This window comes from Tamandua tetradactyla, chromosome 23, assembly GCF_023851605.1.
Source record: "Tamandua tetradactyla isolate mTamTet1 chromosome 23, mTamTet1.pri, whole genome shotgun sequence".
Taxonomy (NCBI): Eukaryota; Metazoa; Chordata; class Mammalia; order Pilosa; family Myrmecophagidae; genus Tamandua; species Tamandua tetradactyla.
This window is the reverse complement of record NC_135349.1, coordinates 19,124,651-19,196,739: the sequence shown is the minus strand read 5'-3', so window position 1 is coordinate 19,196,739 and position 72,089 is coordinate 19,124,651. Positions and strand designations below refer to the sequence as shown.

The window sequence follows — 72,089 nt, the reverse complement described above, 5'->3', positions numbered from 1 at the left end:
ATAGAAATATTTTGTTAGGGTAGTTACAATGATCCTTATTCAAAATTTGTGATACTCTTCTTCTACATAACGTAATTTGTGAGAGTGCTTCATGGAATTGTCCTGGTATAAGACCATAAAAGCTGTATGTAAGGAATTTCTTGTCACTTTCCTTCTGTTTCAGTCTGCTAAAGCTGCCAGAATGCAGCACACCAGATATGGATTGATTTTTAATAAAAAGGGATTTATTTAGTTAAAAATATATTGTCCTGCAGAGGAAAGACAGCTAACTTTCATCTGAAGTTCAGCTAACTTTCATCTGAGGTTCTGTTACATGGAAAGGCACAGGGTGATAGCTGTTGGCCTTCACTCCTGGTTTCTGGATTCTAACAGCTTTCTTCAGGGTACTCCTTTCTGCATATCCAAATGTTCTGGACTGAGCTGTGAATGCTGAGATGAGGTATGCTGAACAGCTTGGGCTGTAGTGCATTGAGCTCTTTTCTGACCTCTCTCTTTTCAGCCCCCAGCTAATTAAAATAGACATCACTTATTGTGGATGACACTCCCCTTAGCCAAGTGCAGATGTACTCAGCCATAGAGGAATTCACAACCTAATGACTCAAGTCCACAGCAACAGAACTAGGCACCAACACCTGGTCAAGTTGATACCTGAACCTAACTTCTTTACCCTCCCTTTTACAAAAGAGACCTAATTTTGAGATAGGGTTATAACCAGCTGTTACATTTGGGAACTAATTACTTGCTGTCCTCCAGGTGGCTCTTTGGCCAGGAAATATTGCCATAGCCTTTGAGCCCTGTGGTGGGAAAATTATAATTTTGCAGCACTCAGGCAAGTGGGTCATCAGCTGGAATACTGTAAGCACCACCAATTTCAGTCCAGACAGAAAGAAGTGTCTCCTGGCTGACTTGTCAATATTTGTTGGCAGATTTTGGCTTTCAGGTTCTTAGCCATGGTGCAAGGAAGAATTCATGGGCACAGAATACAGAGTAAGCAAGCAGAAAATTTACTAAGAGCACATGTGGGGGCATTAGCATTTCCTTACAGACTTGATATCAACACAGACTAATTTGTGTCTTTTTAGAATCCTTACCACATGGACTACTGGGAAGAATGTGAAATAAGAGAGACTGAGGTCATACTGACTCCATGCAACAATGAAAGACACATTAAGAAAAATGACTGGCACAGTGGTTCCAGGGTGTGGGTCATCATGGAGCATCTTTGCCCTGCATAGGGAGGCCCAGGAAAGAAAAAAAAAGGATAAATTGGGATAGAGAGAATGGGGTGAATGTGCTGAGTCATGACTCTGCCAATGCTAGAAGCTGGCTTAGAAAGATTTTTCCTTCAGGTTCATAACTGGGAGTGCCTGTGTCGACCTTGGAAAATAACAGATGTGCTTTTCTTGTACACAGAGTGTACTTAGTAAAGTAAGTGCTTACACCCTATCCTTACAATGTGTTGCTGTAAGCAACTATTTTTTTCTGGCATGGACTGGGAGGGCCTGCTGCAGGGAGGAGGGGAAGACAGGGAAGACCAACTAGTGAAAGAGAACAGTTTGGATTCTGGTACTTCTCCCTTCTCCCTTCTGAAGAGTACAGTTGTGTTTGGATGGAAAGGTGAGGCCAAGGAAGCCTGCTGAGCTGAGCATTATGCTGGCTTTAGGATGTTTCTGGATTGGCTTTTGGCAATAAAGCTGAAATACCCTGTCCTGAAGCCTGGTGTCATCACTGGGTAGAGTTTGGGGGCCACTAGATCCATGGTCACAAAGGAGAAGTCTCCACTTGGGTGCATGCCACTGATCCCCCAACCCCAGAGTTGGTGGACATCAGCATGTGCTGGAATCGGTGGCCCTGACTGGAGTCCCATCAGGTTTTCACTTGATTTGGGTGGCACCTGAAGTTAGGGCCAAGTGGGCCTAAAGGGATGAGAGGGCTCAAGAACACCATCTGCTGGGGTAGAAAAATAAACTCCAGCTGACAAACTGCCTACCTGCCTTGCTCTCAAACAAAACCCTAATAAGAACTACACCCAACCCCATCCCACTTAAGATTAGGTTCTTGATGTTACGTGGAAAGACTGACAAAACAAATGAAAAAGGGGAAACTCAAAGCTATTACAAATATATACAAAATCTTAGACATGGGAAAGTAACAAATCTTCAAAATAACCTTATGAAGACTTTAAAATGCCCCATCCACAACAGAAGATCATAAAGCATGCGAATGACCAGACAGTTATTGCTTAGTCAAATGGAAAAACTAAATCAACCAAGGGACACAGAATTTGGAGTGGGTGAATAAGCTTTTCAGAAGCAAGTAAAAGACATCAAGAAGAAACTGTGGAAACAAAAGAAGACGCTAATATGGCTCAGTCAAATGATCAAATTAAATCATCTGAGGGGACTCAGAATTTAGAACAGTTAAGATTTTTTGTGATGATATAAAGGATATTAAAAAGACACTAAAGGAAACAAAAAGAAGAACTTGAAAGAATAAATAGAATAATATCAGATATTACAGAAAAGAAAGATATTGTAGACCAAATTAATGACATATTAAAAACCCACAACAGTAGATTTCATGGTACAGAAGAAAGAATAAGCAAATTAGAAGGCATGAAAAATGAACTTAAACTTTCAAAAGAGCAAATGGCAAGAAGGATGGAAAAAATGCAACTTAATTTCACAGAAATGATAGACAACATGAAGTGCCCAAATATAAGAAATATTGGAGTCCTATAGGTAGAAGAGAAGTGTAAAGGAACAAGAAGGTTAGTTGGAGATATAATAGGGGGAAACTTTCCAACCCTTATAAAAGACATAAATATCCTAACCAAACAAGCCCAGAATATCCCAAGTAGAAGAAATTCAAACAGACTTAGTTAAAGACATTTGCTTATTAGAATGTCAAATCGTGAAGAGAAACAAAATGTCATGAAAGCAGTAAGAGAAAAGAGATATATTACATACAAGGGAAATTATATAAGACTGAGCTCAGACTATTCAACAGGTATGATGGAGGTAAGAAGGCAGTGGCATAATAATATATTTAAGCTTCTGAACAGAAAGACCACCAGCCTGATCAGCATGGGCAGCTTGTCACTGGACAACAGTAACCATGAAATCTAGTACATAACTACAAGGTGGGAAACTGGTAAAATGCAAAGCAGCCAATGGCCTGAATTAAGGGCTGTATGGATTGTCATTGTTCATGAACTTGGAGATGTGTTAACTATTTTTACTGACAATTAGGTCCTGCCAGTGTGGATAGAATGTGGAAACAAGATCAAAGGAATGTCTGCTCCTCCTTATGGGAAAGAGAAATATGGGAAGCTATTTGGACTCCCTGTCACAATCAAAAGTGTTTCATGTCTCTGACCATACCACTTATTCTTTACCTGGCTATATTAAAGCAGATACCTCAGCAAAAATTTGTAGTCTTACACCAATACCACATGAGGCTTTGAAATGGTTGCAGAGAAAAACAAGACACCATGAGTACAAGACTCTGTGGAGACTGGCACATCAATTCCAGCAGCCCATCGCCAGACATCAACTGAGAGATGTAGTGGACACCTGTTCACTGCCATGCCCAAGGATGTTTCCTCATCAACTCAGTCACATGGGCCATGAGAAAGTTCCAGGCACCAGGTGGCAGGTAAATTATATGAAGTCCCTGCTTTTATTCTGAGGTGAAAAATATAATTTTACAGTCATAGATACAGCCTATTAGTCCTGCACTGGACTGCTGTTGACCTTTCCAGTGGGGAAACCTGACCAGAGTGATGCAGTATAGAGTATAGAAAAGCTCAGTGAATTCTTCAGTGTCCCCAATCTGTGGACAATGATAGTAGGGCCCCTCTTCCAGAAAACTAACCCAAGCCTGGGCAGCTGAACATGATGTCTTATGGACATTTCATTTGCCTTACAACTCCACAGCTGTGGAATTAATTGAATGGGTGATGATGAGATTTTAAAAGAGTAATTAAAAGGTGATAAATAATCTCTGCAGCAGTGGATATGTCAGTCGTATCTGGCCCTTGACAGCCTCAATTTGTGGGCCCAAGAAGTTACTCCTCCCTCAATTGAACTGGTAATATTTGGGGCTATGCAACATTAAAAAAAGTTTTCTTAAGTAAGAAGATCAACAACTCTACAGCCATAATGGGGTAATGAAAATAATTTGCACTTGTCTGTTGCCACAAGCTTTAGAAATTGGGGAAAGTAAGGTTGATTGGCCATGGTTATGGCCAATGCAGCCATGTTAGTTGGGAGTCCTAGGTCCCTGGGGCATTGAGGTCACCAAAACTAAGTTTTGGGCCACAGTTTATTCACAAAATGACAAACATTGCATATGTAATTACCCAGGGCCCCCCATATCCAAAGACAAAGTATGCATCACTGTGGACATTCTGCCCAGATTAACTGTGTATTTGACTCCAGAAAGCCCCCTGAAATTTCAGGGAGAAAAAGTGTGGGATCTCTCTATTAATGAAAATTTAGCTGCAATTTTTTTGGGTCTTAGAATCACAGCAAATATCTTCCTGCAATAGGCTGCTGTCTAAGAGTTGGGCTTGTCACACCAGAAAGACCAAATTCTTGATGAGTGTGCTAGGGCTTTGATCCAGTAATGTGAGCTTCAACTCCCAGACCTCTGAGAGGGAGGAGGCCTGCAGGTTGAGTTCAAATTCATGTGCATTGATTCCATCAGTCATGCCTACATAATTGAAACTTCCTGTAATGTTGAGACATTTGAAACTGGGGTGAGTTTCCATGACTGATAAAATACATTGCTGTTCCAAGAGGATGAGGTGTTCCGACCCTTTATGGAGAGAACACAGATGTTTGCACTTCTGATCCTATTATTCTTGCCCACTGCATTTCTCTCATGGCTTTTTTCCTTACTTGTATTCTATAACTACAATAAAATGAGAATTGATGGCATAGTGCTTGCAGTGAGTTCTGTGAGCTGTTTCAGTGAATTATTCAATGTGAGTGGTTGGTGGGAACCCATGAATCTGTAGCCAGAGTGCAGACAACCCTGGAGATATCCAAACTTGAAGCTAGTGTCCCAATTTGGACAGCACTGTGGAGGATTGCACTTAACCTGTGGAACCTGGCATCACTCCAGGTACTTAGTCAGAACTGAATTGAGTTGAATTACAGTCATATTTACACCTGGAGTCAGAAGCTGTTGGATATTGGTGACTGAAGTTATTGTAATTTTTTATAGGGGGTTATAGGAAGCAGTAGGCATTTTAATTATGATTTTTGCATTGCCTCAGAAGATGTTAGGAAGAATAAGGCCATCAGACCAAATCTTGTGTATTCTAAATTTGCCATAATCCATTCCCTCTCTCCCAACTTCTATCAGGACCTCTATTTTTTTCTTCACTATTTCCTATTGTTGCTGGATTCAGATTTTAGGTTCTTGGCCATGTCACACGAAAGAATTCAAGAGCATATTAAAGTAAGCAGGACAAAACTTTACTAAGTATGCATGCAGAGAAGGAACATTTGGGCCCTCTTTCAAAGGAAGGGGTGAGAGGAGAGGGACTTGGCAATGCAGGACAATATGCTTTTATAAATTTTTGTTCCTTTTATACATTTTATGAACTGTTTTACTACTTTCCCATTTTGTAACATATAGATCTGAATCAGGATATTGACAATGCAGGACAATATGCTTTTATAAATTTTTTTCCTTTTATACATTTTATGAACTGTTTTACTACTTTCCCATTTTGTAACATATAGATTTGAATCAGGATATAACATTGACAGTGAGACTATTGTCAAGTTTCTAGGAACTTTATATGAATAAAATTTCACTTACACAACTTTAGCTTAACAGAAGCATAGAAAATCTCTTCTAATTACTGTAATACTTTCAAAATACTTTCTTTGTAATATGTTAAAATATTTTAGCCCCTCACTTTTACAAGGTGAAAGAACTATTTTTTTGTAACAATTTTCTTTTAAGAGTGGGAGGACTTGTCTTTTGAAATAAAAGATGAAAATGTTAACATAAATATCAACAACAATATTATTCTTATTTGTTATAAAACTTTTGTTTTCTAGACAGGTACTTAAATGGCTAAGAAAAACTTTTTATCACCTCATACTAGAAGCAGACTAAAAATTTGCATCATTTTAACAGAGAGAAATCATACTCATTGAGGTCTTGTCTAGCCATGATATTTTAGGACAAAACCATACTCCCTTTGACAAGCTTATCCAATTTTAGTCAGCACTGTCTGTAATGAATACAATTTACTTTTACGAACTGTAAGGAACAACAAAAAAACACAATTTACTTTCTTACACCCTCCACAATGTTCTATGTTCATTCAGGGTTTGTACTCAGCAATGACTGCCCAAAATTTACTTTTATACTAGCAACATATTAGATCATAAAATTAACATATTGCCAGACCATGCTTTAAAGCAGCTGGGGATTTGGTAAGGTCTGCTCTTAAGGCATTCTTAAAGGTCTGGGGACAATTTTGATACCCTTTGGTCAACACTAAATAAGCTGGGGGAAATCTTATTCCTGAGTACCTGTCATTCAAAGACAAATAGGTATTGAGAATCAGGATGAAAACGGATGTTTGCATTCTTAAGTTCTGGGAAATTGGGGTAACCAGGCATATGCTGGTTTGAATCTACTATGTACCCCAGAAAAGCCATGTTTTAATCAAAGAGCTGAGTCTGTTTCCTGGTCTTTTGCTTACCTCTTTGCCATTTCCTCCTCCTCAGCCTTGTCCCAATGTAAGGACAGAAAATCAGCTTCTAAAAGGTCATTAATAGGACATTGTGAGTCCATGGAGAGCATTTGCCTATTTCTCTGGGTGTCAGGGGTACCCAGAAATGAGTGCCCAGCAAAATCTGGCATTCCTGGAAATCTAAGCTTACCTTAGTATATTTCTTTAGTGTGTCTACTAAACTCCCCTGGAACAGGGCCTCTTTATGCTGAACAATCTCCTTTAGCTTATTACACTTAACTGGCTTGGTGATACATTTTCTCATGCCTTTTAACAAGCAGCTGACTCTATTGCCTTTGCTGACTAAAAGAGAACTATGAGGAAGATTTTCTACTCTTATGCAAATGGGCCTAACACAAAGAACAAGTCCCTCTCTGGTCCTTGTCTTGATAGAGAGTCATGAACATCTGGAAATAGGGAATTTCTGATGACTTTCCCTGCCTTTACAGACTGAAGGATGGTATTGTAAATGAGAGTCCCACTGGAATACTGTGCTTCCCCATCTTTTAGCTTATATTGGCTGTTAACATTTCCCATTTTCTCCAAAAAAAAGGAAAAACTGAAATCTCACTGGTACCAGTGACTGCTTAGCATCCCAGTACACATCAGAGCTGGGCATTTTCCTCTCTACTGGTCAAATTTCTTGTGACTGGGTAGTTACCAGGTGGCTTTCCTAAGAAAAGTTCTGACTACACATTCTGGGGTTTCCCAGACCTTCCCTAGAAGAATCCAAGGACAACTCTTTTGAGGATTCAGGACCTTGAACACTGTGCAGCACCTTTCCTGAAATATTCTTGCACCTATGCTTCTGGATTGTTTCCCAGGCCTATCCCAGATGAACTCCAGGGCTGTACCACCAGCCCAATGTCTTGAGAACATGGGGAGAAAGTCAACAGGAATCTCTGGGTTGTGTAGCTGGGCATCCCCAAGATGTTCTTCCTTGGAAGATGTCTGGATCTATGCTCCAAATATTGGGGCACTCGCCCCATCTGAGAGAAGTGTAGAACAGCACATCTGGGAATTCCTTTGTCCCTTAGTTTCCTGAGGAACTACCAGTAGGCATACTCAAGAAGGGAAGCATTATATTCAGCCACAATGGGCCTCACTTGAGACTAAATGATCAAGGTCTGGAGGGGAGAAACTCCCATTGGGAAATACCCAATTCCCATGAACATAGACAAGGGGTGACTCCCTAGAATGTCAAAGAGAACACTTTGTTTAGTACTAGAATCCTTAGCCCAGAATCCTATGTTACAAAACATGGAATATTTCTGAAGGCATTGAAAGCCAGACAGAGAAGAAAGAAGGAGACTGTCATGAAGTCAGAGGAGAGAACCTCCTCTGAAAAGGTGAAAAGAGGATCCATCAGGAGGAAGGGTCTTGGTCCCCAAGGCGAAGGAAAGACACAGTGTGGGAAAGACTCAGGGAGGTGATGAGAAAGAGGGGGCAGGGAAACATGGTGCAGGGCCTTGATTTGGCTTCCATGGACTTCTGCATAATATGGAGAAAAGTTTCCAGTCATCTTAAGGGCAGTATCACTCTGCAGATCCAAGGAACATCCAAGGTTGGTCCAAGGAGACCCGTCACTCTGGGTCTGATGGGTCTCCTTGGATCTGCATAGCATGGCCTCAACTCTTGCCACTCTGAGCAGAGAACAGACAACTCAGAGTAGACCAAGATTATGTTCCAAGGGAGCCAGATTAGATCCCTCAAATTCTTAGAGACACTAGTTTCATGAGGAAACAAGAGAGGACAACATTTGTGGGAGCTCACTGGTTAAATCATCTATGAATATTCTTTATGCCTTGCAAAAAGCAGAGTGGAAAACCACTCTTATCTCTTCACCTTGTACAAAACTTGTTTCAATATTTTGCTTGCTGCCTTTATTAGTTCTTGTTCAAAACAGCTAGAACATTCTGCTTCACCTTGTTTATTTCCATTCTTTACTTGAAAACATTCTTTGCCTGATAATTTAGAAAATAAAAGGCAAGGTAGGAAACAGCTCAGGAGAAGAACTTCTTGAGTTGTTCTTCCCCTCCCCTCTCTTGACTTTGTGTCTGGAGTAATTTTTTGTATCATCATGGTTTCTGCTTACCAGAGATTGGTAAGTGGTGCCACGTGTGAGCATTATCAGCATCTATGGACAAGCAGTACAATCAACACGTTTGGTGGTAGTGGAACTCATCTGGACAAAATATTAACCATATTCATCTCTAAGGTAAGAGATAGCAGCACCTGACTGGGAGAACTGCCAATGTGTATAGTTTCAGGGAGTGGATTTCCTTCTCTTGTGGACATGGGACTTTCTAAATATCAGAATGTTTATGTTAAAATCCTACAATAGCTCCTTAAAGCCACTGATTGTACTATCAAAGAGAGCCAGTTGCTCTCTCTTCTACAGCTGGTTCAGATACATTGCCCATGATTTTCTGATTGAGCATTCTTTGACCTGGAGCTCTGGGAACAAGTAGGCAGAATTTTAAAAGGAAAGTATGAACAGGATGAGGAAATCACAATACTGATTCTTGTGACACAGGGACTTGTAAAAACTGCTTTATGTCCTCTACGTACTCCATCTCATCCCATGGCTGTCCTGGAGGAGATGGAATCAAAACCACTCTTGCTCCACCCCCTGTTGAGGAAAACTCATCCCCCCTCTTCTCTCAGCTTTCCTAGAAGATCTTGAAGAGCCATAAAAAGCCATGGGAAAATATTTAAGGGAAGCATGACTTCAGGAGATAGTCAAGCTTTCATGATGATTTTTCAACATGGGCAACCAAAGCATGAATCCCTATTAGTATTAAAAGGAATAAGAAGGAGTGTTATGAATAATGGGCTCATAAGCTCCTTTACAGAGGGAATTGTAGAATCTATTGCCCAAAGTTATCAGATAGGCTCATCGGACTGAAAAACTCTTGTTAAAACAATTGTGACTCCTGCTCAATAGAGTATTTAGCAATTAGAACTTCAAGCAGGCTGTATGCAAAAATGACTTATACTGTGAACAGGTCAGACTCTAAGGGCTGAATGTAAGGGAAAGATAAATTTGTGGAGTCTGTTCTGCTCAACTGATGTTGCCATGGCGTGATCTTGGTAAGAAATTGTTGAAATGTGTACTCCAGCTGGGAGAAGTGGTGATCCTCCAAGAAGAAGACATACTTTGGTAAAGTTATCTAAGTCCCATGAAACTTCCCAGTCCATAGCCAGTTCCCAGAGGACCACCCGGGCCTGGTCATATAAGCTAATTGGAATCTGGCCATTGCAGAAATTGGACATCAGTGAAAAGTAGCCTAAGAATGAAACTTTACACTTCAGTAACATCTTGCTATTGGATTTGCTTTGTAAAAAAAATTTGATAAAAGACTTTGAAAAAATGTTAATTCTTTTTAAAAAATTGTAAAATTACTTTTCAAAAATGCATTGGCTAAAATGTTTTAAGTATTTGACATTATTCTGAAAAGCTTACTTTTGATGTAATTGTATGTGCTGAGATTTTTGCTTGAAGACAGCATCCAAAATAATTTTGGTAATTTAAGTTTGAAGGATATAAAGGATGTGTTTTTATTAAAAGGGAAAAGAAAGTAGTTTTGCCATAGGGTGAAATGAATGGCTGTTGCACAATCAGGAGAGTGTAAGACAAAACCTGAATAGATATAGAAAATTGCTAAAGGCTTGTGAAAAAGGAAATTATGGTCAAAGTTAAAAAAAAATTTGTATCAAACAGTATACTGATGCTAAACTAAAATCTAGTTTTCTCTCTGCTTAAGGGGCAAAATTTTCTTATACTATTAGCCTGTTTTAATGAAAAGTTAGAAAAGCCATTTCTAAGTAATCAGTATAAAAAGCAGTCTGTGTTTTATCAAAATAAGTTCTTGTCCTTTCTGTTAACTTTATCATGTCCTTGGCTGTGTAAGAAAAGTGAATCACCTCAGTGTTTGAAAAGACTAAGTTTTTTCCCCTCAGCTTTAGTTAAGTAAGGAAGCAAATGTTTTCTCAAACCTGACAACTTGCAACATTTTGCTTTCTCACAGTCAAACTCTAAAGAATAACTTTTTTATTCCAAACAGTTTCACAGCATCTGTTCTTTAACTTTTTGAAAATGAAGTACTAATAATAAAGTTCACTTGATATATTTTATGCTGCATAAAAATGTTTACAAATGCTATAGAAATTACAATTTTTTTCTAAACTGTCAATAACTGATCTGCAAAATATTAGACAACAATATAACAATTTCTTTAATCAAATCTTCTCAATTCTGCTTATGGAAATAAAATAACAAAGCAAGAGGTAAAGCATAAAGCATATTCATAGATGATTTAACCAGTGAACTCCCGCATACATTGAGCCAAGCAAGAAGAAAAAGTGAAAATGTGGCCAAGCCTCCCAGTCAAATGGTATGACTTAACAGTCCAGATGCTCTGCCCTCGGTTTTAGGTCTGAGGTCTTTCTCTCTCCATGAGCTCTGTTAATCACTCCAGTGCACTAAATAAGGCCCAACCCTGAAAGGCTAGGGTTGCAATTCCATGGAAATAATCCAATCAAAGTTCACCCCCACAGTTGAGTATCTCACATCTCACAGAAACAGCTGTTTTAGTCCGTCAAAGCTGCCAGAATGCAGCACATCAGAAATGGGTTGGCTTTTAATAAAAGGGGATTTATTTAGTTAAAATTGTATAGTTCTTCAGAGGAAAGGCACCTAACTTTCAGTTGATGTTCTTTCTTACACTGGAAGGCAAAGGGCAATCTCTGCTGGCCTTCTTTCCAAGCCTCTGTGTTCCAACGACTTTTCCTTGGGTGATTCCTTTCTGCATCTCCAAAGGCCTGGGCTGAGCTGTGAGTGCTGAGATCAGGTATGTAGAGGTGCTTGGGCTTTGCTATGTTGTGCTCTCTCATTTAAGCTTCCAGCCAATTAAATCAAACATCATTTATTGCAGCAGGCATGCCTCCTAGCTGACTGCAGATGTAATCAGCAACAGATGAACTTCACATGCCATTGGCTCATGTCCACAGCAATAAAACTAGGCATCTTCACCTGGCCAGGATAACATCTGAACCTAACTACCACATGTCCACTCTTGTCCACTATGCACCTGACCTTAAACATATTAAAGTGGCAAAAATTCTTGTCTGCTGTGGACCTATGAATCTCAAAACAAGTTATCTAGTGCCAATATGCAAAGGGGGACAGTCACAACATACATGTTTTCATTTCCATAGGGAGAAATTGGAAGGAATACAAGAGTCACAAGACCCAAACAGTTCTGAAAATCTTCAGAGCAAACTCCATTGGATTTCAAAGTCTGAAATTCATTTATCCTTCAGCTTAAGAAAGTGGAAGACCCACCCTCTCCAAGGGACTATGCAGTGGCCTACCTCTTTCTGAATCAACCTTGAGGGACATTAAGGAGGCCACCTTTTTCTCGGCTCCATCCTCTCCAAGCATCAGGACCACACCTGGGCTCTCTGCCATTTCTGGGGCACATGCAGAACTCCTCTGTGTGGTGGCAGCCAGGGTCTCACAAATCCTCAAGGAGTATGCTATACCCCCTTCAAGGCCTGAGGTGGCACAACTCTCCCACTGCAATGAGGTGGGAGACTCATCCTCTCCCTTCAGGACAAACTCACTCTGTTCATGTATATGGGTGGGTCAACTCTACTCACCTGGGGTTTCTTGGCTTCAGACCTGAGCTTTCATGGTTCTCACTCTGCAAACTCCAATTTGTCTGTTTTTTGCCCCCTTTGTCCAGATTGGCGATGGTACCGTTTATACCAACAGTCTCTTCAAGCACTCCAGGACTTCTCCATCATTCTCTTTACAGTTCCTCCAAAGTCTTCCCCTTATCCATCCAAAACATTGTTCCAACATGTCTGGTGTTTGAAAACAGCAGCAGCACCCCAGTCCTGATACCAAATCTGTTTTAGTCTGCCAAAGCTACCAGAATGCAACACACCAGAGATGGATTGGCTTTCAATAAAAGGGGATTTATTTAGTGAAAAATGTATAGTTTTTCAGAAGAAAGGCAGCTTACTTTCAATTGATGTTCTTTCTTACATGGAAAGGCACAGGGCAACCTCTGCTGGACTTCCCTCCAGGACTCTGGGTTCCTGCATCTTACCCTGGGTGGGTGATTCCTTTATGCATCTCCAAAGGCCTGGGCTGAGCTCTGAGTGCTGAGATGATGTATGCTGAGCTGTTTGGGCTGTGCTATATTGAACTCTCTCATTTAAGCTTCCAGCCAATTAAGTCAAACATCATTCATTGAAGCATGCATAACTCCAAGCTTACTGCAGATATAATCAGCAACAGACGAGCTTCACATGCCATTGGCTAATGGCCACAGTAACAAAACTAGGCACCTTTACCTGGTCAAGTTGGTACCTGAACCAAACTGCCACAACAACCTAATCAAAAGATCCCACCATACAATAGTTCTGCCTCCACAAGATGGACTAGGATTAAAAGAGTATGGCTTCCTTTAAAAGGAAGATATTTTGGAGAAAGCGGATGCTTAGGGAGCAGACACAGAGAGGCAGAACCTACATGGAGAGCAGAGATATGAAACCAGGATGCAGATTTTTGAGATGCTAAGAGATTAAATCCAGAATTATCCCCAGAGAGTCATTTGTCCTCCCCGAAAAGACATGTTCTTTCCATATACAAATATACTTGTTCCATCACAATATTACAAAAACCTTAAACCATTTCAGTAATAATGCAAGTACAATACAGAGTCAGAAACAGTACAAAATCTGATCAAAGTCAGTTACTCTCCTAAGGGAAAATTCCCTTATGTCTGTGCATATCTGAAGAAATTATCTGCTTCTAAAATGCAAAGGAAGGACAGTCATAGGATAAACATTTCCATTTTTATAGTGTGATATAGGAAGAAAAAGGGGGGAGGTCAAGGTCCCAAAGAGTTTCTAAAACTTGCAAGACCCACACCATTAGATTCATTTATCCTTGAGGCTTGAGGTAGCAGCACACCCTCCCTTTCCAAGGGTTTACACAGTGGTTGGATTCTTCCCAAACACTGGGATCAAAGTTGTAACATTGGGGAATACTAAGGCAACCACCTTATTCTTGCATTCACCCTCTCCAAGCATTGTGGCAGCAATCAGCTCCTCTGTCATCTCTGGAGTACATGCTCAACACCCTCAGAACAATGGGGCAGTAGCCAGTCTCCCCCCAGTCCATGAGGAAAGTGCTCCACCCTGTCTGAGCCTTGAGGGGGCAACACTCTTCATGAGAGATGAAGCAGAAGGTCCACACCCTGTTTCTGGGGCAAAATCACCCTCTCCACAGACATGGATGGATCTGCTCCAACCCCAAAGATGCATCTGCCCCACAAGATTGGATTAGTGTTAGGAGAACCTGGTTTTTCTGTGGTACATAACAGTTTCAAACCAGCATAGATGCACAGTAGTTTTCCAAGAGTATTCAAGTGGAGATTTGCTGGGGCATATTCTATGTGTACATGACATTGCTGATTAAATGCAAAACTGTTCTGGAAAATAATTGTATCCATTTACATTCTGTTAGCAGAGAATTAAAGTTCCTATTTGCTCCTCATTCTAGCCATTACTTGTATCATGCTGCTTTTAAATTTTTGCCGAAATAGCCCATTTAATGTGGCATCATTTGGAATTTTAATAGATATTGCCTGATTTCTAATGAAGTTTATCACCTTTCCCTATCCTTATGGACCATTTCTGCTTCTTATTCTAGTAAATTTCTGTTACTTATTTTTTTAATTGCATTGCTTGGTTTTTCCTTATCGATTCAATAAGTGTTCTGTTAGAGCAAATGAATTAATTCAGCAAAGTTATAGGATGCAAACTCAGCATGCAAAAATCGATATTATTTCTATATTCAATCAGTGAAAAATATGAAAAGAAAATTAAGAAACAATTTCATCTACAATACTGTCAAAAAGAATAAAATAATTAGATTAAACTGGAACCAAGTAAGCAAAGAATTGGACCACGAAAACTACAAAATGCTACATAAGTAATTAAAGGGGACCTAAAAAGTGGAAAATATTCCATGATGTATATATATAGCTTCAATGTCTTAATATTTTAAGGTAACAGCACTACACAAAGCAGTCTACAGTTTGAATGCAATCCCTATCAAAATCTCAGTGGGGTTTCTTTTGTAGAAATAGAAAAGCCAATTGTCAAATTCACATGTATTTCAAGACTTCCCAAATAAAAAAAATCAATCTTGACAAAGGATAAATCAAGTTGGAGGACTCACACTTCTTTATTTCATATAGATAGTAATCAAAACAGTGCAGTACTGGCATATGGACCTTTATAGACATATAGACCTTTGGAATATAATAGAAAACCAGAAAGAAACCCTCACATACATGGTCAATTGGCATTTAACAAGGGTGCAGTTAAATGAAATAAAACAAAGTGGAGTTACTATGGCTAAGAGATTCAAAATGGATTGAAGAGGTCATTCTGGAGGTTACTCTTAGGCAGATCTCAGTTAGATATCACAAAGTACCCAAGTATGCAAAGACTCAAACAAGAATGATCTTCAAAACCCCAAGGAAATATGGCCTAAAAAACAAACCAAATAGTGAACCCAGTTAGGTGTCTGAATTAATGAATTAATTAATTAACCTGAGTGACAGTCAAAGTATCTGAAATATTCATAAACCACTAACTAATATAATCTTCTTTTTCTTTTAAAATCTTTCCATAAAAATGCCAAGATGGGACATGATTTGGACTGCTACATGAATCTGTGCTCCCACTGAAATTCAAAGATACCAATTTAATGTCTTTGATGCCTTTCAGCTCAGTTTGTTATTTCTCCATTGATAGTGTCAACATCATTGAAAAATGGGAAAAGAACCATCTTGTCCACAAATGTTACAGGGAAAATGAAAAATCCACTTGCAAAAAGAATGAAGCTGGATGCTTATATTATACCACATGCAAAAATTAGGTCAAAATGGATCAAAGATTTAAATTAAGAAATAAAATTTTGAAACTCTTGAAAGAAAATAGAGGGGAAAATTCTCTTGCTTGAGTATTTAGCAATGACACAAAGGCATTAGCAATAAAAGAAAATTCAGCACACTGGACTTTAGAAAAATTAAAAACTTTTATGCCTCAAAGGATACCTTCACAAAATTGAAAAGACAACCTGAAGATTGGGAGAAAATAATTGCACATCATATAGCTGATAAGGGATTAATGTATAGAATATATAAAGAATTTCTATAGCTTAATAACAAAATACAGGCAACCCCTCCAAAATGCACAAAGGACTTGAATAGGCATTTCTCCAAAGAAGATAGTCAACTGACCAACAAGCACATGAAAATAGGTTCAACATATTTCATCTTTAGGAAAATAAAAGTCAAAACCAAAATGAGACACCCTTGCAACCAGGATGGTTGTTATAAAAACAGAAAATAACAAGCATTGGTGAGGATGTGGTAAAGTCATAACTCTCATACATTCCTCATAAGATTGTAAAATGATGTAGCCTTGAGTAAAGCAGTTTAGCAGTTCCTAAAAAATTAAATATTGAATTATTACATGATTCAGCAATTCCAGTCCTAGCTATATCCCCAAAGAATTCAAAACAAGGACTCAAACAAATACTTGTATACCAATGTTCATAGCAGAATTATCCACAGTCACCAAAAAGTGTTCATCAATAGATGAGTAATTAAAAGAAAAATGGTATATACATACAATAGAACATTATTCATCCACAAAAAGGAATGAACTTCTGCTACATGCTACAACATGATCCTTGAAAATGTCTGCTAAATGACTTAACCAGACACTAGAAGTCAAATGTTGATTGATTCTACTTTAATGATGTATTTAAGAACAGGCAAATTCAGAGAGAGAGAGTAGAAAAGAAGTTGCTGGTGACTGCATGAAGGAGAATGGACTATTACTGTTTAATGGGTAGAGAATTTTTGTTCGTGATGCTAAAAAAATTCTGGGAATAGTGATGATTGTTAGACAACATTATGAATGTATTGAATGACACTGAATTATACAATTCCTATGCAAGAAGATGGCATAGGGAAGTGTGGGATTCTGCTCATCCTCTAGGGTAGCTGATTAATAGCTAGGAACCATTTGAAAGAACTGTTGGGGGACTTCTGTGATCAGACATACATCATACACCAATCTGGAACAGGTGGAAGGGACCAGATCATAGTAGCAAAGAAATGTAAGTATAATTCTTCCAGGCTGTGGAGTCTGCTGCCTCCTCTCCTATTGACATTGCTGGTTGTATTGGAGTCTCTCCTCAGAGGGAAACAGAAGTCCTCTCTACTAAGAGTAAGGGAAGGAAATTTCAACCAAGCTCAAATAATGGCTTTGATTCACAAATTCAGATCTTCCTGCAGCTTTGAGCATAGTCAAGAAAGTCAAGAAAGAAACTGAGAGATCTCTCCCCAGCAGAGAGATGGGGCTGGTGAAAAATCAGTGGCTTTTGAAGTTTCCTGAGCTCAGAACTGGAAAAGCGTTGAGTCACAAGGAAAGGGGCACATAGAATGGGTACCAATTCTGGCATCAGGCCTGACTGCCCTAAAATCAGGCAAACACTGAAAACAATGAAAAGAAAAGTAGACATCTCTACAATAATATTTGGAGAATTTAATACATCACTCTCATCAATGAATTGCACATCTAGCCAGACAATAAACAAGGAAACAGAGATCTTGAGTGATATGATAAATGAACTACACTTAACAATATTTACAGAACGTTGCACCCCACACACCCTGCAACAGCAAGATATACATTTTTCTCAACTGTCCATGGATCAGTCTCCAGGATAAACTACATGCAGGGTCTCAAGCAGCTCTCAATTAATTTTACAAGGTCAGGTTTATGCAAAACACTTTTCTGGGTCATAATGGAGTGAGGTGTAAAATCAATAAGACAGAAGGCTGGAATATTCACAAATATTTAGGAGACTAAAGAACACACTCTTAGATAACCAGTGGGTCAAGGAAGAAATTACAATAGGAATCAGAAAATGTCTTGGGTCAAATGAAAATGAGAACACAACCTATAAAAAATTATGTGCTACAGCAAAGGCTGTGCTGAGAGGAAAATGTATGGCACTAAGCACCAATATTTAAAAAGAAGAAAGAACAAAAATTGAAGACAGAACTCATGTCTGGAGAAACTAGAGAAAGAACAGCAAACTAACCCAAAGGAAAGAGCAGAAAGGAATAAGAAGTGCCACAGAAATAAGTGAAATTGAGAACATGAAAACAATAGAGAGAGAATCAATAAGGAGAAAATCAATAAAATCGATGGAGTATTAGCTAGGCTGACAAAGAAAGAAAGAGAGAGAGAATGCTAATAAATAAAATCAGATATAGGAGGAGGGGATCATAACTACTGACCTTGCAGGAATAAAAGAGATAATGAGAGTATACTATACGCAACTATATGCTAACAAACCAAACAAGTTGGATGAACTGAAAAAACTTCCAAGAAAAGCATGAGTGACCAGCATTGACTTGAGAAGAAATAGAAGACTTCCACAAATCAATCAAAAGAAGAGAGTTTGAATCTATTACCAAAAATCTCTCAACAAAGAAAAGTTCATGACAAGATGGCTTCACATTTGAATTCTACCAAGCAATCAGGAAAGTAATAGTACCAACCCTACTCAACCCTTCCAAAAAATTGAAGAGGAGGGAAAGCAACATAACTCCTCATATGAAACCACCAGGACTCTAATGCCAAAATTAGACATAGAACCAACAAGAAAAGAAAACTGCAGATCAATGTCTTTAATGAATATACGTGCAAATGTTCTCAACTTTTTCTTTTCAATCTATAATACTTTCAGATTGAAACCACCATAATTTCTTTAATTATATACCGTGAGCAAGTGACTTTTATTCCAGGTGTGCAAAGCTGGTTCAACACGAGAAAATCAATTAAAGTAATGCATCACTCAATAAATCAAAGGGGAAAAACTATGAGATTATCTCAACTGATGGAGAAAAGTCATCTGACAAAATTCACACTTAACCTGATGGAAGCATTTCAAAAGATAAGAATGAAAGGACACTTCCTCAACATGATAAAGGGAATATATGAAAAATATATAGTGAACATCATACTCAATAGGGAAAGACTGAAAGCTTTCCTACTAAGAAGGAAAAAGACAAGGACACTAACTGTTAAAATTGTTATTTAACATTGTAGTGGAAATCCTTACTAGAGCAATTAGTTAAAAGATAAGGAAATAAAAGGTATCCAAATATGTTATTGACTGTGCCTTTAAACTTCCACTACTGCTTCAGACCAAAGGAAGAGATATTTATTTGGTGTGAAATTTATATTTTCTGTAGCTTACTATCTAATTTTACTTGTATGGTTAAGTTATTCAAACACCATCATTACTTGGAATTTTAAATAAGGAGTAAGATCTTGTTGGTTTGTGGGAGGCATTGTGATAAGTTGACACATACCAAAATAATCTGTGTAGAAAACAAAAATTATTAGCAAAATCTCCTAAAGGGACTGGGGAAAAATGTGGAAATATTAAATTCTCCTCTTGGGGAATTCCCAATATTCTTACAAACATTGTGGACTATTGGTTTAATAGACCAACACGTTGAACGTTGGTCTAGCCTTTATGAAAATTCTTCCTGCAGAGCAGAAGCAAAACCTTCTTACAATTATGCTTAAGAGTTACCCTGAGAGAATGAATTTTGTTGTTCTAACGTGGCCTCTCTCTCTACGCCAACTCTGCAAGTAAACTCACTGCCCTCTGGCTACATAGGAATGACTCACAGGGGTGCATATTTCCCTGACAATGTGGGACATGACTGTCAGTGATAATCCTGAGCATGGCATTGTGATATTGAGAATGTCTTCTTGACAAAAATGAGGAAGAAAAATGAAACAAAATAAAATTTCAGTGGCTGAGAAATTTCAAAGAGAGTAGAGAGGTCATTCTGGAGGTTATTCTTAGTTATTATATAGATATCATTTTAAAATTTTAGTGCATTAGAATATGTAGAAGGAAATATCTGAAAGTGTTGAACTGTAATCCAGTAGTCTTAATTCTTGTAGATGACTGTATGACTAAGTAATCTTTATGGTGTGGCCATGTAATTGTGACTCCCTGTGATTGACTGCCTTTATAGGTGTATGGACAAATGTGTAAGAAAATAAAGATAACAAATAAACAAAAAAATCAATAAATAAACAAATACATAAATAAGTGCATAAATAAATTAGGAATAACGGGTATGGAATGTTTTGTGTGTTCATTTTAATTTTTGTTAATTCATTGTTATTGCGGAGTAATGAAAATGTTCAATAATTGATTGTGGTGATGAATGCACACTTATAATGTGATACTGTGAAGCCTTGATTGTATACTGTGATGGCTAATTTCATATATCAACTTGGCCAGGTGATGGTTCCCAGTTGTCTGTTCAAGTAAGCACTGGCCTATATTTTTCTGTGAGGGCTTAAGTTATGACCAAATTGGTTGCTTCCATAGCTGCTTATATATGCAGTAGGCTAAAGGGAAGTGCCTTTGGCAATGAATGAAAGCCTAATTACCAAAAGGTCTTAAAGGAGAATCCAAAAGAGAGAGTCTCTTTCTTTCTGCTTCAGGCAGCCAGCCTTCCTGGTGAATTCACTGAAGACTTTCATTGGAGCTCCCAGCTTGAGGCCTTTCCTACAGATTTTGGAAACTTGCATCCTAAAAGGTTGCATGAAACATTTGTATAAATCTCATATTTACAGATATTTCCTGTTGGTTCTTCTCTATAGAACCCTGACTAATAAAGCCTGGTATTGGGATCGGTTCTTGAGAAACAGAACCTTAAAAATATGCTTTTACAATTGTTTTTCTACTCTAATGAGATTCAAAAGCACTGATGAATCCTAGATTCTCTAGAAGCAGATTTAAAGGAAAGGTGTGAGCTTAAGTCTCCAAATTTGCAGTTTAACTGCTGTATGAAATTTGTAAAAATTTCTACATGCTCTCTGAAGGAAAATCTTATTTTCAGTGGCCACAGACTTGAGATCTCTGAAAACCACACCCAGAATCCCATTGTTCATGTATCAGAATTACAATGTAACCTGAAATCTCAGCCTTCCAGGGTGTCTGCTGTTAAAGTGAAGGCATTGATTGGAAAGAAGTGGGGTCCTCAAAATTAGGATGGAAACACATGGATAAGTAATGATGGCAGTGGGGACATTGCAAGCCTAGATTCTGCTGAATCTTTTCTACATAAACCTGTAGTGGTCTGCCCTGAGGAAACCATCACTCCACCTCCAATCTTCTGTGAGGAAGCAGCTGCCCAATCTCCAGACTGCCCAGAGAAGTCTGTCCTCTAACCTCCACCTGATGAGATTAACCCTTCAGTGACTGCGGGACAGGTAACCACTTCCCCTGGTGTAGAAGTCCTGACTCCTTTGTCTGGAAAGATTAATACTGTTTCACCAGATGAAACCACAATGAAGTGGTTTGAAATTCTTAATCTTTTCATGACCTACCCCAACCACCCCAATTTCTTCCACATCTATAATTAGACTAAAGTTCCAATAGATCCTTAGAGGTGAGAAGTGAAGTGTGACCCATTAGGAGATTTGCTGTACTCAAAAAGAACCGCATGAGTTTTCCAATTTAAACAGAGAGAAATCAGAAGAATATGTGTGGGAATGTATATTAAGCATGTCGGTTAATTATGGAAGGAATATTGTAAGAATTCGAGAGTTCTGCCATGCAAAGGAGGACTCCAAGAGATGTTCTCTCATGCAACATGCAAAGGGGTTTATTTACCACACATGCGTGGGGCTCACTGAACGTGCAGGAACAGAGAGCCCCAAGCCTAGGTTTGGGGAAGCTTTTAATGGGTAGGAGGAGGGGGGTGACGGTCGAGCATGGGTCACAGGTGCTGCTTCATGCAAGAAGCAGATAACAAACATTTTGCAAGAAGCAAATAACAAACATTTTGCAAGAAGCAGATAACAAACATTTTGCAAGAAGCAGATAAACATTTTTCGCGCATGAGTCATGGGAGCTGCTTCATGCAGGAAGCAGCTGTCTCGTTCTGCAAAACTCCCTTACTCAACCTTCTCAGTTGCATTCTTAGATAAACATCCTCTGGCAGTTACAACCTTGCATAACCAAGGCAGCAGATAACCTTGCATAACCAAGGCAGCAGATAAACTTGCATAACCAAGGCAGCAGATAACCACCCCTGGGAAGTTCCGGGTTGTTTTTCTTAGCCTGATGGAGCCTATAACTCTTTTCCTTACAATTCTTAACTCACACCAAATGCATAGCAGTGAATATAAAATGACACAAATGCTTTTGCTGGATATTTCTATCATTCAGAAGCTAAAATATATGTAAATAGCTAAATTAAGCAAGAAAATTTAGCTACTGTTAAGCTTTATAATATCCTTCTTTACAATATAAAGCTGGATCAGGCTGAATTTATTAATATGGGCCCATTATACAGGGATTCTGGATTCAATGTTGTAGCTTGAGGTGTTAGAAAGTGCATTAAGAGTTTTTTTGGATGGTTGACTGAAACATGGATCAAAAGTGGCTGATATTATCTGAGTTTGAAATGTCAAAACTGCCCTGGTGTGATGTAGATGACTGGATTCAAAGGCTTAGTGAGACTGGAATATTAGAGTGGATTTATCATGGAAGACCTGCTCACACACCCCTCTAATGCCCAGATGACACATATTTTACCCGAACTGTGAGGACTAAATCTGTGAGGCTAGTTTCATCATCCCTGAAGAGCTCTGTATTCACCCTTCTCTGTAGGTCAGATATTACTGTGGGAACTGCTGACACTGAGCTGGCATTCTTAAACAAAATGGGGATGATCAGGTGCTGAGTTGGCAGAAGTTATGTGGTTCCACTTAGTCATAAAAGACAAGGTGGGTTGGGCTATCATGATGGACAGCAGACTCAAAGTAGCAGCCAAAATACTCTAACTTGAAGTGACCTCTGCCTTTGGCCAGTAGATCATGGAGGTAACTAGAAGTACAATAGATGAGAAGCTTACTAAATTTTGGTTTGAGCTGTCTAAGCATAAGAATTCTGGGTCAAGTGAATGAAAGTCTAGCTTGAGTTATAAAACAGAGAGACACTGATCCTTAATCAATTCCCATTTGAGACAAAATGAAGGAAAGGTCAGGTCCTTTTGTGTAAGGGCCCTGTGACACTGCCACAAATTTATATTGTTAACCTTCATCCCAACCTTCCCCAAGGAGACATGTAGCATTTAACCAGGATAACTGTGCATTCAGAACTGTGCATCTGATCAGATAACATTTAGGAGATTATTAGACACTGGTTCAGGAGAGGTATTAATTTCCAGAGACACAAAATGCCACTCCAGTCCTCCAATCAGAGTGGCATTTTATGGAGGTCAGGTGATCAATGGAGTTTTAGTTCAGGTCCATCTCAGTGATTCTACGGTGTCTCTGAGCCCATTCTTTACTTATTTCCCCAGTTCTAGAATGCATAATTGGAGTACACATACTGAGCAACTGGCAGAATCTCCAATTGGCTTCTAACTAATGAAGTGGGGGCTATTATATTAGGAAAGGCCACGTGGAAGCCAAACTGCTCTTACCTAGAAAAATAGTAAATCAGAAGCAATGCTGAATTCCTGGAGGGAAGGCAGAGATTAGTGTCACTATTAAGGACTTGGAGGATACAGGGGTGATGAATGCCACCACATCCTCCTGCAACCCTCCTATTTGGCCTGTGCAGAAAACAGATGGATCTTGGAGGATGATGATGGATTATTTTAAACTAAACCAGGTGGTGACTCCAAATGGAGCTGCTGTTCCAGATGTGGTATCATTGCTTGAGAAAATCAATATATCCCGTTGTACCTGGTATAGCTATTGATCTGACAAATTCTTTTTATTCAATTGCTGTTAGTAAGGACCACCAGGAACAGTTTGCTTTCATCTAGCAAGGCCAGAAATATACATCAGGAGTATATCAATTCTCCAGCCCTATGTCATAACTTGTCTGAAGGGACTTTTATCATTTCTCCCTCCCACAAGGTGTCACACTGGTCCAATATATTGTTGGTATCATGTTGATTGGACCAAGTGAGCAAGAAGGGTCAACAACTCTAGACTTATTGTTAAAGCATTGCATGTCAGGGGGTGGGAGATAAGTCCAACAGAAATCCAGGTGCCTTCCAATACAGTGAAATTCTAGGTGTCCAGTGGTGTGGAAAATATTGAAATATCCCTTCACAGGTGAAGGATAAACTGTTGCAACTGGCTTCTCTTATGGCCATGAAAGAGACAGTATGCCTAGTTGATCTCTTTGGATTTGGAGAGAGCATTTTCCTCATTTGGGTCTGACACTCTGGCCCATTTACCAAGTGATTAATAAAGCTGCTAGTTTTGAATGGGGACCTGAGCAAGAGGAAGTTCTGCATCAGGTCCAGGCTCTTGTACAAGATGCTCTGTCCCTTGGACCATATGATGCAGCAGATTCAATGATGCTGAAGTGTCAATGGAAAATACCATTGCTGTCTGGAGCTTTCGGCAGGCCCCTGTTGGTGAACCACACTGGAGCCCTTAGGATATTTGGAGTTAGGCCTTGCCATTTGTGCTGGTTTGAAAGGATGTATGTACCTTAGAAAAGCTGTTTTAATCAAAGTCCCATTTCAGAAAGGTATAATAATTCCTATTCAATACTGTATGTTTGAAATTACAATCAGGTCATCTCCCTGGAGATTTGGTTTAATCAAGTGTTGTTGTTAAGCTGGATTAGGTGAAGACATGTCTCCACTCACTTGGCTGGGTCTTGATTAATTTACTGGCATCCTATAGAAGAGGAAACATTTTAGAGAAAGAGGAAGATTCCGAGAGAGCTGAATAACATAACCACAGAAACAGAGAGTCCACAAGCCAGCGACCTTTGGAGATGAAGCAAGAAAATGCCTCCTGGGGAGCTTCATGAAACAGGAAGCCAGGAGAGAAAGCTAGAAGATCATGCTGCATTAGCCACGTGCCTTTCCAGAGGAGAGAGAAACTCTGAGCATGTTGGCCATATGCCTTCTCACTTGAGAGAGAAACTCTGAACTTCATTGGCCATCTTGAACCAAGGTATCTTTTCCTGGATGCCTTAGATTGGACATTTCTATAGACTTGCTTTAACTGGGACATTTTCTCAGCCTTAAAACTGTAAACTAGCAACCTATTAAGTTCCCCTTTTTAAAAGCCATTCCAGTTCTGGTATATCGCATTCCAGCAGCTAGCACACTAGAACACCATCCTTTGCAGATAACTACTTTCCTTTTGAGAAACAGCTATTGGCCTGCTACTGGAACTTACTAGAGACTGACCACTTAACCACAAGTCTCCTAGTGACCAGACAACCTGAGCTGCATATCATAAACCAAGTATTGTCTGAAGCCATAAAATTGGGTATGCACAACAGCATCCTATCATAAAGTGGAAACAGTATATTTGAGCTAGGGCCTGAGAAGGCCCTGAAGGCATAAGTAAGTTAGGTGAGGAAGTGGCCCAAATGCCCATGGTCCCCACTCCTGTTACATTACTTTTTCTTTCCCAGCCCTGAGTTATGGCCTCTTTGGGAGTCCCTTACAGTCAGTTGACTGAGGAAGAGAAAATTTGGGTGTATTGCAGATGTTTTTGCATGATGTGCAGGTACCACCTGAGTTTAGAACAGCTGTATGACTGCATCCCTTTCCAATATACCCCAGAACAACAGTGGTGAAGGGAAATCCTTCAATGGATGGAACATTGAGTTGTGTGTCTGGTTGTTCATTTTACTTGGAAGGAAAAGTGATGGGAGGCACATTTGTATACTGACTCTTGGGCTGTTGCTAATGGTTTGACCAGATGGTCAGGGATGTGGAAGGAGCATGATTTGAAAATTGGTGACAAAGTGGTTTGGGGAAGAGTTATGCTAATAGACTTGAGTGGATAAAGAACTTGAAGATATTTTTGTCCCATGTGAATGCTCACAAGAGGGTGATTTCAGCAGATGAAGGTTTGAATAATCCAGTGGATGCTATGACTCAGTTATAGATAGCAGTCATCCTCTTCCTTCAGCAAGTGCTTTCATTGTCCAATAGGTTCATGAACAAGAGTGGGCAAGGTTGTAGGGATGTAGGTTATACATCAGCAACATGGACTTCCATTCTCCACTCTCCAAGGTTGATCTAGCTACAGCCAAATCTGAATGCCTAATCTGCCAGTAGCAGAGACACACACTCAGTCCCTCATATGGCACCATTCCCTGAGATGGTCAGCCTGCTACATGGTGGCAGATTGATATCATTGGATATCCTCCATCACAGATGGGGCAGCAATTTGTTCTAACTTGAATAGGCACATCCTCTGGATACGGGTTTGCCTTCCCTGTGCACAATGCTTCCACCAACACTACCATTTGTTGACTTACAGAATGTCTTATCACCATCATGTAATTCCACACAGCATTGCTTCTGATCAAGGGATGCAGTTCACAGCAAGTGAAGGAGGGAATGGGAATGCTCATGGAATTCTCTGGTCTTACTATGTTCCCCATCATCGTGTACATCTGGATTGGTAGAACGTTGGAATGGCTTTTGAAGATGCAATTATGGCACATACTAGGTGACAATACCTTGTAAGCCTTGGTCAATGTTCTCCAGGAATCTGTGTATGCTCTGAATTGGCATCCAGTATATGGTGCTGTTTCTCCCATAGCCAGGATTCATGTTTCCATGAATCCAGCATGGAAATGGCTTGGAGTGTTGCCATTCACTATCACCCTTAGTGATCCACCAGGAAAAATTTTGTTTCCTGTCCCTGCAACCTTGAGCTCTTCCATTTACATGTCTTAGTTCCAGAAGGAGGAGTGTTTCCACCAGGAGACAGAACAATAATTTCATTGAACTGGAAGCTAAGACTGCTACCTGGCCCCTTTGGGCTACTTATGCACCCGAACAGCAGGCAAAGAAGAGGATTACATATTTGGCTGGGAAGATTGATCCTTACTAACAAGGGGGAATAACCACACAATGGAGGTAAAGAACACTTTTCCTGGAATACAGCAGATTCTCTTAGGGCATATCTTAGTGCTACCATGTCCTATGATTAAAGTCAATGGAAAGTTGCAACAACCCAATCCAAGTAGGACTACCAAAGGCCCAGAAACTACAGTAATGAAGGTTAGGGTCACTGCATCAGGCAAAGAACCATGGCTAGCTGAGATGCTAACTGAGGGTAAAAACAACATGAAATGGGTAGTGTAAGAAGTTAGTGATAGATATGAACTATGACCATGTGACCAGATAGAGAAACAAGAACTGTATGGTATGAATATTTTCCTTGCTTTGTAATGAGTGTGTTTGTGTTTGTACATAAAACAAGTATCTTTGTTTTCCTCTCTATCTTACTTCCAATATCATATGACATATTCTGAATTATTCCTGTTATAGTAATCACGGCATATGCCATAAAATTTGAGTGAATATTCTCCAATGTCTCACCCCCTATTCTGTGAGATTTATGCAGTTCTGAGATTCATGAAACACACTTTAGTATTGTTACACTAAAAATAGTGTCTGTTTTTATTTACTATTTAGAGATCGAGGTACTGTGCATAGCTGCCAAGTTGACAAGGGGTGGATTGTAATGGTTACATTTATGTATCCACTTGGCTAGATAATGGTGTCCAGTTATCTGGTTATTCAAGCACTGGCCTATATCTTGCTGTAAGGACTTTTTGTGGACCCAAATTATGAACACATTGGTTGCATCCACAGCTGATTACATCTGCAGTCAGCTAGGGAGTGAGTGTCTTGCAATGAGTGGCACTTAGTCTAATCACCTCATGGTTTTTAAGAAGGGTTCAGAAGAGAGAATCTCTCTCTCCACTTCAGCCAGCAAGCTTCTTCTTGCAAGTTCCTCAAAGACCTTCATTGGAGTTGCCAGCTCGCAGCCTTCCCTACATGTTTAGTACTCTTGTGTCCCCAGTGGTAGCATGAGACACTTTTATATATCTCTTATTTATAGATATCTTCTGTTGGTTCTGTTTCTGTATAGAAATATTATTAGTACATATACATTGGATGATTATAAGGTATGTGAATACATCTCAATAAAATTACATTTAAACAGATATTCAAATTAGAAAAGAACAAGTAAAACTTTGACTGAAGATGATATAATCTTATATGTAGAAAATCCTGAAAAATCTACATCAATCCTATCAGAGCTATTAAATGAGTACAGCAAAATGGCAGAATAAAATACAAGATCCAACACAAAAATCAGTAATATGTTACTTTTTTTTTGTAAGACTCATGGCAGAGATAACATTTCAATCTTTTTCCATGTAAGTATCCCGTTATTGTGGCACCATTTGTTGAAAATTTTTTGGTAGATTTTTCTTTCTTTGGTTTCCTTTGTTTGTTTTTGGGGAGTGCAGCGGCTGGAAATCGATTGCACTCCCAGTAATGTGTTTCTATACTTTAGTAATGAGCAATATGAGGAGGAAATCAAGAAAAATATCTAATTACAATAGCATCCAAAAGAATAAAATATTTAGGGATAAATCTAACCAATATCATAAAAGAACTATGCACAGATGAATACAGACATCGCTAAAAGGAATCAAGGAAGGCAAAAATGAATGGGAGGATATAATACATTCATGGATTGGAAGATTAAATATATTTAGGATGTCAATTCCACGCAAATTGATTTATAGAATTATGCAATGCCATATAAAGTCCTGTGCTGATATAAAAGTGTTGTGTAACCAAGAAAAGCAATGTCTTTTAATCTTGATTCAGTAGTGTAGGGTTGTAAATGTACATTAGATTGTTTACATGGAGACTGACCTACTCAATTGTGGGTGTGGCTCTTTGATTAGATTACTCCAAGAAGATGCGACCGGCCCATTGTATGTGTGTCCTTTTGATTACACGGAGATGAGACTCTACCCATTCAAGGTGGGTCTAGATTAATTTACTGGAGTACTTTAAAATGGGAGACATTTTGTAGAAAATGCACTTACTTCAGAGCCAACAGAGATGCAGTCATTTGGAGATGCTTGGATTCCCAACAGAGAAGGCAAACAGCTAGACATGGAAACTTGGAGACGTAAAGTCCAGCAGAGGTCACCCTGTGCCTCCCCATGTGATGCTAAGCAAGCCAAAACCCAGAATTTTGCCCTGGAGAGACAGGTGAAGGGCCACAGATGCTTAGAGAAGAAATCACTGAAATCGGAAGCTGGAAGCAACCGAACTAGGAACAAAAGCCAGCAGGTGCCTGAGATATGCCTACACATATGATCAGACGTCAGCCTTTCTGAAGTGAAATTATCTCATTCTCATTGCTTTAGTTGGACATTTTTGGACATAAGACTATAAATTTGTAATATAAAAAAAATTCCTTTTTAAATTCTGTTCCATTTCTGGTATATTGCATTCCAGCAGTATTAAAAAAGATTTTCAGAACTGTTTTGGTTCAATGACCACTATTTACCTTTTGTTTTCTCCCTATGACAATGGGAACACGTATCCTATGACTATTTCTCCTTTGTATATTGGAAGTAGATAACTTGTGAGTTTTAAAAAACCATACAGATTTTGTTACCAGAAAATTGGGGTGCTGCAGATTACAAATACCAAGTATGTTGGAATTGTTTTTGAAATGGAGAATGTGAAGATTCTGGAAGATTTGTGGAGATCTTAATAGAGAAGACTTAGAATGCTTTGATTAAACTGTTCTTAGAAAGATAATTCTGATGAGGCTTTAGACAGAAATGATGAATATTTCATTGTAAACTGGAAAGAAGTCCACCCTTATTTTCAGTTGGCAGAGAATTTGGCAAATTAAGTGTTGATACTGTCTAGGACGCAGAATGTGAGAGGGATGAACTTGGATATTTAGCAGAAGAGATTTACAAACTAAACGTGGAAAGTTCAGCCTGGTTGTTCCATTCAGCTGATAGTAAAGCACAAGAGAAAAGGGATAAAGTGAGAACTGAAATATTGGGTATAAAGATATCAGAAATAGATGGTCTGGAAAATTCCAGGATTCCAGAAAGTAAGACCCCACAGAATACAGCCTGATGTAAAGACTTAACCCAATACAGAAGCAGTCAGGCATACAGGACAAGAAAGGACTGGAGAGGGAGTTATCCAGAAAGGTTTTGTGCAAAGGCCTATTGTTGATGGATATGATCACTGTATACTGCATGGAGCACCAACAAATTTCTTGTGAGATCTGTACGAATGGAATCATTGATAATGCTGGACTAAAAGGATAAGGAAAGGAAAGGTTGAAGGGAAAATGACTTTAAAGAAAGATCCAGAGAAGCTAAGGTCTGAAGCCAAGAAATCTCAGGAGTGGAGACCTACTCACCAATATGAGATGGGTGAGTTTTCCCCAAAGGCAGAGGGCAGGCCTTCCACTTTGATGTTCAGGAAAAGTTTTGGTGACTCAGGCCTTAGAGAGGGTGTATAACATATACTGGGGGTTGGGGAGAGCCTGGTGATCATCCCATTGTTCTGGAAGGGTTGATCATGAGGCCTGGAGATGGTAGAGATCCTGGGTGCTTCTTTGATGCTTGGAGAAGGTAGAGCTGAGAGAGAGTTGATCCCTTCAATATGCCCCAATTTCAACCCTTGCCCCAGTGTTTGGAGAAAACTGAGCTGCTGTGTAAGCCCTTAGAAAGGATGGAATTACTGCTCTCCTAAACCCAGAGGAGGAAACATTATTGTATAAATGAGTCTCAGACTTCGACATCCATTGGAATTTGCCCTGAAGATTTTCAGAACTGTTTTGATTCAGTCACCACTATTTACCTTTTGTTTTCTCCCTATGACAATGGGAACACATATCCTGTGACTATTCCTCCTTTGTATATTGGAAGTAGATAACTTGTGAGTTTTATAGGTCAACAGCCAGAGTAGAATTATGTCTTTGGACTGAGCATGCATTTAACTGGCTTTGATGAAACTTTGTACTATTTCTGACTTTGGATGGTATTTGTATTGCCATTGAAATGATTTAAAGGTTTTTCTGATATAGTGATGGCATGAATGTATTTTGTATATGGAAAGAACATGTCTTTTGCAGGTCCAGAGGGAAGAATATGCTGGTTTGAAAGTTTTGTGTACCCCAGAAAAGCTATGTCCCTTAATCTTGATTCAATATGTAGGGTGAAAAATTTACATTAGATTATTTCCATGGACATTGACTCACTCAACTGTGGGAATGATCCTCTGATTAAACTACTCCATGAATATGCACATCCTATTATAGGCATGGCCCTGGATTAAATGGAGATGTGATTGTGCCCATGCAGGGTGGGTGTGGACAAGTTTACTGAAGTCCTCTAAAAGGGCTGACATTTTGGAGAAAATACAGTTGCTTCAGAGCTGACAGAGATGCAGATATGTGGAGATGCTTGGAGTGCCAACAGAAAGTGCAAACATCTAGACACAGATATTTGCAGATGCAAAGCCTAGCAGATGTTACCATGTGCCTTCCCATGTGCTGTTGAGCAAGTCAGAACCCAGAGTTTTGTCCCAAAGGAACCAAGTGAAGGCTCATAGATGCTTAGAGAGGAACTGGAATCAAAAGGTGGAAGCAATGGAACAGGAAACAAAGACCAGAAGATGCTAGCCACATGGTTTCTCATGGGCCAGATCTTGGTCTTTCTTGAAGCAAGGTATATTTCTCTGTTTACTTTTATGTGGACACTTTATGACCTTAGAACTGTAAACTTGTAATGTAAACATTCCCATTTTACAAGCTGTTCCATCCCATTCTGGCAGCACTTACCAACTCAAGTAATCCAACTAAAGAATTTTGCAGAAATAAAGGAAGCAATGACCAAATTTATTTGGAAAGCAGAGTGCCCTAAACAGCTGAAAATATCATGAGATAGAAAAATGAAGTGGGAGATTACATACTACCTGACTTTAAACCATATTACAATGCTAGTGTGGTCAAAACATCATGGCACTGAAATAAAGAGAGATATTCTGACCAATGGAATAGAAATTGGAGAGAACTGTGCTCAGGAATATACTCCCTCATCTATGGACAATTGATTTTTGAAGATGTGGTCACATTGACTCAGTTGGGAAAGAGCAGCACCTTCAACAAATGGTGCTTGGAGAACTGGATATTCATATAAAAAAGAATGAAAGAGGACCCGTATCTCATACCTTATGCAAAAAAAACCTCTAAATGGATCAAAGAACCAAATATTAGAACTAAGACCATAAAATGTTTAGCAAATAATATTTAGAAATATCTTAAATCTCTTTAGTAGAAGGTGGTTTCCTAGACCTTAATCCCAAAGCATGATCAATGAATGAAGAAATAAATCAAAGGACTTTGTCAAGAAAGTAAAAGGCAGCCTATGCAATATGAGATAATATTGGCAAACATATTGTGCCAGTTTAAACCTGTGGTGGACCCCAGAAACGCCATGTCCTTTTTTTTTAAAGAGAGAGGGAGGAAGGGAAGGAAAGACAGAGAAGGAAGGAAGGGAGGAAGAAAGGGAAACATCTTGTTTTTTTATTATATTTTGTTTGTTTGTTTGTTTGTTTTACATGGGCTGGGGCCGGGAATCGAACCGGGGTCCTCCGGCATAGCAGGCAAGCATTCTTGCCCGCTGAGCCACCGCGGCCCGCCCACGCCATGTCCTTTAATCCTCATTCAATATTGCTGGGTGTGAGCATTTTGATTGTTCCCATGGAGATGTGATCCACCCAGTTGTGGGTGTTAAATTTTGATTAGAGATTTCCTTGGAGGTGTGTCTCTCCGCATTGAAGGTGGAGTTGCTTACTGGAATTCTTTAAAAGAGGAAATATTTTGGAGAGAGGATCTTTTGTATAGCCACAGGAAATTCAGCAGATGCCACCATGTTTTCCATATGCCAGTCCAGGTGAGAGAGAACCATTGAACTTCATCGGCCTTTTTGAAGCAAGGTATCTTTTCCTGGATGCCTTAAAATGAACATTTCTATAGACTTGTGTTTTAGTTTGCTAGCTGCCAGAATGCAATACACCAGAAAAGGAATGGCTTTTAAAAAGGGGAATTTAATCAGATGCTAGTTTACAGTTCTGAGACCAAGAAAATGTCCCAGTTAAAACAAGTCTACAGAAATGTCCAATCAAAGGCATTCAGGGAGAGACACCTTGGCTCAAGAAGGCTGTTGAAGTTCAGGGCTTCTCTCTCAAGTGAGAAGGCACATGGTGAACACAGTCACAGTTTCTCTGTCAGTTGGAAGGGTACATGGTGAGCAAGTCGTCATCTGCTAGCTTTGTCTCCTAACTTCCTGTTTCATGAAGCTCCCCAGGAGGCATTTTCCTTCATCTCCAAGGACGCTGGCTTGTGGGCTCTCTGTTTCATGGTACTGCAGCATTCTCTGCTCTCCCCAAATCTCTTTCAGTCTCCAAAATGTTTCCTCTTTTATAGGACTCCAGAAACTTATCAAGACCCATCCAAATGGGGGGAGGTAAGTCATCACCTAATCCAGCTTAACAACCATTCTTGATTAAATCACATCTCCAGGGAGATGATCTGATTACAGTTTCAAGGATGCAGTATTGAATAGGGATTATTCTGCCTTTATGAAATGGGATTTAGATTAAAACATGGCTTTTCTAGGGGACATACATCCTTTCAAACCAGCAAAGCTTGTTTTAATTGGGACATTTTCTTAGCCTTAGAACTTTAAACTAGCAGCTTAATAAATTCTCCTTTTTAAAAGCCGTTCTGTTTCTGGCATATTGCATTCCAGCAGCCAGTAAACTAGAACACATATTGGAAAAAGGTTTTCTATTCAGAATATATTAAGAGATACTACTAATCAATAACAACTCAATTCAAAAATGAACAAAAGACATGAATACACATTTTTTAAAAAGGACATACAAATTGCTCAAAAGCACATGAAAAGATGTTCAGCTTCATTTGTTATTAATGAAATGTAAACCAAAATGACTATGTGTATCATCTCACACCTTCTAGAATGTCATTATTAAGAAGAAAAAAAAACAAGTAATCTACAAATGCTAGAGAGGTTGTTCAGAAATAGGTACACTTATTCAGTGTTGATTGCAATGTAGGAGGGTGCTGCCACTCTGGGAGAAAGTTTGGTGGTTCCTCAGGAAACTAACTGTAGAATTGGCATATGATACATCAATCCCATTCGTAGGTATGTACGCAGAAGAGCTGAAAGCATGACATGAATGGACATTTTCACACAGATGTATATAATGGTGTATTAGGGTTCTCTAGAGAAGCAGAATCAACAGGGAACACTCACAAATATAAAATTTATAAAAGTGCCTCATGTGACCGCAGGAATACAGAGTCCAAAATGATATTTTCAAGGTTCATCCAGGCTCTTATATGTATCAGGACTTCATTCCTTTTTAATGATGAATAATATTCCATTGTGGGTATACATACACACTACATTTACACACTACAATATATACAAACTACATTTTATTTATCTATTCATAAATTGATGGACACTTGCATTGTTTCCATCTTTTGGCAATCGTGAATAGTGCCACTAACAATACTGGCATGCAAATATCTGTTCAACTTCTGCTTTCAATTCTTTTGGGTATACACCTAGGGCATAGGATTGCCAGGTCATATCGTAGTTGAATACCAAGGAACTGCCAAAATGCCTTTCACAGCAGCTGCACCATTTTATATTCCCACTAGCAATGAAAGAATGTGTTCCTTTTTCTCCACACTCTCTCCAACACTTATTACTGTTTTTAACAGCAGCATTTTAATGGGTGTAAAATGGTATCTCACTGTGGTTTGGATTTGCATTTCTCCAAATGGCAGTGATTGTAAATCCATGCCTATAATTTAGTAGGGAAGACAGACAATTCAACAAATAGCTTCATAGCCAGGGTCAAAATCCCAGTTTTCTAAGTGTATTTTTTCTATTCTGACTTGCTAAGTAAAATACACGATAATTGTTTTGTAGAAGTCATCCACAACTTCCTCTGGAGAAAAGCTGCTGACAGCTTAAGGAGCACTTATCTGCTCATAAATGGTTTTATTTTGTCCTCAGAACAGCCATTCGTGGGAAGTAGCAAGGGTATTATCAGAGAAGGGTGTTTCTGGAAGGAAGGCAGGGAGGGTGGGATCCACAGTGAATGGACAAATCTGGGAATGCCTTAGGTCTATGGAACTTAGAGTATTTCCTGGGTGTCTTTGAGATCAGCAATCTGGTGTGAGCAGCTGCAAGCCTCTATGTACTCCGGGGCGCTGACTGTCTTTCTCATCCTGGACCATACGACCACCTTCACTAGAAGCTTAGAACACCACATCCTCATAGCTCTTCAGCCCGGGGCATGGTAATCTCATTCTGTCCACTTCCCTGGAATGACTGACCGGACCACCATCTCTGAAGGACAGGGCTGATGCACTGCAAATATTATTTGTGTGAAATATTCAAAGCTTAGAAATGGGTTGAAACTTGAGATAGGATGAAAGAGCCTGTAATTACTTACTGTATTTATTCCTTAAGTAGAGTATACGATTAGCATATGACCCAACAATTCCACTCAGCAGAAATGTTGCACTAGATAATGAAAAACATAGCACAAGATTCAACAGTAATCCTGATCCTATTCTTGAGAGTCTAGACATGTCCAAAGTATTATTAATTTGACCAGAAATATAGTTCACAAAATATATGTTATAATTAGTAGTGGTAAAATCTTTGCAACATTACAACTAAAGCAAGAACTCTACCAAGTAGCCTAAACCATCATAACTCTGATACAAGATGCTAGATAATGTAATGAATCCTAGAAATAAATATGACAATAAATATGTGCAATTAGTGAAAAATAAAAACTTTGTATGTGTTCACTATGAAATATATCCAAGTATTTCAGACCAGTTTGCTGGTTCTGTAGGAATCAATATACAAAAACCAAATCCTTCTTTGTACATCAAAAATAATAAATAAAAAGTAACAAAAAATATGACTTCAAAATATAAAAATGCCTATGATACTCCCAAGAATTAGTTGAACAAAATGACTGGATGGGAGCACTAGCTTGCATTTTAGTTCCAAGTATTTTTGCCCTTCTTTAGAAGAGGATTTCCCTTTCTTATCCTACTGAACTCAGACTTGACTATGTGACTTTCTGTGGCCAATAAAATGTGAACAGATCCAAGCAGAAGTTGCAGAAGCCATATTTAGATTCTGAAACATTCTTTGTATTCTCCTTCCAACAGTAACAGTGTCCTAGATCAGAGTTGCTTTTTAACCTAGGCTGCAGAATAAAGAGATAAATATAATGCTTCAAGATTTATAATATGAGAAGTAAATGAATAAATTCTGCTGTTGCAAACTCTTGAAAGTTGGAAATTTTTTTTGTACACATGCAAAAAGATGAAAAAGTTAACTGATATAGCAATTTGTATTATTTGAATCATATGAAGTTGCCTTTTCACAAGTCAAATCTTTTTGAATATGAGCAATTTCCTATGAAGAGGTAGTTTTCTTTTTAATTCACCTATCTCTAGATTAAAAGGGCTACACCTAGGCATGATGTAGGAATTATCATGAGACCTGATGATATTATTGATGGGCACTTCCCATTTCTTTCCTTTCCTTCCCATTTCTTTCCTTTTCCTTTAGGGTATGGATGCATGTGAAATGGATGGAAGTAAACATTTGTGACCATGGGGTATTCTGCAGTAATTTTTATTACTGGCATCAACTGCTTCTTTCCTCTGTGTGGGATACTTTTATTCACCCATGAGAATGACATTAAGTTTGGCCTTTTGACTTGCTGTTTTAGTTTGCTAATGCTGCCAGAATGCAGTATACCAGAAATGGATGCATTTTAAAAGGGGATTAATTCAGTTGCAAGTTTTCAGTTCTCACACCATAAAAATGTCCAAATCAAGGCACTGACAAGAGATTTCCTTCACTCAGAAAAGGTTGATTCCATCTGGAACACCTCTGTCAGCTGGGAAGGCACATGCTGGCATCTGCTAGGCCTTGTTCCTAGTTCCCTTGTTTCCAGCTTCTGATTCCAGTGGCTTGCCCTCTATGTGTCTGTGGTTTCTGGCTTAGCTGCTCCAGGACAAAACTGTGGAGTCCACCTCTTAGCTTAGTGTCTTATGGAAAGGCTCCTGGCAATGTCTGCTGGGTTCTGGTTCCTGTCTAGCTTCTGTTGTCTCTCTCACTGGAAATGGGTATCTGCATTTCTCAACATCCTTGGCTAAGCTTTCTCCTTCAGCACTCCAAGTATCTCCTTTTAAAGGACTCCAGTTAAACTAAACAAGAGCCATGGCTCCATGGGAGTAATCTAGTCAAGAGGTCACACTCACAATTGGGTGTGTCACCTCTCCACAGAAACAACCTAATCTAAAGTACCCACCTAATAATATTGGATCAGGATCAAGAGAACATGACTTTTCTGGGTCCACAACCACAACAAGAAAGCTTACATTGGCCAATGAAATGTGAGCTCAAGAGGTACATACTCCTTTAGGCAGAAGGTGTGCAAGTCATGGTGTGGTGCTGCCATTTTTCCTCTACCTCTGTGACAACATCAGCAATTATAAGAGAGGGCCTGAGTGCTGAAGTGGGGACACTGACTGATGGACTTGTAAAATGAACATCACTTGGGAAAAGGTGGCTGATGCAATTAGTATGAAGCATATTTAAATAGTGAGATGTACCAAGTTTCTGAATGAAAAGTTGTAATGAAGTAAATATAGGTAAGATCTTCCCCAAATATATTTCATACTCAGGACAACTATAAAAATCAAAATCCCAACACTATTTTTAATGACATTTCCAGATGATTTTCAAGTAAAAGAGAAAAGTTACACAAGGCAACTTCAAAAAGAAAAACAATAGGAGAAGACTTGTGTTACCAGCTATCTAGACCTACCTGATGTTAAGAGAGGTTACATCAGTGAATACAGAATCAAATTCATACATATATATATATACATAAAGGTTTATGTGTAACAAATGAAATACTTCAAAACGACAAGGAAATGAAGTAATAACTAATGAATACTCTTATAGGAGTTGGCTAATATAATTGGGAGATGCTTAAATTTGAGAGATATAAATAGAGAAACAATGAAAATATAGGGACTACACCATGGATTGGTGAGTTAGCAGGAGATCTGATGACCTAACAGCCTAAAATTCTGTCTCCTAAGTCTTTGTACTTTGAGGCATTTAAGGATTCTAACAAGGGGAGATGAGGTCATTACAATTTCCATAGCAAGTATAGGCAGAAGGGAAGGGAGAGGGAATTATCATTTGGAAAGCAGGTATATGGAGAAACAATTTACAGATGTAAAAGAGTGCAACTGTGCTAAAAGCAGTTAATGGTTGGTTTTGAGCTGATTCAATTTCCTCCACTAACATTAGGGATTTGCCCTTACAAGTTTCTAAAGTGAAAAAAAATGGATAAAAGGAGTACCAGATTTTAAAATCACAAAGGCACTAGATAAAATTGACTTTTCATTATACTACCATACCAGAAAGTAAAATAAGAATATTTATAAATGATTAATTAGTTATAATAATTTGTTAAATCCAAACTTCTTGGTTACATGACTGTGAGTTGTTACCTTTACCCTATGAAAAAGAGAAAGGCGAGTCAAATGACAGTTGAAAACTGTAAAATTCATATAATTCCCATCTTGTTACTTCATAACTTATTAAAGGAATAATTTAAATCAATTTGGAATCTCACCTATCCAAGACATTAATGTTTGATCATTGCCCTGCAGAATGTGTTTTATCCCTTATCCCCATCAGGGTGTTCCTCTCGGGCCTTATCATTATAATGTAGCACTTGGGAGCAAAGATGCAGCCCAGGAGTCCAGCACTGGAGGCCAAGATGGAAAAGACCTCCACAGCCACCATGGCCTTCCCTTTGGAGCTGTGGTAGACAGGAAGGAAGGTGACCCAGACGCTACAGAACACCAGCATGCTGAAGGTCAGGAGCTTGGCTTCATTGAAGGCATCAGGCAGGTTCCTGGCCAGGAAAGCCAAGGTGAAACTCCCCAGGGCCAGGGCACCCAGGAATCCTAGGACACAGTAGAAGGCAGTGACAGAGCCCTTATTACACTCAATGATGATGCTGCCAGGCTCAGAGTGAGTGTCTCTGTCAACGAAAGGGGGAGAAGTTCCCAGCCAGAGCCCACAGAGAGTCATCTGGATCAGGGAACAGGTGGGAATGACACAGTTTGGGGCCCCTGAGACCAACCATTGCCTCATCCTTCTTCCTGGGGTTGTAGCCTTGAAGGCCAGAATCACAGTGAGAGTTTTAGCCAAAACTGTGGAAATAGCCACTGTAAATACAATTCCAAATGCCAATTGTCGGAGAATGCAGGTGGCCGTGTTGGGACGGCCAATGTAGAGCAAGGAGCAGAGAAAGCACAGGAGGAGGGAGGTGAGCAGGATGTAGCTCAGAGTCCGGTTGTTGGCCTTGACTATGGGGGTATCTCGGTATTGCACAAAGATCCTCAGAACTGCAACAGTGAGGAGAGAGAAGCACAGAGCTGTGCAGGCCAGAGCTTCCCCCAGAGGGTCTCCATAAGCCAGGAATGTCACAACCTTCTGGATACAATGATCTCGCTCAGTATTTGGATAGTGAGAGTCTGGACACTTGAAACAGTGATCCATATCTATTGAGAAATGTGAGATGTTGATGTCACCTGTTTGCTAACAAATACACACTGTTAAACAGGAAATATTTTTTAATTAAAACCACTAACTTTATTCTTTTTTATGTAAGCAACGTTTCTCCTTATTGCATTTTTCCTTTGTTCCATTTTTTTTCACATTATTGAACACCGTATCAGACTTTTTCTATTATAATTACCTCTAGTGTCATAACTTGGATTTATTATGTTAATGCCCAAAGCATTTATTCTGAAACTGCAGTGAGACAGACAACTCTATGTTCTGTGATATAGAAGTGATCAAGTCTAGACCATTTCACATGAAGACTTTAGAATATTGTCTTTATGGTGCCTGATAAATTATTAAATTCATTTTCTCTTTATTTTCACTTGCTATACCTTTTTTCTCATGTGAATCACTCACTTCTGGAATGGTAACTTGTATCTTTATCTCTCAACCAATCAGTGCTAGTCAGACACCATTAATATTTCTTAAAATGAGGTCTTATTTTACTCTTTTGCCTATAGTACCACAGTGGCTGTCCTTCATTATTAGGCTAATGTCTAAACTCATAACAGGCTAAAAAAGACCCTTTGCCATCTCAGTTCCACCCTCACTCCAGTTCATCTTTTCACACCCATAAGTTAGATGCAAACCTACATGCAATTCTCAATTCAGTTTACACCCCTAGACTGGCATGCGTATGTGCAGACTTCTCTTCTGCCTCCCCAAGATTCTTGTCATTCCCTCTACTCAAGATGAATTTACACCTGTGATTATAAATTCTGCTGCTGGCATCTCACCTGGGAATTAGCCTGATCCTGATGGTTATCATATCCCTGCTTTCAGAGCACCCTTCTCACACCTCTATGAACTTTTCATACCTTGTTGTGGTTTTCTCTTTATTTGCCTATTTACATTATTAAGGATGTGAAGTTACAGCCTTGTTTAGTTCAAAAAAAGATATGAAGGAGTTAGTGAAAAGGAGCCTCAAAGGATGCATATTTCCTTTTAGGCATGTGATCTGATTTATTTCAGTCAATCATAAAATGGAGTTGATGAAATCTTTCCCTTGTAAGATGCAATGTGGGGTGAAGGAGAGAAAGTACATATCATCATCCTGAGGCATCTTTCATCTCTCAATAAATGGCAGTTATAGGTAGCATGACATTTTCATACCTACTGTGAGTCATAGAGAAGAGCATTTAATGTTTTCTTTTATTTTTCCATACAAGAATGAACTACTACCTGCATTTTCAAAAAGCAACAGAATAAGGAAGTCAATTTTCACCTCCTCAAAGTACAGATTTTCAGGTTTTGCTGGCACTCATATTTCTTTTTTGACTAAGAGCATATAGGTGTCAAAAATTAGCTGCGCTTCATTATTAGGCTAATGTCCAAGCTCATAACAGGTTAAAAAAGACCCTTTGCAGTCTCAGTTCCACCCTCACCCCAGTTCAACTTTTCATACTTTAAGGTTTCTGGCTAGTGTTCTGAGCACCATATATAAACTAATAACACACTTGTGTGCCTTTAGATGTGCAAAGTGTTTGGTTTTTATGTAGTCAAAACTGTTTGTAAATTTCATTGGTGTTTTTGCCATTGACTTATACTTAGGAATTAATCCTCAAGATATTTGATTGATATCTACTTTCTTCTTTCTTTCCTGGTTTGTTGATGTTTTAAAATGGGAAAAATGCATATGAAATACAAAAGGAAAAAATGCTATGAAATAAAATGTTTCTGTTATTAGAGCAGAAATTTTCCTGGTACTTAGCTATGATATGGAAACTTGAATTTTCAAATGTATTCATATTTGTAAATGCAGTGCTCAATATAAATAAAGTCAGTCATGATAGGTTAAAATATTCACTTAGGCTGGTAAAAGTTCAGCTTAAAGTTATCCTGGGTGCATTGCTCTCCATTTTAGGGTAAATTGCCTTTAAATGTGTTCGTGTTTTCAAAGTTAATGGTAATTCAATATTTTCCAAAATTTTTCTTTAAAAAGGAAGCATAATCCATTTTATAAATTCCTAGCATAAAAAAGATGAAAACAAGAAACCTAGTTTATGTTTTCTTTCTAACACTTGCCTAAAAGAGGTGAGGATATAAATGAATTTTGTGCCAATTAACTATCAAGTTTTCCTGATAGCATGAATACCTAGTATGTGTGGTAGATGAAGTTCACACTTTTAGTATAGGTGTAATATTGAAGAAGTTGTCTAAATTTCCTTATCTAGAGGATGTGAATGTTAATAGTGTGTCCATCCTGGAATTGTGAGGGTTGAAAGAGTTAACATATGCAAAGCAATGGAAATACTACCCGACACATATCAAGTGTTATCTAAGCATTTATTATTATTATTCCTTGTCTTACCTGTTGATATATAACCTGGCATTACAATTGAGGATCTCTGTGAAATTTCATGGCTCTGTGGGTGTCTTTTGTGTTATTATGTCACTTCTTAAATAGTCAATGTTTTTAAAGTACATTTTTTAATATTTTTAATTTCAAGCCCCCAATTTTCATGTGTGTTGGATATATTTTCTGATTAATCTTTCAGGTAAATTTAGAATCCAGTCATTGACTAAACATTTATTATAATGACCATTCAAAAGTATTTTTCTGGGCGGGCCGCGGTGGCTCAGCGGGCAAAGTGCTTGCCTGCTATGCCGGAGGACCTCGGTTCGATTCCCGGCCCCAGCCCATGTAACAAAAACGGAGAAACAGAATACAATAAAACAAGAAAATGTTTAAAGATGTTTCCCTTTCTTCCTTCCTTCTCTCTGTCTTTCCTTTAAAAAAAAAAAAAAAAAAAAAAAAAAAAAAGTATTTTTCTTTCAGATAACTTAGCGATATTTGATGTATGTCAAGTTAGGTCACTTCCAAGCAATTCTCAAGCCAAGATCAAATATCTCTATAATATTCAATATTTCTTTTCCAATCAGTCGTGCAGACTTCTTATGAATTAACCATTAGATATATTAATTATTGTTGCAGCACTAAATGTAGTCTTTTTCTACCCTTATATAAATGATTATTAATTGCTTATAATATCTGCTAATTGTTCTGAAAGTATTTGGTACCTCCCTCACCACATTCCTAAATTATATTAGTAAATCAAATAACTTCATATTTTGATTTCTTGATATACAATCATACTGCCTATCAAAAATATTAATTTTTCTTATCTCCTTTACTGAATATTTTTGTTCTCAACTCTTCCTATGTTAAGCACATCTTCCAAACAAATGTTGAAAGACAGTGGTAGAACGAACATCATTATCTTTTACTAGCCTTTCAGAACAATATTACAACCACCTTTAATGAAATGTCTTTATAATAATCTTTGTATTGGAAGGTATCAGAAACAGTATTTCCCCCATCTTCATTCCTAGACTGCAGTAAGAAAATACTTCAAACTGGGTGGCTTAAAACAGAACTTTCTTATCTCACAGTACTGGAGGCCAGAAGTTCAAAACCAAGGGGTTGGAAGGGCCTTGCATCCTCTGGCCCCTGTAGGGAAGAATCTGTTCCCTGCCTTTCTCCTGCCTCTGGTGATATATCTGCAATCCTTGGGCTTCAGTCTCTGTCTCTCTCATCACATGGCTCTCTTCTCTCTCTGGTGTACAGATTCCTTCTTTCTATCAAAATCTCAGTCATATTGGAATAAAGACTTACCCTAATCCAGTCTGATTATGTCTTAACAAATACTATCTTCAGAGTACCTTTTCAAATAATGTCAAATTCACCTGACCAGGATTTAAGACTTGACCATGTCTTTGGGGCATCACAATTCAACTCTTAGCACCATCCAATTACTCGTATATTATTTTACTTTCCTTTTTCAAACTTAAATGTTCTTCCAGTTGAAATTAAGTATCTAGTGCACAAAAATGTACTGGTTTCTTAGGGCTTTCACTACTGTTTTTGTCAATTTATGAATATTCTTGGTAAACAATCATGGCAGTTTAAATTTCATAGTCCTTGAATTTTCGAACTGTTCAGAAATTTGGTACAACGTTAAATAATAATAATAGGAGTACTAAAGCTTTCTGTTTTGCTACCAAATGTTATTTGTGTATCCTATTTGTGTTTTATCATTTAATATGATATCTGTGGTCCATAAAAAGTTGGTCCATGACTGCTATAACAAATTACCACAAAGTTGGTGACTTAAAACAATAAAGATTTATGTTCTCATAGTTCTGGAGGCCAGAAGTTCACAACCAGTATCACTAATATCAAAGTCTGGGCAGGATTGTGCTCCCTTTGGAGGTGCTAGGAGAGAATCCATTCTTTCTTTATTCTGCCTTCTAATGGCTGCCAGCAGTTCATCACTTGTGGCTGATTCACATTGACTCCTGCTCTTCTGTGTACATCACATTTCCCTTTGCCTCTCTTTTAGACACTGTGGATTTATAGCTCACCTGGAGAATCCAGGAACTTCTCCCCATTTCAAGATTCTTACCTGAGTCACATCTACAGAGTCATTTTTTCCTTATAAGTTAATATTTTTGTGTTCCAGATATTGGATGTGAAGTTTTTGGTGTGCCACTGTTCAGTCTGCTACATTGGGTATTGCTTCATTATTGTTTTTCTGTCCTTTTACAACAAGGCTTCCTACCACCTACATGATCATTGGTGATCAAGCTATATGGAAATTCCCTTTCAGTTCTTTTAATATTACAAAAGAAAGTGAAATGCCATTTATATGATCTCTACAAAGAAATTTTCCCCCTCACTAACGGGACATGCTCACCCTTCAAGATATAAGTCAAATACTTTAGTCTCTGGAAGAATTTCCTGAATTCTATAAGCAAATTGAAAAACACTCATGTTTTCCCCCTCAGGGTCTATACAGTGGTATTTTTACTGTGGTGATTATTGCAAAGCCTTAGAAAGGAATTCACTATAATTTACTGTTCCCAATTTTCTGTAATTGGAAAGAGGGTAAGAAAAGTTATTGAAGCCAGTGGAATTACATTCAGCATTTTGCTGAGTATATAAAACAGGTTGTAGTACCACATTTTCTTATTCAGTAAATCATTTCATAGGATTTATTAACATATGAATTCATTCATAATTTAATTATAAGAACTTTTCCCAAATATTTTCTGTGGTCAAATGATTGAAATTACTTGGGAAATGCAAGTGATAAAAAGTGCCTTAGATATGAGTGAGTGAGGATGAAAAAACAGTGTTCCATGATGAAGGTAAACAGATATAAAAAATATTTCCTTGAAAAAAGGCCTGAGGTGTGTCTAAAAATGAGAGGAATGACCAGATGGAAGCAGAATGTCATTTGAAAGGGTTAAAGTGTTGATGTCAATATGAAATTCTTGTATAATTGAGTAACTCTGATGTAAGGTTCTATTTCAGATACTTTTTGCTTTCTTGGACAGATGAAGGTAAGTAGCTGGGAGAAAGATGTGGAGAAGTTATCTGTAGACCTGTACCTGTTTCATTAGAAATTTCATTTCCTGGGCAGGGGGTGCAATCAAAGCAACAGGTGGCCTCTCCCTCTCGAGGAGTTTTCCAGAATCCAGGGTTGCAACTATTGCTGCACACAGAAAGGGGCGTCTGTAGAAAATCAGAGGACAAATATTAATCATATACAAATAGAATGTTATCCTGTTGACTATCAACCAAACTCATTAAAATTGCATTTAATTGGTTGTTTTGAAGAACTCACACTTTATAACATTAAATACAGCCAATTTGTTTTTCTCTTGCTTGATGACAAATTTTCTTATTGTAAAATTTGTAAGGAAAATTACTCAAGTTTCTAGGTAAATTAGATATATAAGTGACCTTCTATGGAGTTAAGGAGGTGTGGAATCTCATGGCAGAACTCTTAAAATTATTTATGTGGAACTGCGTAAATTCAGACTTAAAACTGTCTCCCACCTACCTCTTTGAAACTGATGGCCCACTCTATCACCTCTTCATTTATGGAGAAACCGTGACCACGTGGAGCTTGTGGAACAAACTGTCCTACTTTCACCTGTAATCCAATTCCATGAGGAAAACTCACATAGTTGAGAATATCATACGTGGACTCAGAGATTCTTTTGTCATGCAAAGATATCTGCTCACCAGCACTGTTGTTAAAATGGACATTTTTGAGAATGGAGTGGAGCTACAAAAGATGCATAGTTATGTGAATAAAGAGAGCTTGGGTTTGGGGACACCTGAATTAGATCATATCATTGAAACTTGTTAGATATATGATGTTGCAAACCTCTTTTAATCTCTTTAATCCTTCATTAAAAATTCTTCCAAACTCTTAGGAGTATTAGTAAAGTTATGCACATGAAGCACATGTTGAACTTAATATCATATCAGTACATATCCTTGAAGTTTGGCTTAAGGACAGGAGATCAATGTATTTTTCTACATAAAAATTCAGACAAATCTTGCTTACATTCAATCCAGCCACACATATTTGAAACAATTAGAGTTTTAGTTTCATCTCCAAAATGGATGTAACAATGTCTGTTGCCTAAATTCTGGCAGGGTTAAATGTTATGTTTTCTAAATAAAATACCATAACAACTAACAGTGAGAAGACTGTAAGACCTAGTCCAAGCCCTGTTTCCACTTAACGACAGCACACGTTATATCCAGATATAATTCAGGTTGGTGAATTTATGCTTCACCATAAATGTTTGAGGGGTGTTTGTTATGCAATGCATTGTTTTAGATTAATTGCTGACTATATTCAATTTCTGGCATGCCCTGTGCCATCTTCCTGGTGAGCATTTCTACAGATAACCGGTTTGACTCAAACCAGGTGGGATTCAAGACACTTTTCAGATAGTGAAAAATCACAGGAACTTCTTGGTCTCTAACAAGGAATGCAAAGTATAAAATTCAACTTGGGGACTTGGTGAGCTTCCAAATTAAATAATGAATATGCATGTGAAGAGACTATACATATGTATTGGGTTCATGAAACCAGAGTGTTGTAAATTATTACCTGCCATGGTTGAAACTTGAAATTATTTTCTATTCCCATAGATTGGCTGTCCACTGATAAAAGAAGCATTTCATGCAGTGATTGGGCCAGAGCATACACAGCATTATAGACATAGTAACTCCATTCAGACATGGTTGTGTCAAACTCATGCAAAGGCAGAGACTCCAAGGAGGCATTTGGTATACAGTCCTCCAGCTTGTCACAGTCAGATTCAGAAACTTTACAGCCAAAATGTATAAACCATAATTTACCAAGATAAAAGTCTTCTGGGTATTTGGAAGGATTTACTGTTTGGAGAAAGTGTTTGAAGCCAGGGATCTCTCTATGGTGGTGAGAAAATGATAGTGTCCCATGGAATGTGTCAAACATGGTCATTTTCTCACTGCTGGGAAAATTCCACTGTGATGTGGTGATCCAGACTTTCCATGTCACAACACGATTCCATCTATCAAAGATCAGACCTAGAAATGAATCTGTGTCACCATAAATGATCACAACACTTGCTGATGAATCTTGGATTCTGAGGATGTAATTCAAGTGCATTGAATAATCATATCTGTTAGTGACAGCAATCATTTCCACAAATGCCACACAGACACCATTTCTATCCATCTCTCCTCTCAATTCTGACACAATTCGAGTACCTTTCATATCTTCCGATGCAACCAGCCCGACCCATGTCCAGTGGAAATGCAGCAATAACAACACCATGCCAATGGGCAGAGAAGCATCTGTGGGAGCCATGTGATACACTGATGGAAAGTGGTTATTTTCATGTAGAAGAGGCTCAAACGGGCCATATGTAAGCTAAAAGATGAAAGAGTTCATCATATTGAGTTCAGTGGCAGTAATCTGAGAAAGAATGTAGCAGTGAGTTCCAAATAGGAAATTTGACCACCCTTAATTTTTATTTAATGAAGTATAGAAGAGAATATTTGCTCATTTCAGTATCACTGCAACATTTATCTCTGAATGTTCTCTGGGAAAGTTTATTTCATTCTGGTACTTTTGTTGAGATGCACAATTTCCACAAACTTCTATAAACTATCCCCCATGAAGTTCTGCATATATTTGTTCTTCCTTCCTAAGGTGTCTCCCTATTCTTTTGTCCATGAGAAATAAAAGTTACACACCACAGACACACTTCTATATTTCAGTTGTACTCTCTCATTAAATAAACATAATTTTCTCTTTCATTCCTCAACCCTGAGAATGACTCTAGGGAAGTCAAGTATTCATTCCTTTTCATCCCACACCCATCCTCACCTGTGGAAATTTATAGAGTTCCAGGAGTGTCCCCATTTGAGCAGGAAGTGACCAAGTGATTCCTGTAATAACTGCTGCTGACTTGCCTTCTCTTTCACATGAATAATTAGGGACGGCCTTCTCAATGCCAGACAGCCATATCAGGCAACTCTCCAATGTCTTTGAGTCACTGGGCAAAGCATTGTAAAGATCAAATCCAAGGGACATGTTGGGTAAAAGATGGGGGTTGTTGTTGACATTCTCAATAGCAAAGATGAAAGCCAGAACATATTGGTAGTGCTTGGAGAGAAACCTGCATGGAGATCATAAAGATTTTTAAGAAAAAAATCTCAGATCTTGTTCTTTGACATTGTCCCTAGTCAAGGATACAATGATTACCTTGGTTGGAGATTGGTTTGCTTGCAACATTTTCTATGTTCATCAATACGTGTCACTCCTATCACCCTTAGCATTTGATATTAATATAAGTAATACAATCTCAAAAAATGTATGTCCTAAGCTTATTGCCAAGCATTCTGAAGTTGGATGTCAGTATACAAAATAGGGTGAGATTAATAAAGTTGTAGATCAGTAAGTGTCAATATTTCAGATTGGTTTAAATGGCTTCCATCTCATACCCATGATGTATTTTCATGCTTACATTTAAAATATTTCAGAGAGTGGCTGTACTTTTAACACCAGGTACAAGGGTTGAAGAATAGTGGGAGACATTTTGCTGACTGTCAATGGAATCATGACATTTAAGCCCCAAGATAGATAGTACGAGACATGGCTGTGGTATTCAAACAAAGAATATGAAAAAGATGGAAGGGTCCAGCAAGAGGTCATCATTCAGATACTTAAGCCTCTACCTGGCTCAGACACTCAAGGATTGGCAGATCTAAAAGTCAGGATATAGGAACAAGGTTTCAGTTTTCAGGTGGAGAATTTGGGAGTGAAGCACATGAGTCATTGAGAGAGCACAGAGAGACAGAAGTGTGTGGTGATACTGATCTATGCCTCAAAGAAGTGTAATAAATTATAGAGTTGTGGTTTCTCAAACTTCATCACCAGTAAAATAAAAAAAAACAATCTGGGAGAACAGGCTTCCATATCCAAAAGAATAAATGAGGACACCTATTTCACTTCCTGTACAAAAATTAACTCAAAATGGATGAAAGACCTAAAAATAAGAGGCAGTAACATAAAACTCCTAGAAGAAAATGTAGGGAGATGTCCTTAAGGTGCAATGACAGGTGGTAATTTCTTAGACCTTACATTCAAAACACAAAGAACAAAGGGAAACAGAGAAATGGGACTTCTTCAAAGTTGAGCAATTCTGCACATCAAAGAATTTTGTCAAAAGGGCAAAAAGGCAGCCCACTCAATGGGACAAAATTTGGATGGCACATATCTGATAAGGGGTTGAAATCCAGATTATAGAAAAAATCCTGCAACTCTGCAAAGAAGACAAACAATCCAATTTAAAAATGGGCCAAAAACATGAATAGACATTTTTTCAAAGAGGAAATACAAATGGCTAAAAAGCACATAAAAAGATGATCATCTTCACTGCTATTTAGGAAATGAAATTATGACCACAATGAGAGATCTGTTCACATCTATTAGAATGGCTACTATTAAACAAACAGGAAACAAAAGTGATGGAGAGAATGTGGTGAGAAAGGAACACTTATACAATGCTGGTGGGAAGGTAAAATGGTACAGCTGCTGTGGAAGTTGTTTTGCAGTTCCTCTGAAAGCTGAGAATAGAGTTGCCCTAGGTACTCGGTGTACACACAGGAGTCCTGAAAGCAGGACAGGAGCAGATATTTTTCCACCACTATTCATAGCAAGACTATTCACAACTGTCAAAAGATGGAAGCAATGGAAGTGTCCATCAACTAATGAATGGATAAAAGAATGTGGAATACAATGGAATGTTATTCAGCAGCAAGAAGGAATGAAGTCCCGAAGCATGTGATCACATGCATAAACCTTAAGGACATTATGCTGAGTGAAATAAATCAGACACAAAAGGACAATTTTTGCATGATCTCACATTTAACATTTTGTTTAAAACGTCAGAATTTTAAACTAGGTTGAATTTCAATGAGTGAAAACAGACAAAGACGGTAGCACATTAATGCCAGCATAATTAACAGTGTTGAATTGTGTATGAGTGGGGTTGATAGGGGAAGTTGAGTGATACATGTCACCAGAAGGAAGCAAAAAGTTAAAACTTGGGCCAGTCTAACTCAGTAAATCTTGTGGTGGATGCTGACTGTGATTAACAGTACAAATGCAAAAACTTTCTTCCATGAACAAGAACAAATGTATGAAACTATCACATGGAGCTATTAATAGAGTGGCAGTTGAGAAAATATGGACTATATTTAACAATAGTATCTTAGTATTCTTTCATCAATAGTAACAAATGTTCCACACCAATGCTAGGGATCAGTGATAGGGTGTGTGTGGTATAAGCATTATAGGATATTCTGGGTTTTCTCTCTTTGAATAATGAAATACTCTAAAATGGATTATGGTGAGGAATGTACAACTATGTGATAATAGTGTAGCCACTGATTCTATACTTTGAATAGAGTGTGTGGTGTGTGGATATATGTCAGTAAAATTGCATTAAAAGGAAAGTTGGGGGTGCAAGGGTAGTTCAGTTGTAGAATTGCTATTCGCATTAAAAATTGCATAAAAGAAAAATATATATTAGTGTCTCTGGCCAAAGAAAAGCCTGTAGGTCTTGCCTGGTATGGGCCATTTAATGGTAAAAGAGAGTAGTAACATGATTATTTTAAGTCTCTTATCTAAGTTCTTTTGCCCTACTATTTACAAATGAATATATTTTAGTTTTCTTTATGTTTATTTAGGTGTACCTGCTTGTTTGCCAATACTTTTGTTGGATATTTTTCTGTTTTAGCATTTTTCTCTCACATATTCCTTTTTTTCTCAAGTATATACTTTAAAAGTCATGGTGCATTCCTCTTTCATATTTTGTAGTTTTCATAAAAACTTATAAGCATTAATTTATTTTGCTTTATTTTCTTGGGCGTGATGTTTACTTTCTGTATCTAGCCTATCATCTGCTTTGGAAGATGACCAGACATTAGTTATTGAAACATTTTGACGAATACATGCCCTCTCTTGCCTCCACATCTGCATCTGATTTAGAACTTTTTAATTTAAAATTTAAATTAAAATTTAAAAATGGACCAAAAACATGATAGACATTTTTCCAAAGAGAAATACAATTGGCTAAAAAGCACATAAAAAGACTAATTTGGTATAGTCTTCTTCTATCTTAAAAGCTATTGTCAATTTTTTTTTAGTTCTTCATAAATTTATATTTTGCAGTTTCTTCTTTGTGATAAATTATGATTAATTCCTTTTATTTTCTTCCAATTTATGTATTTTCTTTTAAACTTCATATAACCTCTGGTACAATGCATTATGTATATCTCTCTCTAAAATTTTATTATTGTTTATAATGTTTTACCTTTTCATCAAATCTTCTCTGAATTTTTTTTCCATAATGGACAGGAATGGGAATCGAACCTGCTTTTCCGACTTGGCAGGCGAGAACTCTGCCTGCTGAGCCACCATGGCCCACCCTTCTTGGAATTTTTGATGGGCCCTTTTGCATGCTCCTTATTTTGATTCCATTTTGTCCTTTTACAATTTTATGATAATTTATTTGGGGGTCTTGTAATTACAGTAGCTAAACTTTTGGGGAATCTAAGTATTTCTTTTTATCTTGAGTTTTATTTATTGTTGTGTATTCTCTTATATGTTTGGGGAAACTATTAGCAAATTGTGAGCTCATTCTTGCTTGATTTCAATCCATGCATAACCTGGACCTGTGTTTAGTATGTTTCTCTACATAGGGTTTATATTGCATTCTGCTTTATATAGAGGCAATATCAACCAAGGTGGATTTCAGGCCCTGACTGTGCCCAATGCTTATTCATTCATTGAGAACATATGAGTTTTTTTTGAAAGCTATTGTAATAAATGACATTGAGTAGTTGGCCAAATTTAAATAAGATCCATAAATTTGAAAATATCATTGTGTCAATGTAAATTTTCCTTTTTGTAATAAAACTATGGTTACATAAAGGAATTCTATCCTTATAAATTCAATATTTTGCTGTGAATACTTTTTGGGAAAAATCTCTAATACACTACAAAATGGTTAAGAAAAAAGTTAAAAAGTGTTGGAAAAGAAGTAGGAAAGCCATAGCAACATTTGTTTCTCATTAAAGAAAGATAATATAAAGAAAATAAAGAATGATATAAAATATAGTCATGTATCATATTTAAAATCCTCACACTAAATATTATTGAGAATGAATTTTTATTGTCTTTTTTTGTATGCTGTATGGCAAGGGTCACATTTCATTCTTTTCCATATGGATATCCCCTTATTGCAGCACCATTTGTTGAATTTTGTTCTTTTGGATTTTATTTGTTTGTTTGTTTTTTTGTTTGTTTGGGAAGTGCATGGACCAGGAAGCAAACCTGGGTTTCCTGCAGGGCAGGTGAATTTTACCACTGAATCCCTCTTGCACCCCCAACTTGCTGATTTGCACTTTTGAAACATTAAATGCAAATTGTTCAGGTCAGCAAATATAAAGGAGCCATAGATAATAAAGATTATTGTTGTTATTCCATAGCAGTGCTTACCAAAAGAGGATGTCACAGAAATAATATTATCTATTTCAAGTAAAAAATTTATCTCTTATTTATTTTTCTCAAATGTTCAAAGCTATAAGGAGAGATATATATTTAAAAAATACTGCTTGTAACATTGAGAAGTAATGGGCTAAATTGACTTTAAAAGAGAACCATCTTAGAGAACTGCTTAATGGAGAAATTCTTAGTCTCTAGAAATTTTTAATACTTTCTTCCAAGGTAAACAGTCACCAAAAAACCCATAATTAAGCTTAAAAGTAGAGAACAAATAAAGCAGTTGTAATTCAAAATAATTTTCCCAAATGACTGCTTGAATCAAAGAATAAATCAAACCAATATTCTAAAACTGATATTAAAGGATTCAGGTAAGAGATTGAATATATATACTTAGATATACAGATTCATACATACTATATAAGAATGGATTTGACAAATATTGCCCTGATCCCTGTGGAAAACTTTACTGAGAGATCCAAGCAAAATCTTAAAATGAATATGTGTTCATGCCATTGCGCTGCAAAGAAAGTTAAAAAGATAGCATAATAAAAATGTAGTCATCAAATGGAACTTAAGGACAATGAAAATATTTTTAAATGTTTCCTGGAAGAATAAATATTCAGAAAATTATTGAAACAGAATAAGAAATAAAATGCATTTCCAAATGTCAAAATTATGTATTTGAAAATAGTAACAACAGTTCAACATAATTCATTTCAACAAGGAGAGACATAATCCATGGAATGGTACAAAAGTATAAACAAACCAGTGTATACAAAATCAACTCTGTGGATCATAAGACAGGATTTGAAACACTAGGGAGGAGATAGTTTTTTTCATTTAATTGTGAAATTTAACATTGGGAATGTATGATGCAGTGATATATCTACTAATATTTAATAAAATATATATCCAGGTGAGTTTCAAAGTGTTCAAAGAGTTTAAAAAGAAAAGACAAGTGGTAGACCTAGTACGTTTTTATTTCTAAATTTCTGATTTGTTGGTGGCCTGACACAAAGGCAGAATGAATAAAAGAAATGAAAAAGAGATAAGATTCAATCTGGGAATTGATTATTTCACTTCTTTGAAACAACTAAAGCAATGTTTTTATAGCCATCAACAATCTGGTTAAATATTTGCAGCAAACAATATAATATATAATCATGTATCCTATTTAAAATCTACACCCTAAATACCATTGAGAATAAATTTTTACTTGTATTTTTTGTATGCTGTATGGCAGGGGTCACATTTCCCTCTTTTTTCATGGACATATCCCCTTATTGCATCACCATGTGTTGAATTTTTGTTTGCTTGGTTTTCTGTTTCTTTGTTTGGGAAGTGAACCCTTCCTAAAGCACATTTGGTGTTCGATTTTTTTTAGTATATAAAATGCTCTTACAAAAGCAAAACACTACCATCCATTAGAAATGCTGGCAAAGAGTATAAAAGTAAGCCAGTAAAAAATAATTGTCAAAAAAACACATAAATAAACTGACCAATCTAAATATTAACAGCAGAAGTGCAGAAAATGTGACAGAAATGGTTTTTCTCATGCCCTTTGTTAGTGAGAGTACAAATTAGACCATTTGGAGAGCACAGCAGAAGATGAATATGAGCATTTGACAGACTTGCATTAGATCTTTTACCTCTAAGAGTTTATTCTAATTAGAAAAGTGTGCAAATATATCTGCATAGGAATGTTTCTTGGCTCATGTTGGTGATACCCAGAACTTAGAAATCATTTAAAATGGATGGCAGATTATTCTAGGTTTCTAAATATAACATAAGTAAAAAAGTAGGTATTTATTTCTCATTATAGAAATCTATGATCAATATAATGATAGGTAAGAATAACAACTTAAAGAATAGAAAGAATGCAAACCCATTTAATAATAAATTCACATTTTTATAGCACATTGGAAGATTTAAAAGTCTAGCTCAATAGTAAACATAGTCATGTTAGTGCAGACAAGCAGGACATACATATATCTCAGAATAACTCTTGCTGTGAAGACCTATGGGACCTATGTTTTTCAACATATAAAGTGATTGCAATAACAAATTTAATTTTTCATGGTAACTTAGAAAATGACTCTTTCTCCAATCTTACATGCCTTATGCAAGCATATAAGTCAAACATGAAACTTTTCCTGAAAGAAAGATACAAGGGCACACATTTCCTGTCTTAAACTCACTCAGATCTTGAAGCTATCATGCAAGTCAACACGGAATAATTAACACACCTACGAAGTAGGAGCTAAAATAAGTTTAAACTAAATAATAAAAGTGCACTGAAATAAAACCCTCTTGATAAAACCCAAATAAAGTCCTGTTCCTTTGGCCCTAGAGCTTAAGTGAAGCTGAATTAAATTGAAGGGACTAAACCTAATAAAGGAGGCACATCATATTAGGCTAGTTATTATGAGCAAGAGGATTACAACCTTTAGGCAGAAATAAAGACGTAGAGATATTTTGTGATGAAACAGGTTTTTGTCATACCAGGATTATATATCAGGGTCTTCCTATAGGAATATTAGCAGTTTTCCAATCAAATGAAGAATATTGACATATTCCAATAATGTAGAGAAAAAAAGTTGCCATAGCCTCTGTGACTTGGTGTCATGCCAAAACCCTGTGTCTCTGAGGGCTCTCACTTGCCCCTACTTGGAGACTCTCTATTGCCTAGAACATGCATAGCAGGACAGTGAGGTCAGAATCTGTGGAGTCTGACTGAGAAGCCCTGTTAATAGCAAAGAAATAAAGGAGAGACCTCAGGTCATGTGTAGGGAAGGGCAAAGAAGATGGCAGAGAAAACAGGGAAGAAAAATGTATTTCTCACTTCCACTTTGGAAGAGACATCAGTAAAATGATCCATAATAAATTAGTTATACACATGGCAGGGTAGTGCAGGACTCTGATTTAGAGCTCATTGTCTCAGATCTGCAAAGGACACAGACCACATTCATGATCCATCACCACAAGGAAGAATGAAAACACATAAGGGAAGACAGAAACTTACGTTTGAAGAATCACATCTGTGCTAGGACGGCCAAAAAACCACATATATTCGTTAGCAAATGTATAAAGGGGGAAAAACCCACCAATCATCAAATCCCCATCCCTGTGCACACTGGGTTTCATTTTCAAAAAGCATCCAGGATCATCTAAACTGCACCCACAGAGTGGAAACTGCAGAAGCAGGAGAATAAAAATCAGAGGGAGCATCATAGAAGCAGCTCCATACATGTCAGACAAAGCCTTTAGTCTGTGATAAAGTGTGAATTAAGCTGGGTTAGTGTGAAACCAGCTGCCTCAAACTTTGCTTGGGAAAAACAAAAACTGGTGGCTGACTGGTATGTTTCTGCCTATTGGGTGAGCACCATAGAATGGTTTCCTGCCCTTGTCTAGGACTATAGTAATCCTAAATACAAAACAAGTAAATACATATAGGCATTTATATTGGCATAGTATTTAGAAATGCCCTTAAATCCCTCATTATGCATTATAGAATCATCTTGATTTATTTTTGCCAAGTCCCTGTCCAACACCTTAGAGACAAAGTGTTTTGGGACCACTTTTTACCTGGGGCTCTGCATCTGAGGCTCTGTGCCCAGGTGAAAAACAAATGGAAAAACATGTTTGGTTATCAATTTCTCCATCCCACTGAGCACTAAAAAGAAGTAAGAAAATCCTAGGGACTAACCCCTTGAGTCAACTATCTTCTCTAATCCATATCTGTTTGCTAGTATTACATAAGGAGCTGAACTTTGTTGCAACAGAGTAAAACGACATGCATGACAGGGTCAGCAAATGCCCGGTCCCTAAGGGGTGCACTGAGCTCCCCAGCAGTAGGCTCTACAGAGCTCAAGGTGGGACAGGGCAGGTTTCAGAATCAGGCACAAATCACATTCTGTGGGAAACTCTTAGTTCCTGTTCCATAATGTCACTGATGTTTCAAATCCTTTGGTTTGAGCAAGTAGCGGTCATGACCAGTTTCCTGTCAGGGCCCAGTCTAGAATTAAACTGTGCTATAATTTGAAAAAGAAACCTCAATATGGAGATTATTAACTATAATAGGAACCTGGAGGAATAGATATTTGTAACTGAGAAGGAAAGGGAACTCTAAAACATATAAAAATAGACATAAGGAGTAGCTAATTGTATGATTAACATAGAGCAGCCAAGGAAGACCCCTTGCCACCTAGGGGTGACTGAGATCCACCCCTCATTGTGGGATGCACTGAAGTGGTTTCATGTATCACAGAGAAGTCATTGAGGAGCTGTGGTGGTAGGACTTGCCAGAATTCTGCCCTCTAAGATGCTGGGAAAAGTTTTGCATGGAAATGTGTCTCATCAGAAGTCTGCTACTAAGCCAGTAAATAGGAAGTTGGTGAAGAAAGACCCTGGCTATCATTTGGGGCTGCTGAGAATGGGCACTGCACAAATCATGCAATGGAAAAGCAAGGAGAGCTGCAGGAACCTGCCATGTGATCTTTCAGGAATCTGGAAGCAAACTGTTTTCCTCTAGCAATGTCTTTGGAGTGTCCTCTAGACAAAACTTCCATGCTAATGTCAAAGGCAAAAAACATTCAAAGGGCTCAGATCTATATTCACAGAATAAAGGGCAAATTTGTAGCTGAGGGACAATAAATTGATAACTAGAATAACTACTCCAGGGTGTAGCTATAGATTTTCCTTTACCATTCAAGAGGACATGAAGAAAGCAGAACGATGAAGGCCTGTGTTTGTTTTATGTTAACTGGTTCTCTGACATTTCCTCAATCCTTCCTTCCTATTTAAATGTCCTCATCAGTTCACAGAAGTGTCATTGGCTCCAGTCTGCATATTCAAAGTACCCTATATATATTTTAAAACATTTTCATTAGCAAATCTTCACACACATACAGTCCATACATAGTGTACAATTAATGGTTCACAATATCACACAGTTGTGTATTCATCACCTTGATCATTTTTAGAACATTTGCATCAATCCAGAAATAGAAATAAAAAGAAAAAAGAAAAAACTCATACATCCAATACCCCTTACCTTTCTCTCTCATTGACCCCTAGTATTTCAGTCTACTCAATTTAAATTACCCTTATCCCCATATTATTTATTCATATTCTTTTACTCATCTGTCCATACCCTGGATAAAAGAGCCTCAGACACAAGGCTTTCACAATCATACAGTCTTACTTTAAAGGTTTTATGGTCATACAATTATCTTCAAGAGTCAAGGTAACTGGAACACAGCTCAACAGTTCCATGTGCTTCTCTCCAGCCACTCCCATGCATCATAAACTAAAAAGGGATATTTATATAATGAATAAGAATAACCTCTAGGATTACCTCTTAACTCTGATTGAAATCTCTCAGCCACTGAAATTTTATTTTGTCTCATTTTCCTATTTCCCTTTTGGTTAAGAGGGTTTTATCAATTCCATGAGGCCAGGTCTTAGGTCATCCCTGGGAGTCAGTTCCCACAATGCCAGTCAGTTTACACCCCTGGGAGTCATGTTCCATGTAGTGGGGGAGGGCAGTGAGGTACCCATGTACAGAGTTCCAGAGAGAGAGGGGGAGGAAATGCACAATTGTAAGGGCTGGGGGCGGGTGTAACCTGATGTGGAGGTAAGTGCCCACAGACTTTATGTCCTGGCAACTGCTTACAGGGGCAGGGACTATTTGGTAGGGCTTGGGAGGGGTGGGGTGAGACCAGGTGCTCTTGGGGTGGGATTGTGAGGTGGGTATGCATGCAAGTGTTGGTGGGTGGGGTGGCCTAGAGTTCAGAAAGTGGGGGTGGGTGACAGGGTTCAGATGCATGGGAAGTGGGGTAAATCGTGGGTCACAGGGTTGTGCTGGTGGGGTTTGTGCATTCAAGGAACATGACTTGGTTCGCTTCCTAGTCCCATCTGTGCACTCCTGAGGGCTCCAAGCTTCTGCATTAGGCTGTTTGCACCATCCAGATTGTCTCTGGTTCTCTGCTTCTCAGTTCCTCAGTTTTGCAACCAGGGCTCCTTATGTGGTGCAGAAGGCTCTCCCAGGTCACTTACCCTGGAATAGTGGATCAGTCACCCTCCTGTACCTTCTCTAGCTGTTCTTTGGAGCAGGGTTGAACTTAGATCTACAACCAGGTTATATACAAAGAGCTCAGTGGTTAGAACTCCTGAACAAATGTGACTGCTTTAAAACTTGCAATCTAGGAACTTTTACAATAAGCCCCAACCTGATAACCCATGTTCTCTACTCCAGTTCACCAAGTTTTTATATTATAGTTGGTCCATGTGATGAGGCATAATAACATTTGTCTTTTTGCTTCTGGCATTTCATTCAACACACGGTCCTTAAGATTCATTCACCTAGTTGCATGCCTCACAACTTCCTTCCTTCTTGTGGCTGCTCAGTAGTCTTGTATGTATACACTACAGTTCCCCCTCCCATTCCTCAGACATTGTACCCTTAGGCCAATTCCATCCACTGTGAATCAGGAACAGTGCTGCCATAAACACCAGTGTGCCAATGTCCATTTATGTCCCCACACTCAGTTCCTCCAGATAAATATTGAGTGATGGGGTTTCAGGATCATATGACAACCCCAACCCAAGCCTCCTGGGGAACCATCACACTGCCCTTCAAGGGGCTGCACCACTCAGTTTCCCTACCTACAGTGAATGTGTATATCTTTTTTTCCACCTTTTTTCTAGAACTTGTTTCTCTCTGTTCATTTTTTAAAGTTTTATTCATGTATCACACTATCCAACCCAAGTAGATAGACATGACTTCCCCACTATAATCTATCTGAAGATGTTTCCTTTCTTTTTACAACGAAACCATATCCCTCCCTCATGCTCCCCTGTTGACATTTAGTTTTGACATAATGCCTTTGTTGCATTCAGTGAAAGTATACTGCAATGTTACTATTGACTATAGAACCTAGGTTGCATTGATTCTACTTTTCCCCATATGCCATCTATTTTCAACACTTTGCAATGTTGATATTTGTTTGTTCTCCCTCATGCAAAAATGCTCTTTATTTGTACATTTAACCACCATCATTGTCCACTCTTGACATTCTTAAGTTATACATCATCTCAGCTTTTTGCCCTCTGTCTTTCCTTCTGGTTTCATAAGTTCCCCCAACTCTTCTCCTCTATCATACTTATATTCAACTTCATTCAGTTTTCTTATATTATTCTGCTATAATCAGGATTGATTTCTGAACTTTTTCAATCAGTCCTATTCCACATTCTGTATTCCTTCAGCTCCAAATGCCCAATCTCTACCCTGTTTCTTTCTCCTGATAACCTGTGTTCTTAACTTCAACTCTCAAAGTTCACTCATTAATGTTAATTCCTATTGCTGAGACCATATAGTATTTATCCTTTTGTTTCTGGCTAATTTCACTCAGCATAATGTTCTCAAGTTGCATCCATCCTGTTACATGCTTCATGACTTTATTCCATCCCATAGCTGTGTAATATTCCATTGTATGTATATAGCACAACTTGTTTAGCTACCCATCCTTTGATGGACATATGGAATGTTTCCATTTCTTGGCAATCATACATCACTGCTGTAAACATTGGTGTAAAAAATGTCTATATATGTCCTTGCCTTCTGTGCCTCTGAATATAATGGGATTGCTGGTTTATATGCCAATTCTATACTTAGCTTCCTGAGGAACGACCAAACTGCCTCCCAGAGTGGTTGTACCATTTTACATTCTCACCAGCAATGGATAAGTGTGTCTCATTCTCGACATCCTCTCCAGCACTTGTCATTTTCTGTGTGTTTGATAATAGCTGTTCTAGTGGGTGTCAGATGATATCTCATTGTGGTTTTGATTGGCATTTATCTAATAGCCAGTGAAGTTGGTCATCTCTTCATGTGCATTCCGGCTATTTTTATTTCCTCTTCTGAGAAGTGTCTGTTAATTTCCTTTGCCTATTTTTTAAATGGGTTGTTTGTTTTTCATTGTTGAGTTGAAGAATCGCTTTACATATTATGGATACTAAACCCTTATCTGATATGTGGTTTCCAGATGTTTTCTTCAATTGTGTAGGCTGCATTTTACTTTCTGGAAAGTTCTTTGACGCACAAAAGTGTTTAAATTTGAGGAGTTTCCATTTATGTAATTCTTTCATCAAAGCATTGTGCTTTGGGTGTAAGGTCTAGGAAACCACCTCCTTTTATAATATTTATAAGATATTTCTCTACATTTTATTTCAAAAGTTGTACAGTCTTAGCTCTAATGTTTAGATACATTTTGAGTATATTTCTTTTTGCTATTTTTTTTAATTTAAGAAAGTGAACATTACACTCAGAACCATCAAAAATTGATATCTTAGTTAGCTGAATCATAGGCATGTTTAAATAAAGTACCCATATACTCACTGTAAATCCTGTGTTTGTGCAGTAAGTTTCATAAACCAAATTAAAAATGAGTCAACAAGGAAAAATGTACATATTCAGATTGCAATGTTCTTAAATTCTAAGTATTAAACAGTAATTTAGATACCATTTGATCAGTTGTCAAACTGGGATGTTCTCAAAAGAACAAGTAGAAAGTTCTCACAAATATCTGATTACTATAGTAATTACCTCTGTTACTAAATATTTTCCTGATTTCAGGAAAATATGAAGATACAAATATTTTAACAATTAACATATGGAAATCATAACCACCTAGAATAGATGTCTAATTAGCTTATCCATAGGCAAATTAAAGTAAATATAGATAATCATCTTAAGGACTCTGCAGCATGTTTCACAAATCAACTTAAAATTAAAGCTAGAAAGGAAAACAATCTATAAATACAGATATCAGTGTTACTTGTACTCTAAATATTAAACAGTATCTTAAATACCTTTTGATTTACGCTCAGAACTGTGTACCTTCTCAAAATATCAAGTAAAAAGTTATTATAAGTTATTTTTTGTATAGAGTGTGAGATATGGATCTTCTTTCATTCTTTTGCATATGGATATCCAGTTATCCAGGCACCATCTATTGAAGAGGCTGCTTTGTCCCAGGGGTGTTGGCTTGATGGCCTTATAAAGATCAATTGTCCATAGATGAAAGGGTCTTTTTCTGAATACTCAATTTTATTCCATTGGTCAGTATATCTATCTTAATGCCAGTTTCATGCTGTTTTGACCACTGTAACCTCATAATACACTTTAAAATCAGGTAGTGTGAGACCTTCTACTTCATTTTTATTTCTTAAGATATTTTTAGCTATTCAAGGCACCCTACCCTTCTAAATAAATTCGGTTATTGTTCTATTTCTGCAAAGTTAATTGTTGAAATTGTAATTAGTATTGCATTGAGGCTATAGATCAATATTAGTAGAATTGACAATATATTTAGTATTACAACCCATGAACATGGTATTCCCTTCTATTTATTTAGGTCTTCCATGATTTCTTTTTGAACTTCTTGTAGTTTTCTGTGTATAGATCTTTTGTATCTTTAGTTAAATTTATTCTTAAATATTTTATTCATTTGGCTTCTACTGAAAATGGATTTTTTTCTTGATTTCCTCCTCAAATTGCTCATCACTACTGTATAGAAATAGCTTATCAATTTTTGTGTGTTGATCTTGTAACCTGCCACTTTGCTGTACTCATTTATTAGTTCTAATAACTTTGCAGTACATTTTCCACATAGATTATCATATCATCTGCAAAACAGTGACAGTTTACTTCTTATTTTCCAATTTGGATACCTTTTTTTTCTTTTTCTTGTCTAATTGCTCTAGCTGGAACTTCCAGCACAATGATGAGTAACAATGGTGACAAAGTGGGCATTCTTCTGTTCATGATCTTAGAGGGAAAACTTACATTCTTTCGCCATTGAGAGTGGTGTTAGCTGTGGGTTGTTCATACATTCTTTTTATCATGTTAATGCAGATTGCTTCTATTCCTATCCTTTGAAGTATTTCCTTAAGAAAAGATGGTGAATTTTGTGGAATGTCTTTTCTGTATTAATTGCGATGGCCGTGTGTTTTTTCCACTTTTATTTGTTGATACGGTGTATTACATTAATTGATTTTTATGTGTTGAACCATCCTTGTGTACTTGATATAAATCCCACAAGTCATGGTGTTTAATTCTTTTAATGTGCTACTGGATCCAACTTGCAAGTATTTTGTTGAGGATTTTTGCATTTGTTTTCATTAGAGACATTGGTCTGTTGTTTTCTTTTCATGTAGTATCTTTGTATGGCTTTGGTATCAGGGTGATGTTGGTTTCATGGAATGAGTTAAGTATCTTTCCCTCTTCTTCAAATTTTTTGGAGAGTTTGAGCAGAATAGGTACTAATTCTTTCTTGAGTTCTTGGTAGAATTCACATGTGAAGACATTTGGTCCTGGACCTTTCTTTTTTGATGACTGATTCAATCTCTTTTCTTGTGATTGGTTTGTTGAGGTCACTGATTTCTTTTTGAGTCAATATTGGCTGTTTATGCCTTTCTACATTGTCCGTTTCATCTACATCGTCTAGTTTACTAGCATATAGTTGCTCATAGTATCCTCTCATCACCTCTTTTATTTCTGCGGGTCAATGGTTATGTCTTCTCTTCATTTTCTGGTTTTATTTGTTTGCATCCTCCTCCTCCTCCTCCTCCTCCACCACCTCCTTCTCCTCCTCTTCCTTCTATCTCTCTCTCTCTCTCTCTCTCTCTCTCTCTCTCTCTCTCTCTATCTCTATCTCATCAGGCTAGCTTAAAGTGTATTGAATATATTGATTTTCTGAAAGAACAGCTCCTTTTAGAAGCTTCTGGTTTTGTTGATTTTCTCAATTTGTTTTCATGCTCTCAATTTCATTTATGTCTTCTCTTATCATTATTATTTCTTTCTTTTTGTTTGCTGTGGGGTTGGCTTGCTGTTCTTTCTATATTTCTTCCAAGTGAACATCTAATTCCTCAAATTTTGCTCTTTCCTCTTTTAAAATAAAGGCAGTTAAATTAATGAATTTCCTTCTTAACACTGCTTTTGCTGTACTCATAAATTTTGATATGTGTTTTTATTTTCATTTACCTTGAGATATGTATTGATTTTTTCTTGTAATTTCTTTCTTGACCCACTGGTTGTTGGTGAGTGTATTGTTTAGCCTCCATGTATTAGTGAATTTTCTGACCCTCTGTCTGTTATTGACTTCCAACTTCATTCCATTATGACCTTAGAATGTGTTTTGTACAGTTTCAATATTTTTAAATTTTTTGAGACTTGATTGTGTCCCAGCATATGTCTGTTCTTGAGAATAATCCACAAGCACTCCAGAAAAATATGATCCTACTGTTGTGGTATGTAGTGGTCTGTAAATGTGTGCTAACTCTAGTTTTTTTTATCATATTATTCAAATTATCTCTCTTTAATGATCCTCTGTCTATGTGTTCTATCCATTGATGACAGCAGTGAATTGAAGTCTCCAAATATTATGGCAGAGGTATCTATTTCTCCTTTTAGTGTTGTCAATGTTTGCCTCATTCATTTTGGAGCACTCTGGTTTGGTGCATAAATATTTATGATTACTATGTCTTCTTGTTGATTTGCTGCTTTTATTAATACATAGGGCCCTTCTTTGTCTCTTTCAATTGTTTTACATTTGAAGTCTAAATACCAGCTGTTAGTATAGCTACATGTGCTCTTTTCTGAGAGCTGTCTGCATGAACTATGTTTTCCCAACCTTTGACTTTCATCCTATTTCCTCCATTAGTCTTTCTTGTCCTTTTCCCTTCCCTTCTTCTGGGGTGCTCACAACATGTATGTTTGTGTGCTTCATGTTGTCATTCAATTCCCTGAGACCTTGCTCATATTTTCCCATTCTCTCCCCTATGTGTTTTTTTTTGTCAGACTCAGATGTCCAGTCCTCTAGTTTATTAATTATTCTTCTTCCTCTTCAAATGTATTGCTGTAGATTTCCATTGTTTTTTTTATCTCTTCCATTGTGCCTATCATTCTCATAAGTTCTGTGATTTGTTTTTTCCATATTTAAGTTATTTTTGTACATCCAATGTCCTTATGTCCTCCCTCAACTCGATGGTTTGAGTTTCGACGAGATTTTCCATGTCTGTTTGAACATTCTGAAACAGTTGTTTCAACTCCTGTATCTCATTTAAAGTATTGGTTTATTCCTTTGACCTGTACACATCTTCTATTTTTTTAGTATGACTACTTATTTTCTGCTGGCTTCTAAGACAAAGATGTCCTTAATTAGTTTATTTTAGAGGTTTCTTTCACTCTTTTACCAAGTATTTTATTGCTGTTTGGTTTTGTTCTCTATCTATTCTTTGAAGTTCTTTGACCTCTAGTATATATTCAGTATATATAACTGATCAGATGTTATCAGTTATTATTTTTCTGTTTCTTTCCCTGCCTATGAAAAGCCCTTTTTTTTGAGGAGGGCTTCTTCAGGTATTATTGACCCCAGACAGATTTTCCCAGACCAGAAAGGCCCACGACTCTGGAGGAACAATTAGCCAGCATCAGTTTTCCCTGGACCCAGCATGTTGCCAGACTGTCCTGTGAAGCTTCTACACTCTGTGATTTTCCTATCCTTCCTGGCATGAATGTTTGTTTGTCCACAGCTTCCTATCAGCTTAAAATGATGTGGTGCCTTTACTTTCCCTTTAGGGAATTATCTCCTTTCACTGGATGGCTTACTTTGTCTCTCAGACAAGCTTAATTCTGTCCTTGCTTTGGGTAGTGTTGGAACTGAGAGTATCTCCAGTTCTATCTAATGAACTGTTAGGAGTAAAAGATAAAAAACAAAAAAGCAAAAGTAAAATAAGCCTTTTCAGAGCCCAATCTTACTCCTCAGGTTTGTCCATCAAGAGTTTAAGTTGGTACACACATAGCTGTATGTATCTCCAGGCTCTATGTGCCACCTCTTCTTATGGTCAGTCCTTTTCCAGTATTTAGTGCTGTCCAACTCAAAAAAAACCTTTTTTTCTTGTCAGCTCCACCTCCTCTATACTGGGGCAAAAACTCCTAGTTCCTTTAATGCTTATTCCATGTTTATCTGTGCTGGGGGCCCATTTTCAGTAGTCAAAATTGGTTAATTAATTCTGCAATTGGAGCTTAGTTGCGCTAAGCCTTTGCTGCTAGTAAAGACTATTTTCTTTTCCCTTGGGGAACCAGATGGTGTGTCTATGGGGGGGGTGTTGACCTTTCCCACTTGGGGGACTTGCAATTCTGTGTGGGAGCTCAGTGGTTCCACCTGGTTTAGGCCAGTGTAGGCTGTGTGTTTGGTCACTGATGTTCCCCAGCAGGTGCTCTGCACCGTTCCTGGATATTTACTAGTTACTCTGGAAGACAAACAAAATTCCACATATCACTGTGCTGCCATCTTGCCCTGCCCTGAGAATACAATTTAAAAGGCATTATTTGAGACTTGAATCTACCTTTCCAGCAAGTGTACCAAAGATTTGTGTGACATAACTGTGGTGAAGAATATGTTTTCTTCAACATACAGTTCTAAGGACATTGCTCTCTATGAACATCAGCTAATAACCACTTAAAAAAAAAACAAAATAAACATTTGTTTCACACATAGATGAGGGAGTGCAGGCATGTGGGATTCAGCTAACTAGTATTTTGCTAAATCTGTCGTGTTTGAATCGTGAGAGCCCCATGGAAGAAAAGACCTAGTAACAATTCAAAGCTTCCGATCCCAACCAAAACACAGCATCATTTAAAAATATGGAGTGCTTCACAAAGTTCATACCATCTTTGCACAGGGGCCATGCTAATCTTCTCTGCATCACTCCAATATGTGCTACCAAAGTGAAAACAGTTACATTTTTATATGTGGTGCTCAGTTTACTAGCCAGGAAGCTTAAACAATAGCTAAAACAAAGAAATGTAAGTGGCCATGAAACTTGGAAATATATGCTTTGTAGAGGTGAAAATTTGTCTTTGTTATTCTTTTGCATTTTGAAAACCAAAGCAGCTGTTCATTCTTTCATTGAAAAATACAAAAGAAACCTTAAATGTGATACACTGTAATGGATGAAGGAATGGAAATATCATCCTACCTATAACCACCATTTCTTGAGAGAAGAAAGATTCTACTGGCCAATTACATGGACTGTCATTCACTGCACATCATTTCCTAAGGAGAGGGATTACATCTTCTGTTCTATTATATTCTTGATTGAAGCACATCAGATCATGTCGACAAGGAGATAAACTGCAGTTTGAGTATTTTCCAAAATATTCATATCATTTCCTTGATTGAAATCTTTTTAATATATAAATAGGCAATAAATAGAAAATCACAACAAGGTATGAACAGCTCATAGAGGTTATTAGAATGGTGTTCTGAAAACATGGAGATGATAAACCAACCAGGCTCAGTGTGTTTCCCAGGTGAATTGGCACAACAAAATATATAATCACAGATGTGAATTCATCCTGATTAGAGGGTGGCACAAGACACTTGGAAAGGCAGGAGAGAAGTCTGCACACAGGCATGCCCATCTAGGGTTGTAAAATGACTTGAGAATGCAAGGAGATTTGTCTCAAATTTATGAGTGTGAAAAGATGAGGTGGGATGAAGGTGTAACTGAGATTGCAAGTGTTCTTTTTTAGCCTGTTATAAATTGTACATTATCCTAAAGATTAAGAACAATAATGGTGCCAATTTTAGCAAAGGAGTAAAATGGTAAAATTCATTTTAAGAAACATGTGTCTAATTGGTGTTGATTGGATGAACAAACATTAAAGACTCAAGTTACTGTTATAATAGAGGAGTGACTGATTAAGATTTGAAAAATGTAGAGCAAGTGAAAATAAAGGGAAGATGAATTTAAGAATATTTTAGGCACCATCATTACAGTTGTTCTGAAGCTCTTCAAGTGAAAGTGTCTAGACTTGACCACTTCTATATAGCCAGAACAGAGCAAGTTTTTTATCACCCTACAGTTTCTTAAAAAGGTTTTGGGTGTTGAAATAACAATTCCAAGGTATGACACAGAGAAGGAAATGATAATAGGAACAGGGTGATACAGTGGTGTTGTGACATGGAAAAATCCATGCTGGGAGGCATGCAACATAGTGAATGAATCTTGAGGATATTACGTTGAGCAAAATAACCCAGAAACAAAGGGACAAATATTGTATGGTGTTTCTTATAAAATACTTATAAGAAAATTAGGGCTTAGATTGTAAGTTCTTGCAGCTGTTACATTTATTCCTGAGCTTTAAGTCTTATTTCTAAATTCTGAGACTGTGAACTATGTGTATAACCTGGTATTTCATTTGGACTTTGGGTATGTGTGTAACACCTAAGACTCAGAGTTGGAGTTTGGAAGCTCTTAATGTCAGAATAGCTCCATATAGCCACTGTTAAAGACTCTTTAAAAGAGATTAGTCTTCAACTGTGAGATAAGAACAAAGCTGATCTGGTTGGGACAAAGGTAGATCGGACTACAGGTTAAAGGATGATATTTTCTGTATATTAGAACTTCACATACAGTATGAGACTGAAAGAAAAGATGTTTATATTATCCCAAACATGAATTGTCTATAGCATAAAATCTAATACTTGTCTGGCCAGCTCATTTAAACAACTTAAACACATGGAGCCTAGAATAAGGAGTGATACTTGTAATTATTTATAGCTTAATGCAATATACTGATACATTCCTGAGTATGTTGGGCAGATAATTAAAAATTGGCAAATTCCCCTGAAAGACTGGAGAAAAAATATGCAACTATCAAACTTCCCCTCCTGAGAAATTCCTGATATTCAAACATTAGGGACTCCTAACATAATTGATCAAGCCATTGATTGAGGCTTGCATTTATGAAACTATTTCTGTAACATGGAGGCTAAGCCTACTATAATTATGCCCAATTGTCACTTCTGGAAAATCCCTTTTGTTACTTAGATGTGACCTCTCTCTGTTGAAACCCAGCTTTGCAAGTAAACTTATTATCCTCCCCTCTATGTGGGACATGATTTCCAGGATGAACCTGGCCCTGGCATCATGGGAGCAACAATGCCTACCAGCCCAGAAATGGGAAAAGAAATGTAACAAAATAAGGTATCAGTGGCTAATAGATTTCAAATGGAGTTGAGATGAAATTCTGGGGGTTACTCTGATGCAAGTATAAGCTACATACTGTTAATTGCAGTGGTATGCCAATCCCCAACCAACAGTATTCCTGAAAACCCTAAAGGATATCCTTGGTTTTATTTGACACTCTATAGAATTTTCACTCATTAAGTTGATTGTTCAGAAACTTAAAATTTCCTGATTGTTTCTATTCTAGTTAAGCCTTGAAACCCAGAGGTGTGAGCCTCCACAAGAATGCAACAAATTGTGTCCCCCTGCCCCATAATTTCAACACCCATATTCACCCTGAAAAGTTAGAATTGTCATTACCCAAATATCCCTGAAGATTGGGAGGAGGATCAAATAAGAGTAAGGAGTTGTAACAGGATTTAACACATTTTTGTGACTTTTGAGTCACTATATGAATGCTTCTTGTTAGTCTCTAGTGACTAGTCTTTAGTCACTAGAGCTAGAAAGAAAAGCCTGATGTTGGGGATCACATCATACTTTGAAATTTGCTGCATAACTACTTATTAAGCTGTATTTTGAAATTTATCAATTTCTGCATATAGGTTACATTTCACAACAAAAAAGCATTTAGAAAAAACGTTTTGGCTCTTGAAATAATACAACCAAGATATGACAGAGGGAAGTGAATGATAATATAAACAGACTGATACAGTGGTTTTATGATGTGAAACAATGCAGCAAAGAGAACATACAATCAAAAGAAATATTACTTGCATCCATGAAAATAATAAAGTTGATTATTTTAATTAGAAATTATTTTCTGTTCAAAAGCCTATATATTTTTCTTTAATTCATTGTAAGGAGACAAATTTTAATGAAATTGCAAAATTTGGGTGTTCATGAAGAAGTGAACATTACCAAGTTAGAGACATTGACATCACACATTTCTCAACAGATAGGGATTGATGATTCAAGTGTCCAGACTCTCACCACCTAAATAGTGAGTGAGATCACTGCCTCCAGAAGACCATGAACTTCCTGACTTATGAAGACCCTCGGGGGACAGCTATGGCCTGCACTGTCCTGTGATTCTCTCTCCTGCTGTTGTGGTCCTGGGGATATTTATGAAATACCAAGATACCCCCACAATCAAGGTGAACAACTAGTTTCTGAGTTAAATCCTACTCACCTCACTCATCCTGTGCTCCCTCTGCTCCTTGCTCTTCACTGGCCATCCCAATATGGCCACCTGTATCCTTTGAAATTGAGATTTGCAATTGGAATTAAATTTGGAATTGTATTTTTAAAAATATTTTTTATTGAAAATTCTTCATACACATACAGTTCATACTTGGTGTACAATTAATGGATCACACTATAATCACAAAGTTGTGTATTTATCACCATGATCACTTTTATAACATTTGCATCACTTCAGAAAAAGAGATAAGAAAAAGAAAAAACATCATACATCCCATAACCCTTACACCTCCCTCTCATTGACCATTAGTATTTCAAGCTACCCATTTTTTTACCCTTAGATCTAGTATTTACATCTTTGATTCATTCTGACTTAAATTTTTGAATAACATCTGAAATATGGATTCTCTTTCATTCTTTTGTATATGGATATCTAGTTTTCTAAATACCATTTATTGAGGGACTGCACTGCCCAAGTGGTTGCCAGGTTGGTTGCTTATCAGAGATCAATTGTCCATAGATGAGACATTCAAATTAATTTAATTGTTTAGTATATCTTTCTTTATGCCAGTACCATGCTGTTTTGACCACTGTGGCTTCATAAATACTTTAAAGTCAAGTAGTGTGATACCTTGCACTTCATTTTTTTCTTGGGCTTTTTTAACTATTCAGGGCACTCTGCCCTATGAAATAAATTTGATTATTCGTTTTTCTGTTTCTACAAAGTAAGTTGTTGGGATTTTAATTAGTATTGCATTGAATCTATAAATAAAATTGGGTAGAACTGACATCTTAACTGTATTTAATATTCCAGTCCATGTCCATTTAATCTGTGTTGTCTAGTTTATTAGTCTATAGTTGCTCATAGTATACATTCATTATCTCCTTTATTTCTGAGGGGTCAGTGACTATGTATCCTCTTCATTTCTGATTTTATTTATGTGCATCCCCCCCCTCTCTCCCTCTCTCTCTCTGTCTCTCTCTCTCTCTCTCTCTGTCAGACTAGCTTAGAGTCCATTGATTTTATTAATTTTTTCAAAGAACCAACTTCTAGTTTGGTTGAATTTCTCAATTGTTTTCTTATTCTCAATTTCATCTATTTTGCTCTTCTTTTTTATTTCTCTTTTATTTGTATTCTTCCAAATGAACAGCTAATTCCTTGTTTTTTGGTCTTTCTTTTTTTTGTTATAGGCATTTAATACAATATCTTTTCCTCTCAACACTGCCTTTGCAGCATCCCACAGACTTTGATATGTTGTGTTTTCATTTACATTTGCCGCAAGATTTTTACTAATTTCTCTTGTAATTTCCTCCTTTTCCTACTGGTCATCTAAAAGTTGGAAAGTTTTGATTATCTCCATGAATATGTGACATGCACAATTGTGGGTGTGCTCTTCTGATTAAATGGAGATGAGACTCCACCCATGCTGGGTGGGTCTTGATTAGTTTACTGAAGTCCTTTAAAAGAGGAAACATTTTGGAGAAAGCTCAGAGCAAACAAATTCAGCAGAAATGAGAGAAACTGCAGAGCTGACACAGATGCAGACACAGGGAGAACAGAGACTCAGATATTTGGAGATGCGTGGAGCCCAGCACACATTGCCATGAAATGTCAAGCAAGCCAGAACCTGGAGAGAGACAAGAGAAGCCAAGAGATGAAAGGCATCCCTGGATAAGTAAAGTAGGGAAACCTCTCAGTAACAGAGGAACAAGGGACTGACAGATGCCAGTCACATGACTACCTGACTGACAGAGGTGTTCCTGACCCATTGTCCTTTCTTGAGTGAAGGTAACCTCTTGTTGGTGCCTTAATCTGAACACTTTCACTTTCTTAGAACTGTAAACTTGTAACTTATTAAATTCTATATAAAAGCCACTCCAGTTCTGATATATCAGAACTGCAAATTGTGAGCAGACAGATGCTACAGTTTGGGTAAATGCAAACAAGCAAACACAACAATAGTTCCACATGGGAGAGGGATAAGAATCCTAAATTACTGTAAAAGGGACTTTGCAGATGTGGTAAAGTTAAAGGGTTTTGAGAAGGGGAGATTATCCTAGATTATTTGGGTGGGTACACTAAAATCACAAGTGTCCTGATAAGAGTGGGAGAAGAAGGGATGTTTTGACTACAGAAGAAGAGAAGCTGATGTGACTAATAAATCAAGAGATTGGAGTGATGCTCCCTTAGCAAAGAGTGCTAGCAGCCTCAAGGATTGGAAGAGGCAAGAACCAAGTACTTCCCTGAGCCTCTAGAAAGAGCCAGCCTTGCCAATGCTTTGATTTTAGCCCTGTATGACTCACTTCCATTTTCTGACCTTCCTAACTGTGAGAGAATAAATTCGTGCAGTGTTAAGCAACAACTTCGTGTTACTTTGCTTCAGCAGCAATAGAAAATTAATACACTGACTGAGAGAGAAAGAGACAG

At 37.6% G+C, this 72,089-nt stretch overlaps 1 protein-coding gene and 1 non-coding gene across 2 annotated transcripts; both read right to left on the bottom strand.

Moving 5' to 3' along the window:
• Window positions 1-38,576: 38,576 nt before the first annotated feature.
• LOC143666686 (vomeronasal type-2 receptor 116-like) lies at window positions 38,577-47,959 on the bottom strand. Its single transcript, XM_077140291.1, has 5 exons — window positions 47,738-47,959; window positions 46,472-47,278; window positions 45,404-45,631; window positions 44,949-45,072; window positions 38,577-39,490 (listed from the first exon to the last, which is right to left on the bottom strand). The coding sequence occupies exons 1-5, from the start codon at window positions 47,942-47,944 to the stop codon at window positions 38,577-38,579; spliced, it is 2,280 nt and encodes a 759-aa protein (XP_076996406.1). The 5' UTR covers window positions 47,945-47,959.
• Window positions 47,960-66,125: 18,166 nt separating this feature from the next.
• On the bottom strand, window positions 66,126-66,232 carry LOC143667896 (U6 spliceosomal RNA). Its single transcript, XR_013168201.1, has one exon. It is a non-coding gene; the product is annotated as a U6 spliceosomal RNA (small nuclear RNA).
• Window positions 66,233-72,089: the final 5,857 nt, after the last annotated feature.

What these genes read in the sequence shown, in the direction of transcription:
- LOC143666686 (XM_077140291.1), bottom strand. Translation starts at nt 47,944, where the DNA reads ATGTCCCTTGGATTTGATCTTTACAATGCTTTGCCCAGTGACTCAAAG. An exon ending in AACTCTATAAATTTCCACAG is followed by an intron (nt 47,279 to 47,737) that starts GTGAGGATGGGT and finishes TTCATCTTTTAG; the next exon opens with CTTACATATGGCCCGTTTGA. An exon ending in TGAAATTTCTAATGAAACAG is followed by an intron (nt 39,491 to 44,948) that starts GTACAGGTCTAC and finishes ATTTCTCAATAG; the next exon opens with ATATGGATCACTGTTTCAAG.